The sequence below is a fragment of the Microcaecilia unicolor genome, chromosome 14 (assembly GCF_901765095.1).
Source record: "Microcaecilia unicolor chromosome 14, aMicUni1.1, whole genome shotgun sequence".
NCBI classification, from domain to species: Eukaryota; Metazoa; Chordata; class Amphibia; order Gymnophiona; family Siphonopidae; genus Microcaecilia; species Microcaecilia unicolor.
The window spans coordinates 16,575,173-16,635,535 of NC_044044.1; the positions used below are offsets into that span (position 1 = coordinate 16,575,173).

The 60,363-nt window shown below is 46.6% G+C and overlaps 1 protein-coding gene across 2 annotated transcripts; it reads left to right on the forward strand.

Annotated features, from left to right (window-relative positions):
* The first annotated feature begins 8,842 nt into the window (after positions 1–8,842).
* LOC115457721 (phospholipid scramblase 2-like) lies at positions 8,843–49,956 on the forward strand. Of its 2 annotated transcripts, none has more exons than XM_030187285.1 (8): positions 8,843–8,922; positions 25,322–25,382; positions 31,524–31,714; positions 34,252–34,279; positions 35,418–35,596; positions 41,426–41,587; positions 44,986–45,114; positions 49,598–49,956. In XM_030187285.1, exons 2-8 carry the CDS (start codon positions 25,370–25,372, stop codon positions 49,649–49,651), a joined length of 756 nt encoding a protein of 251 aa, XP_030043145.1. In that variant the 5' UTR covers positions 8,843–8,922; positions 25,322–25,369; the 3' UTR covers positions 49,652–49,956. The 2 variants fall into 2 exon arrangements, with proteins under 2 accessions (XP_030043145.1, XP_030043146.1); XM_030187286.1 differs by lacking the exon at positions 8,843–8,922 and adding an exon at positions 9,327–9,405.
* Positions 49,957–60,363: the final 10,407 nt, after the last annotated feature.

Below are 60,363 nucleotides of genomic sequence, written 5' to 3' on the forward strand. Positions count from 1 at the left end.
GGAGGGAAGAGAGAGGAAGGAGATGAGATGAGAGGGAAAAGGAAGAGAGGAGAAAAACTGCACATGGATGAAGAAAATAGGCAGAAGCTGGATCCACTGGACAGTCAAGCCTGCGGAGGACCCAGCTTTTACTTACGGATGTAGGGCAAGAAATGAAGAAGAAAGGCGGAAAGTAAAGAAATAAATGGAAAGGAAGCCCTGGAAACGGAGTTCAGAGGACAGATAGCAGCAGAATTGGATACTGGGCCAGCATGATCAGAAAAACAAAGTCACCAGACAACAAAGGTAGAAAAAATCATTTTATTTTCATTATAGTGTTTGGAATATGTCCACTTTGAGAATCAGGTGCTCAACATTAAAAGTTTATATTTATTTACTTATTTATGGCATTTTATCCCACATTAAACATGAATTAGATTGGAACCTGGAATAATGCATTGCCCCCCCCCCCCCCCGGCTCTCTCCCCGGCTATAGCCAACTCTGCAATTTGGGGGGGGCGTGGACCGGGGAGCGAGCCTGTTGTTAAACATTTACCAGCACACCACTGCATACATCCAGTGGCGTACCAAGGGGGGGCGTGGGGGCGGTCCGCCCCAGGTGCACGCTGCTGGGGGGGTGCTGCATGCCTGTTGGCCGAGTCCGCTTGTTCCCTCCCTGCTGCTCCCTCTGCGCAGAACAGATTACTTCCTGTTCTGGGGCAGAGGGAGCAGCAGGGAACGAGCGGACTCAGAGCCGACAGGTAGGTGGCACCCTCCCCAGCAGGTAAAAATACACCCAGGAGGGGGGTCGCGCTGCACCCATGGGGGGGTGTAATTTCGCTGGGGGTGGTCGCGCTGCACCCGGGGGGGGGGGGTTAATTTCTCCAGGGGGCCGTGCTGCACCCGGGGGGGAGGGCGCATCGGCGATCCGCCCCGGGTGTCAGCCAGCCTAGGAACGCCACTGAATATATCCTTCCACTGTTCCCAGAGAGTTTTGCAGAAATGTCACTCTCCTAATGCACATGTATTTTCACTTCAACCCTGCCCTTATCTTTCACCTCCTTACATGTGCATCATATCAGTCCCTTAGCAATTGAGCTCCTCACCAGTTCTGTTGCAAAACCAGATAATGTTCTAGAAACAGCGCCATAATATTGCACTTGCTAGTTGTCCAGAGCCGAACGGTTCACATGAAGAATAGCAGACCACGGGTAGTCCAAAATGAAAAACAGTCCTTGAAGATGACTTGGGTACTAATGCAGCACAAAACACTATTTAAAAGTGAGGGTGTTCCAGCTTGGCTCGGCTGCTTTGGGAAACTCTGCAGCAGGACTCCAAACTGCTGTACTGAAACAATAGGGCTCATCGCCTCATTTGCACCCAAAAAGCCCAGAAGACAGTTTTGTTCAGAAATGCCTTTGCTCCAAAGTCAGATGCAAAAAGTTTCATCTACAGCCTGCAGGTTACATAGTGTGAGGACAAGGGGACGCTAGCAGGTGCCAGATTTAAAACAAATTGAAGGAAGTATTTTTTCAGTCAATGCAAAATTAAGCTGTGGAATTTGTTGTCAGAGAATGCGACCATGGTACTGCAACCTACTCCTCACTGGCCTCCCATTTAACCATCTATCCCTCCTTCAATCCGTTCAGAACTCTGCTGCCCGTCAGGCTCATATCACCCCTCTCCTCAAGTCACCTCACTGGCTTCCGATCAGGTACCGCATACAGTTCAAGCTTCTCCTACTTACCTACAAATGCACTCGATCTGCAGCCCCTCATTACCTCTCTACCCTCATCTCCCCTTACGCTCCTACCCGTAACCTCCGCTCTCAAGACAAATCCCTCCTTTCAGTACCCTTCTCCACCACCGCCAACTCCAGGCTCCGCCCTTTCTGCCTCGCCTCACCCTATGCTTGGAATAAACTCCCTGAGCCCATACGCCAAGCCCCCTCCCTACCCATCTTCAAATCCTTGCTCAAAGCCCACCTCTTCAATGTCGCTTTCGGCACCAAACTACTGTACCTCTATTCAGGAAATCTAGACTGCCTCAATCTTGATTGACTGCACTTTTTGTCCTTTAGATTGTACGCTCCTTTGAGCAGGGACTGTCCTTCTTTGTTAATTGTACAGCGCTGCGCAACCCTGGTAGCGCTTTGGAAATGTTAAATAGTAGTAGTAGTAGTATGGCTGGGTTTAAAACAATTGTAGTCAGACAGACTTGGGAAAAGCTGCTTCTTAACTCTGGGAATCAGAAATAACGGGATGGATCTACACCTTAGGACCTGTTGGGGGTTTCCTAGTGACCTGGGCCAGTGTCAGAGAAAAGGATGTTTTTTTTTTTTTGTTACATTTGTACCCTGCGCTTTCCCACTCATGGCAGGCTCAATGCGGCTTACATGGGGCAATGGAGGGTTAAGTGACTTGCCCAGAATCACAAGGAGCTGCCTGTGCCTGAAGTGGGAATCGAACTCAGTTCCCAAGGACCAAAGTCCACCACCCTAACCACTAGGCCACTCCTCCACTGTTGCTACTATTTGAGATTCTATATGGAATGTTGCTATTCCACTAGAAGTCGGCCCTTGCAGATCACCAATGTGGCCGCGCAAGCTTCTACATGGAATGTTGCTAGTGGAATAGCAACATTCCATGTAGAATCTCCAATAGTAGCAAGATTCCACATATATTCTCCAACATTCCATGTAGAATCTCCAATAGTAGCAAGATTCCATATATATTCTCCAACATTCCATGTAGAATCTCCAATAGTAGCAACATTCCATGTAGAATCTCCAATAGTATCTATTTTATTTTTGTTACATTTGTACCCCGCGCTTTCCAACTCATGGCAGGCTCAATGCGGCTTACATGGGGCAATGCAGGGTTAAGTGACTTGCCCAGAGTCACAAGGAGCTGCCTGTGCCTGAAGTGGGAATCGAACTCAGTTCCCCAGGACCAAAGTCCACCACCCTAAACCACTAGGCCACTCCTCCACTCTGAGTTTGCTGAGTTTGATAGCCCCTTGCTCTGAGTCGGCATGGCACATCTTATGTTCTTGTGCTCATTACAAAAGTAAAACTTTTGAATTCACTAGTGATTTTACAACAAGCTGGAGAGAGAGGGGGAGAGAGAAGGAGGGAGAATCCCCAAAGGAGTGGTAACCAATCCCAGGCTACCGCAGGCCTTCCCTGGAGAGGTCGCTCACAAAATAAATCAATCCACTCCTCTTTTGGTTAACGGGCATGTATGTTAGCAAACAAACACAAAATAATAAGGTAAGATGGAACTCGGTTATTGGATTAATACATTTCTTGAGTCATATTTTAGAGTTAACTGTCCCTTATTATAGAGTAAGTGCATATGTGCATAAATAGAACTTAAACTGCTTGTGTGTTATTCTATAACTATGCATGCATCTTTCTAATCACCTCGTTTCACAGTGACCATAGACATGGGAGAAGCATGGGCAGGTATCATAACTGGATAACTGATTTAAAAGGTACATAAGTACGTGGCACAGGACTGACTTTAAGATTTCGACAAGTTCCTGGAGGAAAAGTCCATAGCCCGTTATTGAGATGGACATGGGGAAGCCACTGCTTGCCCTGGGATTGGTAGCATGGAATCTTGCTAGGACTTGGGGTTCCGGAATCTTGCTACTCTTTGAGATTCTCCATGGAATCTTGTTATTGGTTATGATTCCGGAATCTTGTTACTCTTCAAGGTTCTGGAATGTTGCTACTATTTGGGATTCTGCCAGGTACTTGTGACCTGGATTGGCCACTGTTGGAAGCAGGATGCTGGGCTACATCGACCACTGGTCTGACCCAGTATGGCTATTCTTATGTTCTTATGACTCTGGGACAGTACTGATGGAGCACTGATGTGCCAACCTGTTCTGCTACATTTCTTCCACTTGCTCCTCCTAATCTATCTCCCTGAATGTATTGTGCTCTTCCGTGACCTTTAAGAATACCACTCAGATGATGGTGGAGGCAAAGGGGATAGTTTTGCAAGATGAGAGGTTGTAGCCCTGCCCACCTGCTTACATGCTGTTTCTGTGAGTTTCTTCTATCCTCCCCTGCATCTCTAGGGCGAAGGCAGCTCTCGTCCCCCAGGGGAAAGCACTGCTACTCATTGCATGGTTGGTGACCTGGCTTTTCCCCAACCCGCTTTGTGGCATTCTTTCCTAGTACTTGTACAGGTGGAGGGGTATGTGGGCATAGTGTAGCCCCAGTTACATGTGCTGTTGGACAGTGGCACATTCAAGTGAGGACTTGTATGTTGGCAGAAGAGGTGGGATGTGCCTGGGTTGTATATGCACTGTCCACATAGGACATAGTAACATAGTAGATGACAGCAGAAAAAGACCTGCACGGTCCATCCAGTCTGTCTAACAAGATAACTCATATGTGCTACCTTTTGTGTATACCCTACCTTGATTTATATCTGTCTTTTTCAGGGCACAGATCGTATAAGTCTGCCCAGCACTAGCCCCACCTCCCAACTACCAGCCCTGCCTCCCAGCACCGGCTCTGCCATCCAATCTCCGCTAAGAAGTAAGGGTTGCTGATATGTCTCTGACCCATCTACTACTACTTAACATTTCTAAAGCGCTACTAGAGTTACACAGCGCTGTACAATTTAACATAGAGGGACGGTCCCTGCTCAAAGAGCTTACAATCTAAGAGACAAATGAACGGTCAGTCCGATAGGGGCGGTCAAAATGGGGCAGTCTGGATGTACTGAACGGTAAGAGTTAGGTGCCGAATGAAGCATAGCCTCTTGTGTACCTATTGTCTGTATGGATACAGTTCTAGACATGTCTGTTTCCTTTGCATAGCCAATTAAACTGTTCCTGACTTCCCTGCTGTGACCCCATGCTTCCACTTACCCCTCTAGGGATACCAGGAGTCCTGTGACTCCCAAGCCATAAGTACATAAGTATTGACACACTGGGACAGACCAAAGGTCTATCAAGACCAGCAACCTGTTTCCAACAGTGGCCAATCCAGGTCACAAATACCTGGCAAAATCCTGAAAAAGTTCAATACATTTTATGCTGCTTATCCCAGAAATAAGCAGTGGATTTTCCCCAAGTCATTTTAATAATAGTCTATGGACTTTTCCTTTAGGAAGCTGTCCAAACCTTTTTTTTAAACTCTGCTAAGCTAACCGCCTTTACCACATTCTCTGGCAATGAATTCCAGAGTTTAATTACACGTTGAGTGAAGAAACATTTTCTCCGATTCGTTTTAAATTTACTACATTGTAGCTTCATCGCATGCCCCCTAGTCCTAGTATTTTTGGAAAGAGTAAACAGACGCTTCACGTCTACCCGTTCAACTCCACTCATTGTTTTACAGACCTCTATCATATCTCCCCTCAGCCGCCTTTTCTCCAAGCTAAAGAGCCCTAGCCGCTTCAGTCTTTCCTCATAGAGAAGTCGTCCCATCCCCTTTATCATTTTCGTCACCCTTCTCTGTACGTTTTCTAATTCCACGATATGTTTTTTGAGATACGGTGACCAGAATTGGGGCATAAGAGGTATTAGGCCGGTTGTGAAGTGTCAAAGACCAACGGGGTTCGAAGTAGTGATGAAATGATAGAACGCACTTGAATATCAAACTGGAGGCTATTTGAGCATCAAATAAGAGACATATGCAACATTCTAACATCAGAACATATAGAGCATCAGATACAGTGTAAAGTAAATTTACTATTAACAAATCACAGTGCAACTGTGATTACTAGTAACAACGCAAACTAACAAGTCAAACTTGAAAATACAGACATATACCAGCCAATATTCATCTCTATTTGATCAGGCAGTAATGCCTCATGGCAGCCTAGTGGTCAGTGCAGTGGACTTTAAACAACGGAACCCAAGTACAAATCCCACCTTAATGACTTTAAATATTATTGTGAGCCCTCCAGGAACAGATAAACACCTAAAGGTACATTACAATAGCCATCACGCTTGTAGGTGTCTTAAAAATTCAAGCACAGTAGGAATTCCTGTGTTCCAGGAGGGCTCACATATTTGTACAGAAATAAGAGTGGGACGTAGACCTGGGTCCCATTGTCCAAAGCCCACTGCACTGACCACCAGGCTGCTCCTTACACTTGCTTGCCGCTCTGTTAGAAATGTCCATAATAGCTAAAGCTGTCATACAGCCTGGTATCCACCGTCACTTTCAGTTCTTAGGGGAGGGTGGGAGGGGGTCAGTAAACACTGGGAGATGAAGGTGGGGGGGGGGGGGTCAAGCCTTCAACCCTCCAGTGGTCAGCTGCTGAATTCAGGGCACCTTTTTGTACCTTGGACGTGACTGAAACAGTCTAGATTTTAAAAATTCCCTTTTTTTTTGTGCCTTGGACGTTTCTTCCTGTTCCATTAAAGAGATCCTAATTTTGGACCCTTCCCTGCCCCGCCCAAAACACACCTCCAACACACACCCCTTTGCTATTGGACAAACTGTAGTACAAAACATCCGAATTTTGCCTTTCAATTTGGACGTTTTCAGATGGACACTTTTTGTGGCCATCCTGAGACATCTGCTTCGAAAAATGAGTGCTACAGGCACCTGACATTTCTTATCCGGAGGGGGGGGGGAGACGTGCAGCGAGCCTTGGGAAGGTGTATCTGGCTCCGTGCCAGCCACTTGTGCTTTGTTTTAGGGCTTCTGAGAACTGCCTCTACGTTTGTGCCGCCCTAGGCAGGTGCCTAGACTGCCAAGCGCTAGGACCGACCCTGACTAGAGGCTCGTTTCAATCTCAGCTGGAACCCAGAAGCACCCAAACAGCAGGAGAAATTTTTGCATCGATTTTTGCAATTATAGGATACCAACCATCCAACATATGAACATGTGTTTTCCCAGCTAGATGATGACTCCTGCTTTTAGTAGGCTGAGGGCTACCTCTGGACCCAGGGGCGTAGCCACGGGTGGGCCAGGGCCCACCCACTTTGGACTCAGGCCCATCCAAAATTGAGACGCTCTCGCTGTGGCTGGTGGGGATCCCCAAACCTTGCCAGCTGAACATTTTCTCTTCTTGGGCAGCCAGCAGCGCTTTTCTTGAGCTGACGCTGAGACCAGCCCTTCTGCACATCCTCAGTTTTCACACACGTAAAAGCGCTGAGCATGCAAGGCCTATCGGCAGCAGCATCAGATTGAGGCAAGTGCTGCCGGCTGCTGTTTGGAACAGTGCTGGCTGCTCGAGGAGGAAATCTTCAGCTGGCAGGGTTTGGGTCAGTGGCGTACCAAGGGGGGGCAGTGGGGGCGGTCCGCCCCGGGTGCACGCCACTGGGGGGTGCCGTGGCGCGCACCTGCTCCGAGTTCCCTAAACTTCGTCGCTCGTTCGCTGCAGCTCCCTCTGCCCCAGAACAGGTTGTTCCGGGGCAGAGGGAGCTGCAGCGAAGCGAAGTTTAGCGAACTCGGAGCAGGCGCGCGCCGCGGCACCCCCCCCAGCGGCGTGCACCCGGGGAGTGTCATTTCGCTGGAGGGGGGGAAGGTGTCATTTAGCGGGGGGGGGGGGGGGGCGCATCGGCGCTCCGCCCCGGGTGCCATCCAGGCCAGGAACGCCACTGGTTTGGGTATCCCCGCCAGCTCAAATATTTAATATTTGGGGTTTGTGGGCAAGGAGGAGTGGGGAGAGGAGCAAACCAGGGGGGGCCAGGGGGGGCAAATTCCACGCCCATCCACCTTAGGCTCAGGCCCACCCAAAATTGCCCATCTGGCTACGCCCTGGACCTAGATCAACTCTGAGGGAAAGGGACTTACTTTTTTTTTTTTTTTTGTACTCCTTCATCCAGGGCCGGTCCTAGGGTCTCTGGCGCCCCCCTGCAGACTATGTTGGTGCCCCCCCAGCATCTCCTTTCTCTCTTCTCCCACCCTGCCCCCATCCCTCTCCCATTTATGGCCACCTGCCCGCCCTCTTCTCCCCCTAACATCCCCCTTTTTCTTCTTGCCACCCTGCGTGGTTTAAGTCTTTTTAAATTTACCTCCGTCCCATCATTTCAAAGCCCTGCCTGTCTCTAGGCTTCCCTCCCTTCGTGAGTTTGTTCCCTCAGAGTCCCGCCCTTGAGGAAATGACATCAGAAGCAGTGTTGCCAGGTGGGCGGTTTTACCGCCCAATTGGGCGGTTTTCCGCGACCCGCCACGGGAAATTTTTGCCCGCGGCGGGTTGCGGTATTTTCGGCCGTGGGGGGGCGGGGTTAGTGACGTTTTGGGCGGGGCCGATGACGGGGGAGGCGGGGCCGATGATGGCGGGGGCGGGGGTTGATGACGCGGGGGTGGGGGTGTCAGGGGTGGGGTTTGACTTTGGGCGGGTTTTGGGCTGGATTTGGGCTCGATTGGGTGAGAAAAAATTTTTCCACCTGGCAACCCTGATCAGAAGGCGGGACTCTGCGGAACGAACTCACGAAGGGAGGGAAGGCTAGAGGCGGGCAGGGCTTTCAAATGACGCGGCTGCTGGAACGGAGGTAAATTAAAGATTTAAACCCCCAAGGGCGGCGCAGTATGGCACCAACAGCAGCGCCCTTGAAGGCAAGAGCCCCCCCTGCGGTGCTTACCCCGCTTACTGGGTTTGACCGGCCCTGCCTGCATCCATTGACTTAATAATGCTGCCTTTGTATGGGAACTTCAGTCACAAAACCAAAAAAAAAAAAGTGCCGTACAAGGCTACGTTTTGCAAACACGTGATCTTTCTCATTTTCATAAGCATACAAAGTAAAGCTGAAAGAAGGTAATCTTTTCCCCTCCTTTCCACAAGTGACAAAGAAAAGAAAAGGAGTGTAAAGGGTCCAGCCCTGGAACAGGACTGCGTCATTTCTAAGCCCCTCCCACTTGACTAGTTTTCATTTCAACAGCTGCAGCAGGAAAGCAGAAAGGAATTTTTCACCACCACCTCTCTCTTGTGCCCTCGGATCCCAGCACCATCTCACTGTCAGGTAGGATAACAGCTGCTGATTGAAACTATTTTGGGCCCTGCGTTCACCACTCCCCTCAGGTCATCCCAGTGGTTGCTTATTTGAGCAGGGGGAAAAAGTTTGACCTAAGTTCATCTGTGGACAGAAGCTCTAGGGAAAACAGAGAGAAGGGTCCAAAGAGGAATTTATTTTATGTAGAGACCTCAGGGCAGGAAACACGGTTTCTAGTGACAAGGAGGTAATCCACCTTTTCCCAAGAATGGGTCACTCCCTCTCTCTCTCTGTCTGTATTTCCGTCTTTTTTTGGCTGGAGGAGTAATTGGAGCAGCGATTTCACAGCTGTTGTTCAAGTTTTGCTTCCAGTGCAGAATGCCACATCCTCCTTTGACCTCCTTCAGGTGCTGGAACTAACTCACTTTCTTTCACCTAATATTGTTGTGGCTCTTGTGCCCAGATTGCTATTAGGAGCTTGTAATTCATCAGTACCTGTGTCTATGTCAGAAGGTAAAAACATCTTTCTTTTTACGTCTACATAATTTAAAAAGTGCATTGTCTAAGAATGCACATGAATGAAGGAAAGGATTTATTCACACTTTTTTTCAACAGTAGTTTAAGGCGAGTTACGCTTCCTGCAGGAGTGTCCTGAGCTGGGATCCTGCCCTGGCAACATGTTCCCACCCACTGCCCAACCCTCTGGAGAGCCCTGGTTCCCAGTCCCTGCAAAGTTATACCTGCAGGGTTTTATTTTTTATTTTATTTTTATTTATTGCATTTGTAGCCCACATTTTCCCACCTCTTTGCAGGCTCAATGTGGCTTACAATGTGTTATTGTTAGTAGATAGTAGAATAGAAGATAACTGTTAGTGTTACTACTACTTAACATTTCTAGAGCGCTACTAGGGTTACGCAGCGCTGTACAATTTAACAAAGAAGGACGGTCCCTGCTCAGATGAGCTTACAATCTAAAGGACAAAATGTGTAGTCTAGATTTCTGAGTATAGGTGTGGTGGTTAGGTGCCGAAGGCGACATTGAAGAGGTGGGCTTTGAGCAGAGATTTGAAGAGGGGCAGGGAGGGGGCTTGGCGTATGGGCTCAGGGAGTTTGTTCCACGCATGAGGTGAGGCGAGGCAGAAAGGGCGGAGCCTGGAGTTGGCGGTGGTGGAGAAGGGTACTGAGAGGAGGGATTTGTCTTGAGAGCGGAGGTTACGGGTAGGAACGTAAGGGGAGATGAGGGTAGAGCGGTAAGGAGGGAGATAGTAGAAGATAACGGTTAGTGTTAAATGGAAAGTAGTATAAAATCGAAGATTAAGCAAATGAGAATAAGTAGAAAGCATATTGTTAAGTGACTTGCTCGAGATCGAAAGGAGTGAAGTGGGATTCTCAGCCCACTTGCTTTAACGACTAGGCTAGTCTTGTGCTCCTGGAGAACACGCGCATGGTCAGAAAACAAAACAACATCATATAATTTATCTGAAAAAATAAGAAGCTGACCGAAAGGTATGTGTAAGCGATGAGACCTCCGGAAAGAGTTTTATTTTATTTTTATTGATTTCTGTTCCACTTAATCCGTAGTTCTTAGCGGATCACATAAGTGCATACATAATATTAACACGAAGCAAACTTACAATAAAATTATACGTACAGACAAATAAGATCAGTCCATCCAAATTCATTCCTTGCCCCAGCTTGCATAAACAACGTTTTGACCTCTCTTATAAATTCCTTAAAATTACTACTACTACTACTTATCATTTCTATAGCGCTACTAGACAAACGCAGCGCTGTACACTGGACATGAAGAGACAGTCCCTGCTCGACAGAGCTTACAATCTAATTAGGACAGACAAACAGGACAAGTAAGGGATAAGGACAAAGAGTAGAAAGATTCCGTGCCGCATCCCAAAGAGCAGCAAGATTCTGGAATCCCACTGTAGCAACATTCTGTGCGGAATCCCAAAGAGCAGCAAAATTCTGGAATCCCAAAGACTACTACTACTACTTATCATATCTATAGTGCTACTAGACGTACGCAGCGCTGTACACTTGAACATGAAGAGACAGTCCCTGCTCAACAGAGCTTACAATCTAATCACAACAGACAAACAGCACGCATAAGGGATAAGGACAAAGAGTTGCAAGATTCCAGAATCCCAAAGAGTAGCAAGATTCCAGAATCCCAAACACTACTACTACTTATCATTTCTATAGCGCTACTAGACGTATGCAGCGCTGTACACTTGAACATGAAGAGACAGTCCCTGCTCGACAGAGCTTACAATCTAATTAGGACAGACAAACAGGACATATAAGAGATAAGGACAAAGAGTAGCAAGATTCCGTGCAGAATCCTAAAGAGTAGCAAGATTCCGGAATCCCAAGACTACTACTACTACTTAACATTTCTGTAGTGCTACTAGATGTACGCAGCGCTGTACACTTGAACACGAAGAGACAGTCCCTGCTCGACAGAGCTTACAATCTAATTAGGACAGACAAACAGGACAAACAAGAGCTAAGGGAATGTTAAAGTGAGGATGATAAAATAAGGGTTCTGAACAAGTCTTAATGCTCCTGATTCTGCAATATAAAAGAGATTATTTCTATATTCCTCAGGCCTAACAACATGATTAGACGGAGTATCAAGCTATTGTTGAGTTCCTGATCGTAACAAACCACTTGGCTGATAAATATGGAGCTTAGCTGCCAAGATCTTTGAAACCTGTTTTCCCAATACCTTGAAAACTAAACAGAGAATTTTAAACTGTATCCTAAACTCAACAGGTAACCAATATAAGCTTTTTAATACAGGTGTAATATGTTCAAAATGACTGGTCCCTGACAAAACCCTCACCACTGAATTTTGGGCCATTTGTAATGCTTTTATCTGAGTCATAAGTACATAAATATTGCCATACTGGGAAAGACCAAAGGTCCATCAAGCCCAGCATCCTGTTTCCAACAGTGGCCAATCCAGGTCACAAATACCTGGCAAGATCCCCAAAAAATGCAAAACATTCTATACTGCTTATCCCAGAAATAGTGGATTTTCCCCAAGTCCATTTAATAACTGTCTATGGACTTTTCCTTTAGGAAGCCGTCCAAACCTTTTTAAAACTCTGCTAAGCTAACCACCTTTACCACATTCTCTGGCAACGAATTCCAGAGTTTAATTCTTTCAGAAATCTTAACAATAAAGCATTTGCATAATCAAAACAAGAAGTTACTAAACTGTACACAACAGTTTTGAAATTATGCGGCTTTACTAAAGGCTTCAATCTTCTATGAAAAGTAAATAAATCCTAATAAATAAATTTAAAATAAACATCTCTGATTATCTTAACACACATTTACCTTCATAGTTAAACTTTCATCAAGCATCACACCTAAATCTTTCAAATCTTGGACAATAGGAATTCAAGCTGAAACACTGTTGGAATGTCATCTGATTCATAAGTTGTCAGTAGCAAAATCTGTGTCTTTTTTGAGGGGGTACTTGGGGGTACTGAGTACCGACACCTTTTCCATTGTCTGCTAAAATCGACCCATGGTCCCCAAGCTTTAATGAAAGAGCTCAGGCTATACACACCCATTCTGTGACCGGTTGCAGGGGTCCTGGCTATTGTGTGTGGGGGTGGGGGTGGGGGGTCCCTCAGTGAACACCCCACCCCTGAAGGGTGGCCTGGAATTTGAGTACCGGCACCTTTTTTGGTAGAAAAAATAACACTGGTCTTACTAAAATGTAATTTCAGACTGTTCGCAGACATCGAACAGATAATTTTGACTGCAGGATCAATTTCAGTTTCGCAAATGTTTATTGTATTCCACCTTCCAAAGGTATCAAAAATTGTATGTCATCTCTGTACAGTCGGAATTGTACATCAAAACAATTCAGTAATCGACAAAGGGGAATCAGAAAGACATTAAAAAGAACCGCGGATAAGCATGATCCTTGCGGGACACCTCTGAATAATGGTTTTAAAATCTGATGGATGATCCCCTTGCACTACACACACACATCTATTCTCCAAAAAGGATTTAAACCAGTTAAGCACCGTACCGTTGATTCCAATCGATTGCAGTCTGTTTAACAAAATAATCTGACTCAGCTGAAACTTCTAAAATCAGCAATAAAAAAAATGCAGTACGTATGATATCAACCAAACGGTATCAAGACCAGAACAGAAACCAAACTGATTAGGATCTAAAATCTCGTTCAGATCCGAACGATGCACCAATTGATCATAGACCAATCTCTCTATCACCTTTGCCATAAAAGGTAATGAAGCGATTGGCCTATAACTCTCGACAGATCTCAAATCAGCTTTAGAATTCTTCAGTAATAGGGAGAGTGTGCCAGAGGTCCAGAGCTGTCAAGTTCGACTTCCACACAGGGCCGGTCTTAAGCAGGGACGACAGGGGCTGTCGCACAGGGCCTCGCGCTCCTAAGGGTCCCGCGTCTCTGGCACATCTGCCCTCCTGTCTCGGAACACCTCCTACTCTGTACCTTAATGTGCATCCACATTTCAGTAGAAAGCATCAGGCAGGGGCAGTGATTTTCATATCCTGTCAGCTGTCGAGCCCAGAGCCTCTTCGCTGCTGCATCCCGCCTCCTTTTGATGTCACTTCCTGCTTCCTTAAGTGCGGGATGTAGCAACAAGGAGGCTCTGGGCTCTGCAGCTGACGGGATATGAAAATTGCTGCCGCTGTCTGCTGCTCTCTACTGAAATGTGGTGGATGCACATCTAGGCATGGGTTGAGGTGGGGTTCCGAGAGCTTTAAACTCCTTATGGTGGCTGTTGGGGGGGGGGGGGGGTCGGTGGAGGGCCCACTGAACTGGTCTGCAAATGGATTTCATGCATATTCATGGTGGAAATCTTGAAAACGCGACTGGGTTGTGGCCCTTGAGGATCGTGGTTGCCCATCCCTGCCCTAGACCAATCTTCAGCCATTCCCCCCCACTCCCAGGGGCAGCTGAAAGCCATACCCCTCCTCCCAAAGTCCCTTCTCTAACCTGCGGATAGCTAGCATTCCCCCTTCCCAGCTCCCCCCCTGGCATTTCAGTGGCATGGCCAGACAGCTAATTTTGTGTGGGCCTGAGCACAAAGTGGGTGGGCATGAAATTTTTTCTCTGCTTCCTTGGCACCTCCCCAAGTCAAAATATAAATACCTTAGCTGGTGAGGAACCACAAGCCCCGACAGCTAAAGACCTCCTCCTCCAGCAGCCAGAACTCCTGCCAAGCTTAGTATTCGTCCCTGAATCTCTGCCACCACATGGCACCCTGCACAGCCCCCCCCCCCCCCCACGCACACACACCTCAAGCACTCCTCCAAACCCTGGTCCAAAATGAGATCTTACCTAGAGGTTAGGCAGGACTCAGAGCAGGTACATGTCTCTGCCTCTGCATACAAGCATTATTGTTATAAATCACAGAATTCTCTGTCCAGGATATGCCCCTCTTTAAAAATCTCTACATGCTGCTGTCTATATGTACCACCTTTTCTTAGAAATGTAGTATTTGGATTTAGTATCTGGATCTAGATTCACAGGCAGGGTTGATCCAGTCCTGGGTTTACCTGGGTGCATGCTGGGACTTGTAGTTTTGCTTTCTTTAGGGAATGCAATGGGGAAATGAGAACTACAAGACTGGATCGACTCTGCCCTGCGAATCTGGATCCAGTTGGCAGTCTTAATTTAAAGCTGACGCCTTTTTCAGTAGAAGGGGTACATGGGGTATTTCCCTGTCCCCTGGACGGCTCGCAATCTAAGTTTATATCTGGAGGGTTATGTGATTTGGTCAAGATGTGATTATAAATCCATTTTTATATGTGGAACTAGTGCCTAAGGATTCTAAAATTTTACTCCTAAAGGTCTGAATCCTGCAGTACTCTCACTTGTCACAGGGCTCCTTCCTCCTCTCTCTGGTTTCACTTTCAGGTCTGCGGGAGGGTGACAAGGCAGGACAACAAGGAGGTTTGATGACAGGAGACCGCACGATGTCACAAGGCTGAAGCCGGTCGCCACGCACTCCACCAAAGAGGTTTTAATTCTCCAATGTAGCTGCCGCCATCTTGGTACACCTAAAACAATGACATTGATAGGGCAGCGAGCTCCACCTACTGGTTTCAGCCCACATAATGGGCCACATAGGCTTATGCTGTCTCCTGTTATCAAACCTCCCACAAACAGTCAGCTTTTCTCTGCCCCACCTCCTGTCCCTGATTAGAAGCTATAGGGAAAGGGAGTGGTGCCAACACATTCTCTGCCGCTCCCTCTGCCACTCAGCACAAAAGCCCTCTTGGTCTCGCCCCCTGACTGTGCTGGACTAGGAGAGAGTTCAAGAACTGATAGACGCTGAGGAAGAAATGGGGAAGAGAGAGGCAAAGGGTAAAGGCTCAAAAGTAGGGCCAGTGTAATCATGCGGCAGGGACGGACTGACCATTCGGGCAACTGGGCGGTGTCCGAGGGTCCAGAGGCTCTAGGAGGCCCAGAGGCTGTGCCCAGATGCCCAGCGTGCTGCTGGTGATCTACTGGCCTCAGCAGGGGGAACATGTTCTGTCCTGCCTGGCCTGCCGCTATTCCCCCCCCCCCCCCCCCCCCTCCAAACACACACACACACTGCCTGGCACCACTGTCGAGACCCACAAGACTACTGCAGGAAGTCTCCGCCGCCATTTTGAAAACACGGAGGTGCCCTCAGTCCGCCCCTGCCATGTGGCAAGACTAGGTGGTAGCTGCAGTCACAGCAAGACAGTAGATTCTAATAGACGCAACTAGACTCTGAAGGCACATGTACCGGATCCCTATTCCATCTGTTTGCAGAATTCATTTTGCAGAAACACAGTCATGTGTCTGTTCCATCGTGGGTTCAGAATGGAATAGGCTGCCCTTTGCCTTTACACTGGAAAATGATATGCTAATTTTTAAGAAGAGTCTGAAGACGTATTTATTTTAACAGGCATTCGGGACTAGTTCTATGACTTTTGTTGTAGAGCAATACATTAGTTTAAGTGTGGATAAAAGACAGATTCATTTTCAAAGCACATAGACTTTCAAAGTAACACAGGTTACTATGTAATTCTGTGTTCTTTGAAAATGAGCACCACAGTGTGTTTTTATGTTTCAATGCATGTTGTATTTGTTGAGTCTTCTGGGATTATAAGTACATAAGTAATGCCACACTGGGAAAAGACCAAGGGTCCATCGAGCCCAGCATCCTGTCCACGACAGCGGCCAATCCAGGCCAAGGGCACCTGGCAAGCTTCCCAAACGTACAAACATTCTATACATGTTATTCCTGGAATTGTGGATTTTTTCCCAAGTCCATTTAGTAGCGGTTTATGGACTTGTCCTTTAGGAAACCATCTAACCCCTTTTAAAACTCTGCTAAGCTAACCGCCTTCACCACGTTCTCTGGCAACAAATTCCAGAGTTTAATTATGCATTGGGTGAAGAAACGTTTTCTCCTATTTGTTTTAAATTTACTACACTGTAGTTTCATCGCATGCCCCCTAGTCCTAGTATTTTTGGAAAGCGTGAACAGACTCTTCACATCCACCTGTTCCATTCCACTCATCTATATAAATAATTCTCACCTCCAACGTTCTGAACCTCACTGTGGCAGGGAAACACTGAAGCCCTGTAGTCTTCTAGGCTGTCAGCACCACTCACTCTCACTCATAGACCCGCCCTCAGTCACGCCCCATCCACACATAATTCACAACCCCAACATTCTAAATGTAAATTTGTAGTTGCAAGATCCCATGAGTGTATGCCCCGCCCTCACATCACAACATGATGACGTGGAGGGCGAGGCTATGACACTCAGCCAATCGTCAGTTCCACCGCCCACCGACGCTACCCCCGACGCACTGCGAGAAACAGCGGCCTACGCAGGGCCTCCACCCCCCCCCCCCCGACGCACATTGACAAACACCGAGCTACGCAGGGGGAGGAGTGCCGTACGAACACCAGATCCGCCGGGACCCAGAAGCTGCCGCCCGCCAAAAATAAAACCTACCCACCTGCACCCTTGCCATGCTGCCGTCCTGCGCCCTCCCAACGCTGCCGCAGGTAAACCTTGCTAGTGCCCGTTTCATCCCTCACAGAGACGGGCCTTTTTTACTAGTTATTTTATATACCTCTATCATGTCTCCCCTCAGCCATCTCTTCTCCAAGATTATTGTGCTTTAAATTATGGATATTATCTACTTAGTCTAGGCAGACTATAAATACACAAAGAAATAAAATTTAAAAATTATCAGTATATACCAGTAGGGAATGCGGCAGTTTTCAAATAACAATCTTCCCATGTAGGAACCTAGGAGATTGAAAGGAGAGAAGGGTAAAACAAGGCTGTAGGTAGAGAATGACACGGGGACAAAATTTGTCCCTGTCTCTGTGGGTTCTGTTTCTATCCTGTCCCCGCCCCATCCCCATTGGCTCTGTTCTCATTTGCAGAAGCCTCAAACACTTATGATTTTCTATTTAAATGTTTTTATTAAAGTTTAAAAAGGAACAATGTGCTGTGCAACTGTTGTGTATAAATTACAAACAGAGAACAATAATAACAATGAGCAGCTATAATAACCCTCCTTCCCACCACCAACCTCTACCCTTCCAACCCAAACAATAGCTGACTTCTACTAACCCAAGAAATCCAGTCCACCCAGTTAAAATGTCCAGGGGTACAAATTACAACCCGTTCTGTATGCCCTAGAGGGGAGAAATATTCCCTATGAAGCACTGTTATGATTTTTAATCTGTGGATGAATAGGATTCAGTCTAGCTCTTCTGTCTTCCACAGTCCTTCCCGGAATAGAAGATGTCTTCTTAGAAGATGTGCTGGTAGCAGGATGTACAGGATCCCCTATGCAAATTTTGCTAGCTGTGGCCAGCATGTTTGCTTGTTTTTCCAAAAACTCAAAATATTGTTGTCTGCATCAATCAAACATAAATAACAGTCCAGTTCATTAACAGGCTTCAAAGTAGAAAGTGACACGGTGACAAAGTTTGTCCCTGTCCTCACAGGCCCTGTCCCCGTCCCTGTGGGTTCTGTCCCTGCCCCGTCCCCACGGGCTCTGTCCCCATCCCCATCCCTGTGGTTACTGCGGATCCAGAGCCCCATGTCATTCTCTAGCTGTAGGTTTGCATGGAGTACCTAATACTCTTGCACCAGCTCTAGACAAAAGGGTGTAGGGAAATGTGGGAGAGGAGGCCCCCCCCCCCCCCGAGGGAGTACAGAGCATGAGGAGGAGGAGAGGAGAGACAGTAAGGTAAAAGTAGTGAGTGGAGAGGGACACGGAGGTTATACAATATGGGGGGGGGGGAGGGAGAGGCAGAAAAGAGGGTGGGGAACTGGGGAGAGAAGCAAAAGGATACATAGAGGAAGAAGAAACACAGAGGGGGGAATGGTAGGAAGATTGGGAAAGAAAGCACAAGGGAAGGGATGGGAAGAAAGGGAGAGACAGGAATTGCAAATCTGCAGTTAGTGATCTGAGACCAGTAAGCCAGACTTCAGTACCAGGCAGAATAGTGGAAACTATTATAAAGAAACTAGCAAAACATGCCCGTTTCTGGAGCTAATGAAACGGGCGCTAGCAAGGTTTTCCTCCCGAACCCCCCACCTCAACGCACGCATCCACCTTCATCTCCATCGTGAAGCCACTGACGCCATTGCTCCGCCCTCGCTCTGTGATGCCATTGCACCGCCCTCGACGTCATCACGTTTGACGCGAGGGCGGGGCCAGGTGGCTTCACCACCATGAACTCCACGAACCTTTCAACCCGAAGGAACTGACGTCAGTGGCTTGGCTTCACTGACGTCAGTGTCCTCAGAACGTTGAGGGTGAGTTTTATTATATAGGATAAATCACTGAACACATAGACAAACATGGTTTAATGGGACAGAGTCAACATGGGTTCTGCAATCACTTCCTGCAATGATGTATGAGCAATGCATTGTGTAAGGTAGTTTCAGATGTGTTGCAGCCGCCCTTGCCTGTTGTCACAAAGTTTGCCGTTGGTGGCCTGTTTTCCTGCAAAGGCCTCCTCCCTTTCTCAGCCGAGCTTGATTCCTTGTCTGCATGCTGTCATTTCATGATTATTCCTACTATCTTTGTTCCAATGGGTCAGCAGGGTATGACTTTTCTCTCCAATCAAGGACTGCCCTCTGTGACCAGCTCTGCTACCTGGTCTCAGGTTCTGTCCCTGTTGGTCCCTTTATCTCACCCTCCCTCTGCTTGTGGGTGTTTTTTTTTTTCTTGACCTCTCTGTCTCCACGAGGGTAGACGTTCTCCATCTCATCTCTGATGCACGTGTTCCTGTTCCCCTGCAGTGAACTCTGCTCGTTCATTCTTTCTCTCAAGATATTGCATGAATCAGCATTCCATCTCTGAACCCACCTTCTTTCACCTGTTAGCTCTCCTACTTCTGCCATCCAGTTTCCTTCTCTTCAAATTTCCGTCTCCACCCTTCGATACACCTTTCGGCTGTGATGGCATTTTTGGTCATTGTTTCCTCCTGGTTTTTTATAGATGTTTCTAGCTCTTCTACCTCCAGGGCTGTGAACTGATTCTTTAGCTGAATAGAAGGTGGAGTTGGAGGATTGATCTTGTGGGACTTGCCTGCTTATAATCGAAATAGAAAAACGCCTATATTGTGACCCAAATCGGGAGATAGACGTTTATCTCACAAAAACGAATAAACCGGTATAATCGAAAGCCGAATTTGGACGATTTCAACTGCACTCCGTCGCGGATGCGGACAAAGTTGATGGGGGCGTGTCGAAGGCGTGGTGAAGGTGGAACTGGGGCGTGGTTATCGGGCGATCAGAGATGGGCGCCTTTCGCCGATAATGGAAAAAAAATATGCGTTTTTAGCGAGAATTTAGGGCACTCTTCCTGGATCCTGTTTTTCCACGAATAAGGCCCCAAAAAGTGCTCTAAATGACCAGATGACCACTGGAGGGAATCGGGGATGACCTCCCCTGACTCCCCCAGTGGTCACAAACCCCCTCCCACCACAAAAAATGATGTTTCACAACTTTTTATTTTCACCCTCAAATGTCATACCCACCTCCCTGGCAGCAGTATGCAGGTCCCTGGAGCAGTTGTTAGGGGGTGCAGTGGACTTCAGGCAGGTGGACCCAGGCCCATCCCCCCCCCTACCTGTTACAATTGTGCTGCTTAATGCTTAGTCGTCCAACCCCCCACAAAACCCACTGTACCCACATGTAGGTGCCCCCCTTCACCCCTTAGGGCTATAGTAATGGTGTAGACTTGTGGGCAGTGGGTTTTGAGGGGGATTTGGGGGGCTCAACACACAAGGGAAGGGTGCTATGCACCTGGGAGCTCTTTTACCTTTTGTTTTGTTTTTGTAAAAGTGCCCCCTAGGGTGCCCGGTTGGTGTCCTGGCATGTTAGGGGGACCAGTGCACTACGACTCCTGGCCCCTCCCACGAACAAATGCCTTGGATTTATTCGTTTTTGAGCTGGGCGCTTTCATTTTCCATTATCGCTGAAAAGCAAAAACGCCCAGCTCACAACTTGGCGAATAAAACATGGACGTCTATTTTTTTTCGAAAATACGGTTGGGTCCGCCCCTTCACCGACCCGTTCTCGGAGAGAAACGCCCATGGAGATAGACGTTTTCGTTCGATTATGCCCCTCTTGGTGACCTTCTCCCAGCTGTGCTCTGTCTGTCCAAGATCTTCTCTCCCTTTGCTGGAAGTCCTCCATGTTTTGACCTGCGACTCTGGGTCAAATTTCTGGTCATCCCAGATGTTTCTTAGCCTTACCACTTCTTCTCTTAGTTCTTGTACTTCTTTCACGAGGGACTCAATGTATGTACATTTATCGCATGAAACCAGAATCTTGTCTTGGCCCAAGGGTTTGGTCTTGACAGTGGTAGACGCTGTACTGAAAGCAGTAGCTTTAGGGGTTCTTTGTTTCTTTACCCATAGTTCCAAGTGTAGGGGCTGTTGTCATAATGAAATATGTAGCCTGTCACATACCTACCTGTTATTTGTCCTACTCCTGTTCTATGGGATTTAGGGGGTAGGTAGGTAATGTGTAGTTTTAGGGTAAGAACTGAGAACCTGTTAAGATTTTCCGTGTGGGTGGAATTCAGTGTATGTATCTGACTATTTGAAATTCAGTGACTGAGCTTTTTTCTTCAGGGCATTTTTTTTTTTCGTGATGTACCAGTCGGTTGTAGACCTAATTCAATAGATTAATCTTGTAAAGCAAGACCTAGAATAAATCTGATCCTGATCTATGGGTATAGCTGATTAACAATTATTTTTGATTATACTGCCAAAACGGTACTACCAACAGTGAGAGAAGCTTGATGAACAAATTTAAGGAAGAGAAGGTAGATTGGAGGAGTGGCCTAGTGGTTAGGGTGGTGGACTTTGGTCCTGAGGAACTGAGTTCGATTCCCGACACAGGCAGCTCCTTGTGACTCTGGGCAAGTCACTTAACCCTCCATTGCCCCATGTAAGCCGCATTGAGCCTGCCATGAGTGGGAAAGCGCAGGGTACAAATGTAACAAAAATAAAATAGATACTATTGGAGATTCTACATGGAATATTGGAGATTCTACATGGAATGTTGCTACTATTGGAGATTCTACATGGAATGTTGCTATTCCACTAGCAACATTCCATGTAGAAGGCTGCGCAGGCTTCTGTTTCTGTGAGTCTGACGTCTATTCCACTAGCAACATTCCATGTAGAAGCCTGCACGGCCACATTGGTGATCTGCAAGGGCCAACTTCTAGTGGAATAGCAACATTCCATGTAGAATCTCCAATAGTAGCAACATTCCATGTAGAACTTCAAGTAGAGGAGTGGCCTAGTGGTTAGGGTGGTGGACTTTGGTCCTGAGGAACGGAGTTCGATTCCCGATACAGGCAGCTCCTTGTGACTCTGGGCAAGTCACTTAACCCTCCATTGCCCGCTGCATTGAGCCTGCCATGAGTGGGAAAGCGCAGGGTTTATGTAACAAAAAAAAATATATATATATATAATGAGAATAGCAACTAATGGATATGTTAACAGAGGTCCTTTTTATCTAGAGCAGGAAGCCCTTGATGCTGAGTAGAAGGCTGGTGGTATACTGTTATAATGAATGGTTTACTTTTCAGAAGCAGTTGTAATTTGGGTGGAGTTAATTAATAAGTACTGTATTTAGGAAAGCGAAATACATTATTTAATAATATTACGGCAGATTGGTGCCAGGATTCCCTTCTAAAATACTAGCAAATGAGGTCAGAGAGATGGTTAAATATTATCTCAGCTAGGGTAGGAGTGGATAAACATGTCCTGCAACCCGTGTCACTCCTTGTGTGTGTGAGTGAGACTAAGAAGTTAGTTACTTCCTCCATTAAAGGCTTGGTTGAAGAGCCAAGCTTTCACCTGCTTCCTGGAGTAGAGAAAGTCTTGTGTTAAGTGGAGCCTTTCAGGCAATTCATTCCAGAGTGTGGGGGCTACTCCGGAGAAGGCTCGCTTGCGGGTATCATGTGTGAGATGTCTTTTGGAGAGGGTGTGGTTAGTGAAAGTCCTTGAGAGGACCTTAGTGTCCTTGGCGGTGTGTAGGTATTCAGGGCCATTTCCTTTAAGGGCCTTGAAGATCGGACATAGAGTTTTAAATTTAGCCCTGTATTGTACTGGTGGCCAATGAAGTTTTTGCAAAAGTGGTGTGATGTGGTCACGTCGCTTGCAACCTTCTATGACTCTTGCTGCTGCATTCTGAATCAACTGGAGCTGGTGCAGGCCCTTTGTAGTCAGACCGTTGTATAGTGCATTGCAGTAACCCAGTCTTGATATTACCGTGGCATGCACAACTGGGATAAATTTTACCTTCTTGATGTAAGAAGAGAGGCAGCGTAGTTGACGTAAATAGTAGACGCAGCTCTTGAAGGTTGCTTGGATTTGGGGATTCAGAGTGAGTGTTGAATCTAACTGTGTTCTAAGGTTACTGACTTGTGATTTGAGGGGCAGTTCGTACTTTCCAAAAGAGATTTTTATGTCAGGTGTGTATCCACTTGTGTTAGGGACCCAGAGAAGCTCGGTTTTACTTGGGTTCAGGCAAATTTTGTTGAGTTTAGCTAGGGTTACCATATGGCTCCAGAAAAAGGAGGACGGATCAGGGGCCTAGCCAGACACCCAATTTTGGGTGGGCCTGGGCCCAAGATGGGTGGGCAGAAGAACCTCGCCCCGTCCCACAGTTGATTTGGTCTCTCCTCTCGCCTGCATGCCACATGGTCTCTCAAACATCCCCCCCTCTCCCGTATACCTTTTAAATAGCAGATTTTCACCAGCAGCGAGCAGCAACTAATACACACTGCTCATGTTGGCCCCACACCCTTCTCTCTGATGCAACTTCCTGTTTCCGCCTAGGCAGAAATACTAGAGGGAAGGCTGTGGGGCTGGTGCAAGCAGTATGTATGTCACTGCTCACTGCAGGCGAAGATCTGCTACTTACAAGGTATGCAGGAGGGACACTTGTTGGGAGTTTTCGGCTGGTGGGACTTGGGGATCCCTGCCAGCCACATCATAGGTATGCTGGTACTGGGTGGGCCTGAACCCAAAGTGGGCGGGCCTGGGCCCACCCAAGCCCACCCTTGGCTACACCACTGGGACGGATTGAGCCAGCCGGGTTTTACTTCCATTGCTTTGAAAGCAATGGAAGTAAAACCCGGCTAGCTCAATCAGGTTCAATGGGTATGAGTAGCTGCACATCATCCATGTAGATGTAGAATTACCTAATTAGATAACAATTATTGGTGTTATTGGTAGCCCTCTAAATTATGGAATATGTAGAATATAATCACCACAATTTTTAAAGATTCTACAATGACAAAAGTGTTCAAGGGTGAATATAGACTCCCAATTATGAAAGATGGTGGAGAAAAAAAAGACCTCAGTGAAACCGGACACTCCTCTTTTTAAAGGACACGCCTTTTAGTTAGAGAGGGGACTTCTTTAATCATAAGTCTTAAAAAAAAAACTCTGCTTGAATTACTTTCATACTGTGTCTGCCATAGCACCCTTTCAAACACTCATAATTGAAGACACTGCTGCTAAATACAATGTAAGGAAAAACCGTTACTTATCTTGGACGGTGAAACAAACGTAGCCCCCACACTCTGGAATGCACTCCCTGAAAGGCTCCGCTTAACACAAGACTATCTCTACTTCAGGAAGCAGGTGAAAGCTTGGCTCTTCAACCAGGCCTTTAATGGAAGAAATAACTAACCTCTTAGCCTCCCACACACACAAGGAGTGATTCGAGTTGCACGTACTGCAGCAGGACATGCTTATCCACTCCTACCCTAGCTGAGATAACATTTTATCATCTCTCTGACCTCATGTGCAACTTTCTTTCAATTAGTCACCTTATTTTCTAGCTCCTCTTACTCTCTTACCTATCTATAGGTTCCATCTTTGCTTATACCCTACGCTATTAAAATGCTCTATTACATATTATGTTGACATTGTAAGTAGTCTACTATGCCATACTTCGTATTGTTGTTTGAATATTTTTACTGCAGTAATTGTCTGATTCTCATGTTTAATTTATTCTTACTGTACATCGCCTTGAGTGAATTCCTTCAAAAAGACTGTAAATCCTAATAAATTAGATAATTATTAGTGTAATTGGTGTGGATCATGGAATTAATTACCAAATTAGATATTTATTGGTGTAATTTCCTTCTGAACCCAATTCCTCCTATGTTTAACTTACTTATCTGTTAACCCCATTAATTTTGCGTCTACCACAAACTATATTCTTCTTACGACTTTGTAATTCTTTATATTGTTACTATGTAAGCCGCATTGAGCCTGCCATGTGTGGGAAAGCGCAGGGTACAAATGTGATAAATAATTTATGTGGATCACAGAATTAATTGCCTAATTAGATAATTATTGATATTAATTGGCAGCAATTGGGAGTGATGCATGCATCTGTTCTCCACCCTATTCTATAAAATGCGTGCCTAATCTTCATAGCATGCCACTCCAAAGGGGGCGTGGCCATGTCAGGGCCATTCCCAGAATGCAGTGTTACAGAATACCGTCGGGGCTAGTGCTGGGCGAGACTTCTACGGTCTGTGCCCTGAAAAGGACAGGTACAAATCAAGGTAAGGTAGACACAAAAAGTAGCACATATGAGTTTATCCTGTTGGGCAGACTGGATGGACCGTGCAGGTCTTTTTCTGCCGTCATCTACTATGTTACTATGTATGCACCTAACTACCATTAGTTGGGCTCCATCATTCACACCAGCTTTTGGCACGTGTAAATGCTCGTGTCCAAAGTTAGGCATGAAATGCGGGCTACCCCTTAATGGACACACCTGAGACAGATTTCCAGTTGTATTCAAATCTAGCTCATGCATTTTACCTGTTTTTATTGTAGGCCTGGGTGTGTTGTGACTGAGACAGAGACTGTGTAATAACAACAGAAATGTCTTCACCAGGTAAAGACAAAGCAGAGACAGCTGGAATCCTTTGATGTATTGCAGCACTTCCTAATAATGTTTAATAAACATGTGAACTCTCCTGCTTAAACTGTGGCTAGCACAGAAATGTAAACAGGGCTGGTGTTAGGATATTAGATGCTCCAGACAAACCTTCAGTCTTACCTCCTCCAATTAACTTTCAGGTTCCTGGTGTGCTTCCCCCATTTGAGATTTTGATAGTTCAGCTCAGCAATCATGATAACCCCCCCCCCCCCCCCCCCCCAAGAACAATCCTGTAAAAACCCATAAAGTGCAAAAAAACAGCAGAAATGTCTGCCGTTTTTGTGCATTTCCAGGTGTTTCTGTGCTATTTGTGACCATCTCTGGGAAAAGGGACTAAAGTGTCCAGAAACAAAAAATGAGGTTTTAATGAATTTTGTTAGAGCAAACAATTTGGAATAACAACAGTCCAAACCCTATACTTTTATGGAAATTTTTTTTTTAAAAAGTTACAAAAATTCAACCATAGAACTTTTGCAGACTGCTTATGGACCCATGACGTGAAAAACTGGCCATTTGAGATTGAATTACCCATGAGATTGAAGGGGGGCAGACTCAAGAAAAATGTCAGGAAGTATTTTTTCACGGAGAGGGTGGTGGATACTTGGAATGCCCTCCCGAGGGAGGTGGTGGAGATGAAAATGGTAACAGAATTCAAACATGCGTGAGCTTAGCCGAGATTGGGTGGCAGAGCCGGTGGTGAGAGGCGGAGCTAGTGCTGGGCAGACTTCTATAGTCTGTGCCCTGAAAATGGCAGATACAAATCAAGGTAAGGTATACACAAAAAGTAGCACATATGAGTTTATCTTGTTGGGCAGACTGGATGGACCGTGCAGGTCTTTTTCTGCCATCATCTACTATGTTAATATCCAGCTTATTTTCGAAAGAGATCACCGGCCATCTTCCGACACAAATCGGGAGATGGCTGGCCATCTCCTGAACCCAGCCAAATCGGTATAATCGAAAGCCGAATTTGGCCGGCGCCAACTGTGTTCCGTCGCGGAACCGGCCAAACTGCAAGGGGGTGTTTCGGCAGGGTAGCGAAGGCGGGACGGGGGCAGGATGGGATGTGGTTATGAGATGGCTGGCTTCGCCTGATGATGGAAAAAAGATGGCTGGCTCTGAGGAGCATTTCGCCGGCTTCACTTGGTCCATTTATTTTCAGGACCAAGTCTCAAAAAAGTGCCCCAATTGACCAGATGACCACCGGAGGGAATTGGGGATCACCTCCCCTTACTCCCCCAGTGATCACCAACCCCCTCCCACCAAAAAAAAAACCTTTTTTTCCAGCCTCTATGCCAGCCTGAAATGTCATACCCAGCTCCCTGACAGCAGTATGCAAGTCCCTGGAGCAGTTTTTAGTGGGTGCTGTGCACTTCAGACAGGTGGGCCCAGGCCCATCCCCCCCCTACCTGTTACACTTGTGGTGGTAAATAGGAGCCCTCCAACCCCCCCCCCAAACCCACTGTACCCACATCTAGGTGCCCCCCTTCACCCATAAGTGCTATGGTAATGGTGTAGAGTTGTGAGGAGTGGGTTTTGGGGGGGATTTGGGGGGGCTAAGCACCCAAGGGAAGGGAGCTATGCAGCTGGGAGCTATTTTTATTTTTAATTTTTTTAGAAGTGCCCCCTAGGGTGCCTGGTTGGTGTCCTGGCATGTCAGGGGGACCAGTGCACTACAAATGCTGGCTCCTCCCACGACCAAATGCCTTGGATATGGCCGGGTTTGAGATGGCCGGCATTAGTTTCCATTATGGGTGAAAACCGATGCCGGCCATCGCAAACCCGGCCATCTTTGATATTTGGCCGGCCGCAACGGTATTATCAAAATGAAAGATGGCTGGCCATCTTTTTCAATAATACAGTTTGGGACTGCTTTTTGCGGCGCCGGCCAAATAGATGGCCGGCGCTGTTTGATTTTGCCTCTCCACGTTACTGTGTTACATTTTCAACATTTTGGATCTGAGACTTTAGTCACCTTTTCCTAGACACAGTTGCATTTTTTTGCACAAAGTGTGCTTATAATAAGTCACTTCACATTAGTAAACTTTTCTGTAAAGTGGGTTTTGCGCAACATTTTAGGAAACATTGCACTAATGAGATACAGTCTATGATGTTGCAAGGCAGCAGCTCATTATGCAAAGAAAGTGAAAATGAGTAATGATAAAAGGCTCTTGGAAGCTGATTTTTGCAGAAAAAATAATTACAGGCCAAGAGCTGTATTTTTTTTTCTGGAGCTGGTTTGAAAAATCACGACCCTTTCATACGGCGACCTCAGCATAAAATGCAGCTTAATTTGGAGGTTCATTTAGACCTTCATGGACCTGACGCTGCCCCCTCCCCCCAGCCCAAATATGGGCATAAAATGTTAGGAAATCCTCCCCTCAAAGCCTTGTCCCTTAATTAAATGGAACCTGGCCTGTCTTGGCCCATCCCAGCCTTCCCCCTGCCCCTCTAGACCCTTATATCTCAAGAGGTCTAGGGTGGCAGTCGAGGCAAGATCAGTTATCACTTGCTCCTGTTTCAGTGGCTTGTCTTCCATAAAATGCTGCCCCCTAGTGGTAGTTTCATGTTTCTGTCGTTGGAGGTTGGATTGTTTATATACATTACATTTGATTAATTGCTTTCTGAGTTAACCAACAAGGCTGTGTAGAATTAAATCTATCTGAGTTTGTATGACTATCAAAACTTATTTTAGTTTGTCTGCAGCTGCTCTGTCTGCCCCCCTCCCCAAAGAAGCTGTTCTAGGCAACTGCCTGGTATTCTTATCGGTAAGCCAATAGGATTCTTCCTACACACAGACAGAAATGGCTTATCATAGCAGGTTGCTTTGGTAAATTCACTCTAGCCAGCTTTCATCCCTTCCTCATGCAGACCTTCCGATAAAGTCAGCTTTAAAAGTGCATAAGTACATAAGTATTGCCATACTGGGAAAGACCAAAGGTCCATCGAGCCCGGCATCCTGTTTCCAACAGTGGCCAATCCAGGTCACAAGTACCTGGCAAGATCCCAAAAAAGTACAAAACATTCTATACTGCTTATCCCAGAGATAGTGGATTTTCCCCAAGTCCATTTAATAATGGTCTATGGACTTTTTCTTTAAGAAGCCATCCAAACCTTTTTTAAACTCTGCTAAGCTAACTGCCTTTACCATATTCTCTGGTAACGAATTCCAGAGTTTAATTACAATTTTCTACGATTCGTTTTAAATGTACTACATTGTAGCTTCATCGCATGTCCCCTAGTCCTAGTATTTTTGAAAAGCGTAAAGCTAAGCATATAGTGAGAACCAGGAGGCTTTGGCTCTTCAGTGGTAAACTTTTTTAAATGCCAGGCTTTCTAGGGTGGCCAAATGGCTCCAGAGTTTCAGGACAGGCTTATCCAGCCCTGGTTTTACCCCACAGCGCTCATGGACTTGTACTTCTGATTTCTCTATTCCAGTGATAATGTAACATAACAACTGGTCTTGCATCCCGCTTACACCTTGCAGTTCAAAGCGGGTAATAGTAACATCAAGAACAAGAACAATCCCCTGGGAGGGTCATCACTATACTCAAGCAAGGGCTAATTGAGCAAAATCCCTTCAGTGAGAGAAGCCAGGACTGGTGTCGGACAAAACAGAGCAGGTGGTTGTTCTCTGGACAAGGAGCTGCTTCAATGATGTAGCTGGCCCAGAAGCCATTCACGTATCTAAAACAAAATATGCTCCCACCCCCTCTCTCGGTCCCTCCTCAATACATTCTTCCCTCAGCTTGTTCCCTCCCCCCCCCCCCCCCCCCACCCTCTCTACCTGGCACCCTCTTCTGCAACTCCATCTCACTCAGTTTACCTCAGGCTCTAGTTACCAGATATATTTGACACTTACTCTTCCAAGTGGAGGGGGTGTCTCACTCTGAGCTCCAAGAAGAGAAGCAGAAGGAGGGGGGGGGGGGGGGCTGGTCCTGTTCCTGGCAGCACTGTCACACAGTCTCATTCAGGGATTGCTACCATGGAATGGGCAGAGGTATTCTGGAAGACATGGTTTGCCCATCTGTTACAAGAGATCAAGGATCATTTCGCTTTTGACATACAGGTATTTTAATCCAGTCAGCATTAGTATGTCCGGCGCTGGCTGTGTTCTCAAATATTCAGTGCCGGCCGTGTCCAGGCATCAGCAGTGTTCAGCTCTTAACCACAAAAGCTTGAAACCCTTAAAAATAGGGCTGCTGAATATTGGCTTTTAAGGGTGAATTCTTTATATGGTGCCAAAAAAAAGGACTATTCTATAAGCCAGGCTTAAAGTTAGGAGCGGTTTATTGAATAGCGCTTAACGTCTGGGGATCGTATCTGTATACCCTGGAGGAAAGGAGAAACAGGGGTGATATGATACAGACGTGCAAATATTTGAAGGGTATTAATCCGCAAACAAACCTTTTCTGGAGACGGGAAGGCAGTAGAACTAGAGGACATGAAATGAGATTGAAGGGGGGGGGGGGCAGACTCAAGAATAATGTCAGGAAGTATTTTTTCATGGAGAGAGTGGTGGATACTTGGAATGCCCTCACGCGGGAAGTGGTGGAGATGAAAACGGTAACGGAATTCAAACATGCGTGGGATTAACCCAAAGGAATCCTGTTCAGAAGAAATGGATCCTCAGAAGCTTAGCCGAGATTGGGTGGCAGCACCGGTGGTTAGGAGGCGGGGCTAGTGCCGGGCAGACGTCTACGGCCTGTGCCCTGAAAATGGCAGATACAAATCAAGGTCAGGTATACATATAAAGTAGCACATATGAGTTTATCTTGTTGGGCAGACTGGATGGACTGTACAGGTCTTTTTCTGCCGTCACCTACTATGTTTAGGCGTGGCCATTTGGACCAGCTGAAACGTAGTGCAAATGTACATGCCTAAATTGGGCCCGTATCCCCCATATTTTATGATGCTCGTAAATACTAGGATCGCCCCCGTTCTGCCCTGTTCTGCCCATGACCCTCTCTTTGCCACGCCCCTTTTTTAAAACTTGTGATCCACGCCTAAATTTACGCACATAAGTTCTAATTAAATCTCATTATTGTCGATAATTGCTCATTGAAAAGTCCATTTACTGGGGCTAATTAGCTCACTATTCAATTAAATTGTTCACACAAATTGAGTGCAGGCCCAAATTTGAACACATGATTTTTGATGATTTTTTATAGATAGGATGATGAGAAGCCATTAAATGCTGGGCCAGTATACAAATGAGGTAGATGTCTAGATCCATTGAGCCAGAAGCTGCCCTGCATGATTTAGCTATCTATAGCCATCTGGTTTCATGACAGTAAAGTAGCTACGGAGGGCCATGGGGCCCAGGCCCCCCCAAATTGGCTCTGGGGGGGCAACACATGCATGCTCAATTTCATTAAAATGAGTGTGTACGTTACGTGAGGGGAAGAGCAGGGCAAGCAATGCAGCAGAGAGCGCCGGAGACTAGCGCTGGACAAGTGCTTGAGCTGGCGGGGGTTGGGGACCCCTGCCAGCCAAGGTATGTGAGGCGGTAGCGGTGGCAGGTGAGGGGAGGGGGCAGGTAGGCAGGCCAAATGTGCCCTCCACTTTGGACTCTGGACCCCTTCCCCCATGTCGAGGTCTGGCTACGCCACGGTTTCATGATACTTTAAAAGTTGGTGTTCATGGGGTGTGTTTGGGGTGGGGGAGTGAAATACACACATATAAATCCAATTTTAAGCAAATGTGTTTAGGTTCTCCTCACAAGTATTCAGGGATGTTGGGTCCAGCACACCTTTAGTGAATTTTGAAAGAAAAAACTACCAAGTTACAAAAGTATCCCTGGAATTCACCTCGAGGCAGTTTACCGAAATGTTCCCCCATTCTGTGTGATGGCGTTGGGTTGGCAGTGATATTTGTCCTTCTAATGTCACCTCTCAACAAAACAATATGAATATTAGTCTACATGGTAAGCAGGCATACTGAGATGTGCCCCTTCCTACACCCCTCACCATGTTCAGAAAATGTTTATCTTAAAGCCTGCTTCACACCTTATGACAGGGGTCTTGTTGGCCAACCCTGCTGTTGAAAATTGCCTCTGACCAGGACCATTGTTTTTTTTCTTCTTTTTGATTTCAGATGATCCACTCACCCATCCCAAAGCAATTGAACAGCAGCCGCCTAGTTATCACACTCTGGGACTCAATCAACCTACAGTCCCACCCCACCAGGAGCAGCCCCAGGCTTACCCTGGTTCCGATCCCAAAGGCACGGTGCCGTATGTGGCCCAAATCCCAGGGGTACCTCCCGGACTGGAATACCTCGTACAGGTTTGGCATGTCAATACATTTCCACCTCCTTTATTATATTGAATTGACAGGATAGTTCAGGGGACTGGTCACAGCGTTATAAAGCCTTTCACCTCTGGCTCACCAGTTGAATTCCCAGCTAAGGTGACCCATGGCTCCAGGGGTCACAGGACAAATGTTCTGTCACAGCTCCTGTCAGAAATGTATGAACCCTGCTATACACTTTGTTACCGACTTGTGACAGGAAAACAAAAGAAAGATCAGTCCTGATGCAACACCTCTGGATTGCAAGATCAGTGCTCTAACCACTAGGCCACTCCTCCACTAGTAGCAACATTCCATGTAGAATCTCAAATATTTATTTATTTAGATTTTGCTCACACCTTTTTCAGTAGTAGCTCAAAGTGAGCTACATTCAGGTACACTGGCTATTTCTCTGTCCCAGGAGGGCTCACAATCTTAAGTTTGTACCTGAGGCAATGGAGGGTTAAGTGAGACTTGTCCAAGATCACAAGGAGCAGCAGTGGGACTTGAACCGGCCATCTCTGGATTGCAAGACCGGTGCTCTAACCACTAGGCCACTCCTCCACTATTTATGTTTGTTTATTAATTTATAGCCTTCTTTGTCCATATTTCTCTCTTTGCATCCGTCCACCTGTCTAATGAGCTAATAGACTTGATAACTCAAGGGCACAGTTTTGCACTTTCGGTTCTCGGCCAGTCTGAAGTGATCAGGGAGGCTGCAGAAACTGTTCTTACAGACCCAGGAAGGAGGATAAGCCAGCAAAGCTCAGCAGTAACACCCAGAGACCAAACTCAGGCTCTATGTCAGAGGTTTTCAACCCAGTCTTCGGGGCACAACCAGCTAGGCTGAGTTTTCGGGATATCCCCTGGGACATCCTGAAAACCCTGACTGGCTGGGTGTGCCCCGAGGACTGGGTTGAAAACCCCTGCTCTTTGTTATCGTGTTCTGGACCAAGTTGTAGAGAGCTGCACAGGATTGGGGATTGCAGAAGTCCTGTGGAACCCAGAAGACTCCCATGGGGATGGAAGACAAGACGTTGCCATGGGATTCCTGCAGGAGTGTTGTCAAAATCTCTGGTGACTCCAGAATGAGGCTTGGAATGCCCAGAGAGGCAGCCGGAACACCAGACTGAGGCTTGGAACATTCATTGGTTGAATAGTGAACACCATCCCCCAAAACATGGGAGGCTGTTGGGGTTGGGACCGGGAGGAAACAGAGGGCTGCGAGCAAGTAAAAAATAGTTTGACTCCTGCAGGAACAGGTGGGGATAGAGGAGATGAATTGTGGGGATGGAATGGATCTTAAATTATCAGTGCTGTGTTATGAAATGTTGTATCTAATATTGTTAACTCTTGGTTGATAGACCCTGTTTACTCCTCCATCTTTTTCTGTACCGTGTTACTACTATTGTACGTGTTAGATTCCATTGGGGATGGGTGAAATTTCTGTCCCGGGCTGCAACTCTTTAGCGAATTGTGCTTTGTGGCCCCTGATCAAGAGAAAAGAAGAAAAAAACCCAGGTGGCTGTGAATGAAGGATCGTAGAATCATTTCTCAATCGAGGCCAGTTCTGATTGAGTTAGATGTCCAAAAAAAGCATGAAAAAATTTCCAGGGCAAAATAACAATTTCCCCACCAGGGTGGTCAGCATTATTTTTAAAAGGCCAGCCTCCATTTATTTTATTTATTTTTTGCATTTATATCCCACATTTTCCCACCTCTTTGTAGGCTGAATGTAGGCGGGGGGAAGAGGGGTTGGTGGTTGAGAGGCTAGGATAGGGGAGGGCAGACTTATACGGGGTCTGTGCCGGAGCCGGTGATGGGAGGCAGGACTGGTGGTTGGGAGGCGGGAAATACTGCTGGACAGACTTATACGGTCTGTGCCCTGAAAAAGGCAGGTACAAATCAAGGTAAGGTATACACATATGAGTTTATCGTGGGCAGACTAGATGGACCGTGCAGGTCTTTTTCTGCCGTCATCTACTATGTTACTATATATATTTAGTAATCGCAGAAGTGTTTTGGGTACATGATAGTGAAGTAACATGGTAGTATCATAACAAGTAAACATATTAAAAGATATTTAAGAGAAATGTAAGAATTATAGGAAAGTGTACTTTTAGTAATAGCAAAAAGGAATTGAGCGACATGATAATGAGAAAAGGGATGATAGTAGTTTGACAAATATTGTAGGAGCCTTTCTGGATATGTGTACATGGGCATCAAAATCCAGATATTCACGCAGCCCCTGAATATCTATCCAAATAGTAGTGATATTCAGCACTGTTCAGATAATTATCTGATTAGCACTTAGAATTATTTTTCCCTCTTAAGTTATCTAGATAATTGTCCAGATAACACCACTGAAAACCACTACGATCCAGATAAATTGAGACTCTGCCCTGACTCCACCCCGGACCGCCCTGCTGAGTACCCAGATAAATGCTTTTAAATATTGGCCATTATGTTTCTTTTAAAAAGAATAAGGCGAGTAATGCAGTTTGTAATCCGTCTGTTTTTTCTTTTGCTTTCAGGTTAACCAACTAATAATTCAGCAAAAATGTAAGCATATTTCTTTCCTCTCTCCTCTCTTTCTCCTTCCCCCGCAGCATGTTCAGCCCAGGTCACAGGTGTGCAAATTTGCTTCTTGTACACTGACTGACACCCCTGATATAAAAATCTCAAGTACGGAAATGTGCAGAGGCAGTGACAGAAAGCCTGGGAAAGATACAAACAAATGCGGACTCGGTGCACAACGTTACTGTGCGATATATGTATTATTTTAGCTAGTATCAAGACGTGCTGACGTTCAGTTGACTTTATGGAGCTGATATCATCAGCACTTAAATATCCCCACAGATTGGCCAACCAAAAAGTCGACAGGTCAGGGGGCGGCACTTGGGGTCAGCACTGGGGAGGAGCCCGGCAATATTCAGTGGCCTAATTTAGGACAGCTCAAAAGCTGTCTCCTTAGTTCTCAGATCACAGTAGTTTCAGTCCATCCCTGTTTATTAAAGCACTTTGTAAACAATATTCGAAAGCAAAGGAAGGAGAGGGAGAGAGAGAGTGACCATGTTGGAAACCTGGGTATGATAGCAGTGACTACAGATGTTCTTTCCATGATGGAAATAATGAAGATATTGATGATGGCAACTTTGTGGTTGGCCATGGCAAGGGTTAGAGTAACAAGAACACTGTTCATTTCAGGGGCGTAGCCAGACTTTGGCGGGAGGGGGGTCCAGAGCCCGAGGTGAGGGGGCACATTTTAGCCCCCCCCCCCCCCGGCCAACTCGCCGTTGCCTACCTTTGCCGGCGGGGGACCCCAACCCCCGCCAGCCGAGGTCCTCTTCTTCTCGCCAAAGGCTTCCTTCTGTTTCTGACGTGTGCAGGACGTCAGACTCGGAGAACGAAGCCTTGCAGATCAGCCGATCTGCAAGGCTTCGTTCTGCGAGTCTGACGTCCTGCATGTTGTGCGTGGGGGACGTCAGAAACAGAAGGAAGCCTTTTGCGAGAAGAAGAGGACCTCGGCTGGCGAGGGTTGGGGTCCCCCGCCAGCAAAGACAGGCGACGACGAGTTGGCGGCGGGTCTTCGGCAGGGGGGTCCAGGGCCAAATCTAAGGTGGCCCAGGCCCCCTGGCCCCACGTAGCTTCGCCACTGGTTCATAGTAGCATCTAGTATGCAGGACATCTTCTCTTTCAGATTTTACCACTCAAACGGGCAAGACCTATGAAATTCTGAACACCTTGGGTCAACGGATATTTCTTGGCAAGCAAGACTTACAATGTTGTGCTCCCCAGTTTAATGTGAATATAATGGACAATTCTAACATGGAGGTTATCCATCTGTTGGAGCCATGCAGGTGCACCTGTACACAGGAGGTGGGTAATCATAGCACGTAACAGCTTTCTTCATTTTGCAACTTAATATTACCGGAACCTCCCATCGCCACCCACTCCATTCTATTGTGAAGTCACACTTCTGCTATTTACTGGTGTCTGTTGTTATGTCACAAGCTTTGAGAGTTATCTCAGATGTGAGTCATACCAGAAATTATTTGTGTATCTATACCACGTGCTAATCATTATTCCCTTCCAGTTGTTGATAAGAAATATTACAAGTACTTTCGAAATACCGTTCACCAACTTTTATTAAGCAGTCCTTACATCAGGCCACTTGTCAGGAATGGTGGAACTCATTGCTCCAAATGTACAAATTCGAATTACATCTGGCGAAGAAATCTTCTCGCTTCGCTTCCCTATAGGGAAAAATGGCTGCCACTGGTGTCCTATTTTGCTTGGGTACAGAGAAAAGCAATGAGGTTGATGTATGTTGTGGCCTACGTATGCTCCATGTCTGGATTTGTATCCTCCAGCCCTCCCCTCTTTTTTTTTTAAACTTCTCCACCTCCTCTTTCTTCCCCCTTTTTCTTAATGCGATTCTAGTTGTGGATAGTTGTTTCTCGAATGTGAGCTCCAGTTTTGCCATGATTTGTAAATGTTGCTTGTTGAACTGTGGTGAGCTCTTGCTTCTGTTGTATTATATTGAAATCCAATAAAAGATATTTAAAATAAACATAAAAATTAAAAAAAAATCAGTTCTTAAAGTGTTTCAAAAACAAAAACAGAGAAAAGTGATGCTTTCAAACTTTAGTTTTTTCTTGGATTTAACTAAGAACTTAAGGTCACATATCCCTTCCAGTATTCATTGATGTATTCTGTACTATTAAACACTAATACAACTGAAATTTATTTATTTATTTATTGCACTTTGTATCCCACATTTCCCCACCTATTTTCAGGCTCAATGTGGCTTACACAGCCCTGTTATGGCGATGCCATTCCAGGGTAAAAGGTTCCTGAGTCTGGCAGTGCTGCCGTTACATTGGAGACTGTTTTATTTGAAGCAGAAGCGGCTCCTTTCCCAGCGTCAGAAAGCTAAGTGTTCTGACGCTTGTAGATAACACAGAAAGATCTAGTGTGTATGCTGCCTGGTTATTGGAGTTAATGTAGACCACGATGGCAGGTAAAGGACAACCACTGAACACCTACCTTTCCGAAAGTTGTTGAAAACTTACCTCTTCAAACAAGCCTATCCAAATGACCCAACTTAATTCGCGAACCACTCCTCTCCACCAATATTACCAATACCTTAATCCCTCCCACCACATCCCTTCCTATTGTCCTACTGCACACAATTGTGCTATCTCTGTGATACTTTACCAAACATTGTAAGCTATCTCTGTGATACTTTGTTACCAAACATTGTAAGCCGTACTGAACGTGCTATCGAGCGGGAAAGAGCGGGGTATAAATGCTACAAATACATAAATAAATACAATTGGTGTTACAAAAGATCGAGGATAACAAAAAGAACTAATCAAACAGTTATAGAAAGAAGCTTTTCAGGGAAGGCTGGAGTGGTGAAGTGTTATGATTAAGCTATGGATTCTGGAGGTAGGCTTTGTTGAAGAGAGATATTTTCAGAGATTTGCGAAAGTTAGTTATTTCGTTCATTGTTTTCAGGCTAGTTGGTACTGCATTCCACATCTGCGTGCTCGTGTAGGAAAAGCTGGTCGCATGGGTTCTTTTGTATTTTACTCCTTTGCAGCTGGGGAAGTGTAGATTAAGAAATGTGCGGGCAGATTTCTTAGCATTTCTGGGAGGGAGGTCTACAAGGTCTAGCGTGTAGGACGGGAATCCCCTATGAGATAAATATTGATCAATATATTGTCACTAATAGCAAAATTGTATTTCTCTCCTAAACATGGATTTCTTCTTAAACGTTCTCCCAGTTCAGAAATTAGTAAATGTAGCAACAGAACGAATGCAGGAATTCCTTCAGGTAACTTATGTGTCATAACTAGATTCCACTACAATTTCAAATTGTACACACCAAAAATTCAAGAAGGGATTGTTGGGTGCCTGGGCTCCGATCCTTCCTCTGGATGTCTCTGGATTAGCTCTGGAATCCTCCACAGTCTCTCAACTACTATACTGTCTATAACCAAAATCAATAACAGAAACCTAGCTTCCTATAGTATTTTGTGTACTTACTTGAGCTGAATTTGTGTTCCTTTAGATGCTGGATTCCCATTTCTGTGTCTCTAGCTACCCCCCAAAATAAAAGATAAGCAGGTTGCCCCAGCTAACTCACCCACTTCAGTCTTTAGTTGTCCTGGTTATTATTTATTTATTTGTTACATTTGTATACCACATTTTCCCACCTATTTGTAGGCTCAATGTGGCTTACATAGTGCCGGAGAGCTGTTAGCAGACTCCGGAATAAACAAATACAATGTGATGTTGTGGTAGGATGAGGTTCATGTGGTAGGACCACATAAAGGAATTGTACAACGGGAGAGTTGTGTGATGAACTTTAGTGTTACGAACTTTAGTGTTGTTGTGCCGCAGAGATCAGGCATTTACGTTGGGTCGGTAGGATAAGCCTTTTAAACAGGTGGGTCTTAAGTGTTTTTCTGAAGTGTAAGTGGTCGCATGTAGTTTTCAAGTCTTTTGGTAGTGCGTTCCACAGTTGTGCGCTGATGTAGGAAAATCTGGATGCCGTAAGTTGATTTGTATTTAAGTCCTTTGCAGCTTGGGTATCAACATTCATAACGCTCATTCAGCTTTCACCCACTTTCAGGCAGCCTTCCTTAAGCAGTTCGAGACCAATTTTCTTCCTGTTTTACTTGTTAAGTGGCTTCAGTGTCTTTTTTTTTTTGGATGGGGGGGGAAGAGTAGATTCCTACAAGGTGCTCATATGTTTTTTTTTATCCATTCACATTTGGGGATGGAAAGCTGAAAGGTCGTGACCTATTTATTGATCCAGTGCTGTATTTAGGGGGTGAGCATGTTCTGAAGGACAACAGGGATGTTGAGCCCAGTTCCTTCCCTTGCTGAAAAAGATGCAGGCTTCTCTTGGACTCTGCATCTCAACTTGGAACAGGTTCCTCTGTCTTCCATAAAATAAAGGTTCTAAAGACCGGTGCCCCCCCCCCCCATGCTCCTGTGAGCCTTATAGGGGGCAACTCGATAACTGGAAGCCCAAAATAGGCATCCTGAGGGCATCCTGGAGGAGCCTCTTCTATAGAGGAACATAGGTGTCTGCTTTCCTTTATAGAACACTGGCGTAACTGGGTATAGACTTGCATATGCCATTAGGCATGAGCAGTGGCGTACCAAGGGGGGGGCGGTGGGGGCGGTCCGCCCCGGGTGCACGCCGCTGGGGGGGGTGCCGCGCTTCTGTCGGCAACGCTCGTTCCCTGCTCCCTCTGCCCTGGAACGGGTTACTTCCTGTTCCGGGGCAGAGGGAGCAGGGAACGAGCGAAGTCGACAGACGTGCGGCACCCCCCCCCCCCCCAGCAGGTAAAGATGCACCCGGGGGAGGGGTGTCCATCGTTTCACCGGGGGGTTGCGCTGCACCCGAGGGGGTGCTGCACCTGGGGGGGGGGCGCATCGGCGCTTCACCCCGGGTGTCAGCCACCCTAGCAACGCCACTGGGCACGAGCACTTATGCCAGTCATACTGTAAACTCCCTCCTTCCACAGCAGGGCCGGGTCACCTTCCCGGGCTCAGCACTCCACTCTCAGCCGCAGCAAGTGAACACCTCCACAATGCAAGTTGAGGGGGAAAAAAAATCCCTTTTATTGCAGTCCACATTCATGGTTCATGAGCAAGTTTAGGTACCCCCCCCCCCCAGTCTCAAAACACGGGAAAGCAGTCCCAGTACTTTAAGAGTTCTCTGCACTTCCGTAAGCAATGAACAGGCTTTTCCTTTTTCTTCCAAAATAAACCCTTTTGCTTCCAGTTATATCAGTCTTTAGTCCTCTGCAGCAACAGCTCAATGCTGTCCTCAGCCAGAAACCTCAGTCCTTGAGGTTCCCTGCCGGAGCAGTGTTCCTCCCTCTGCACAGCAACAAACAACCTTGTGGCCTCCCACACACGCTGCCCATTTACTTTATTCCAAAGTCACTTATCTGAACTCCTCCACCTCCATACGTTCCTTCCCACCGGGTGTAACAGCAGGCAGATCTGTCTCACTGGCTTCCCATTCCATGTCCTTCCTCTCCTCCCTCTCCCTTCTCTTCAAAGACTCCAGAAAAGCCGCCCTCCCTTTTTTCTCACAGGACAGGTGGCAGGAATTATGTATTGAGTCTTAAGCCAGGGGAACTGATTTCCCTGGTTCATGTACTCCCTCTCTATTCCCCGCCCTGCTGCTGCTGATGCCGGCTCCTGGAAGGGAAATCTCACCCGGGGTTTGGGTTCCACCCCCCCCCCTCCCCTACTGGATTCTGGGTATGGTAGTTCTGGCTCCATTGGCTTCAAGGGGAGTTTCCAGGATCTTATTCTAATAGAATACTATAAGTTATATGCTTCTCTCTGACGTTTAGGTGCCAGCACTTAACACTGGCATAAGTGCTCATACATAACTGCATATGCAAATTTATGCCAATATAGAGAATACTGTACTTAGTTGTGCCTATAGAAAATTATAAGTTAGGCACATAAGCATGAGCCCTGCCCATGTTCTGCTCATGTGTATGCCTATCTGTATAATACATGCTATGTAAGGTATGTGCATATTTTTATAATAGGACTCAGGTGCATGCAGTGACGTAGCTGCGTGGGGGCCTCGGGGGCCTGGGCCCCTGTGGATTTGTCCCTGGACCCCCCTCCTGCCGCCAACCCTCCCCCGCCGTCGCCGTTGGCTACCTTTGCTGGCGGGGGACACCAACCCCCACCAGCCGAGGTCCTCTTCTTCCGGTGCAAGGCTTTGTTCCTGCACGTACAACGTGCAGGACATCAGACTCACAGAAACAGAATGAAGCCTTGCAGTTCAGCCAGCGGCCGCATTCTTGCAGCCGCATTCTTGCGCCGGAAGAAGAGGATCTCGGCTGGCAGGGGTTGGGGTCCCCCACCAGCAAAGGTAGCCAGTAGCGGGGGAGGGTCGGTGGCGGGAGGGGGGGGGGTCGAGTTCTTGACAGGGTCATTGGCGGGGGGGGGGGGGGTGTCAAAGTTGTTGGTGGTGGTGGCAGCGGCGCCGGGGGGGGGGGGGGGGGGTTAAAATGTGCCCTCTCACCTCAGGCTCTGGACTCCCCTCCCGCTGAAGTCTGGCTACGCCACTGGGTGCATGCATACATGCTAAAATTCTAAACATTTACGCACATCACTAGCATGCAAATATTAGCATCTATTTTACATAATTACCCCCATAGAGGGTCAGTTTATATAACAGGTTGCCTAGGTCAGGAATCCAGGTAAGTGCACATTAAGCCAGGTTCTCACTTGATGTCCTGTACAAAACAAGGGTTTTAGTATAATTCTAAATGAATTACACCACACCAACTACGTTAGTAGAAGGTTTTAATTTTGGAACCACCACTGGACTGAGTGTGTCTTTTGTTGTTGGAGTTTTCCAAGCCTCAGGGGCCTTTAGGCAAGATTTTCCCCTACTGGAAGAATCCCAGGAATCCTATATGATGTATGATATCCCTCCAGCTCCCTTAAATGCCCCCTTGTCTCGTCCCAGTATGTGTGTGGGGGGAGGGGGGATTTTACTTTTATAAGGTTGCCTTACAACATATATATCATCTCTCCTGTTTTGTTGGCCTTCTGTATCCAGGCTTTCTTCCAGTACCAAATTACACCAATTCCAACTTCTTTTCTCCAAAAAAAAAAAGTTATTTTTCCTCTAACTTTTTTTCACAGGCTCAAGTCTTTTCTCCCCCGGGCACTATTATCGGCTATGCTACCTTGAACTGGAATACCAACGTGACCAGCCTCTCCATTTCAAATGCTTCGAAAGATACTGTCCTGCTGATCGTAGGCCCCAGCTTCCGAACGAACATCTTTGGTGATGTGAACTTTGAGGTACGGTATATTTCTTTGTGGGCCTTTATCTGGAATATTGTTAATTGACAATAGAAAACCTGGTCACAAAACCAATGGAGTGGAGGAGGAGTGGCTTGGTGGTGGACTTTGGTCCTGGGGAACTGAGGAACTGAGTTCGATTCCCACTTCAGGCACAGGCAGCTCCTTGTGACTCTGGGCAAGTCACTTAACCCTCCATTGCCCCATGTAAGCCGCATTGAGCCTGCCATGAGTGGGAAAGCGCAGGGTACAAATGTAACAAAAATAAAATAGATACTATTGGAGATTCTACATGGAATGTTGCTATTCCACTAGCAACATTCCATGTAGAAGGCTGCGCAGGCTTCTGTTTCTGTGAGTCTGACGTCCTGCACGTACGCAGGGTACAAATGTAACAAAAATAAAATAGATACTATTGGAGATTCTACATGGACTGTTGCTACTATTGGAGATTCTACATGGAATGTTGCTACTATTGAGATTCTGTTGCTACTATTGGAGATTCTACATGGAATGTTGCTATTCCACTAGCAACATTCCATGTAGAAGGCTGCGCAGGCTTCTGTTTCTGTGAGTCTGACGTCCTGCACGTAAAGTGCAGGACATCAGACTCACAGAAGCAGAAGCCTGCGCGGCCACATTGGTGATCTGCAAGGGCCGACTTCTAGTGGAATAGCAACATTCCATGTAGAATCTCAAATAGTAGCAACAGTGGAGGAGTGGCCTAGTGGTAAGGGTGGTGGACTTTGGTCCTGGGGAACTGAGGAACTGAGTTCGATTCCCACTTCAGGCACAGGCAGCTCCTTGTGACTCTGGGCAAGTCACTTAACCCTCCATTGCCCCATGTAAGCCGCATTGAGCCTGCCATGAGTGGGAAAGCGCAAGGTACAAATGTAACAAAAATAAAATAGATACTATTGGAGATTCTACATGGAATGTTGCTACTATTGGAGATTCTATATGGAATGTTGCTACTATTGGAGATTCTGCATGGAATGTTGCTACTATTAGAGATTCTGTTGCTACTATTGGAGATTCTACATGGAATGTTGCTACTATTGGAGATTCTACATGGAATGTTGCTATTCCACTAGCAACATTCCATGTAGAAGGCTGCGCAGGCTTCTGTTTCTGTGAGTCTGACGTCCTGCACGTAAAGTGCAGGACGTCAGACTCACAGAAGCAGAAGCCTGCGCGGCCACATTGGTGATCTGCAAGGGCCGACTTCTAGTGGAATAGCAACATTCCATGTAGAATCTCAAATAGTAGCAACAGTGGAGGAGTGGCCTAGTGGTTAGGGTGGTAGACTTTGGTCTTGGAGAACTGAGGAACTGAGTTCAATTCCCACTTTAGGCACAGGCAGCTCCTTTTGACTCTGGGCAAGTCACTTAACCCTCCATTGCCCCATGTAAGCCGCATTGAGCCTGCCATGAGTGGGAAAGCGCGGGGTACAAATGTAACAAAAAAAAAAGGGGGAACACTGATGTCTCTCTTAGTCCCCTCCTCCCATCCACTTTACAACACTATTCCATCTCGACCCCCATCTGTCTTTGAATATATCCTGGATCCCCCATGTCTCTCAGCCTTTCCCTGAGCTTCTAAAGCTTCTCCTTAGTATCTACTGTGTTACTTGAAGTAATTTATTTGTTACATTTGTATCCTGCAACAATAATCAATAAGCGAGTCTATTATAACCAGATGTAGGAAATCAAAAAAATAAATGGAAGGGGGGGAGGGGGGGAAACCTCAGACAGGTGATAATCAGCCAAATTGCTGAACCTGCTCATAGAGAATCACCATACTTCAATCATTGGTCAACACCCAACCTCCTCCCTTGGAATGGACAGATATATTTTTTAAGAGAATTTTTACCAAAAAATGCTACATCCACTGTGGCAATCAAAACTTTCAAGACATCGAAAATGCGAAAAAACGCTTAGCTTGACGCAGCGTAAAGAATGGGCTACCCTGCCCAACGGACCCGTTTCGCCAATGGGGGTTCTTCAGGGGAAAGGACGCCCAATTGATGATCACTGCTCAAATAGCAAATAGTGAAGCTGATTTGCAGCTACTCCAGTGAGACGTTTTTGGCTACAGTTCTCCATAGCGATTGTTGTCAGATTGCGCACACAGCCTTTTTAAAGGTAGAGTGATTAGAATAAGGTAGCGTTTGACAGAACACTCTTCACAGAAATATTGATACAACCAGAGAATAGATACATGGTGTAACAGACTCCTGATGCAGGCCAGTTGGGCCGAAACACAGCTGTGTCGAGTCATATCACCTTAATAAATTCATAGCTTTATCATTATTTTTGTGTCGTCTTTTTTTGATTTCACTTTTTATCTGCTTGTTTTTTGTGGTTTCTTCTTTTTACTTTTTATTTTTTACTTTTCCTTTTTTTTCTTTTTTTCTTTTTTTTCCTTTTTTGCGTCATCTTCGCTGTTTTTGATAACTGAAAAAAACAAAACACATAGTGAATAAACAAAGAATGTCCCACATACCCTACAAAACAATAAAAAGAACTGAACAACAACACACTCACTGCTTGACGCTCTGGCTGGCAGCTAAGAATGGGGCTGCTGTGCAAAGAGCCGCAAGAAGAAAGCGTCTTTTATATGCTTTACGGCCGTGCCAGGGTGTCAAAACAACTAAACAGCTGTGTACAAAATGGCCAATTAACCCGCAAGAATGTACCTAGAGGTTAAAAGGCCAGGTCACACAACTGAAAAAAAGCATGCTGCGGTGAACCAACACCGTTCAATGCCAAAATACTAAAAGACAAAAGAAAATATATAAGAACGATAAACAAGTAAAGCCAATGTTAGAACAAAACCACAAAATGAAAAGGTAGGGCGCAATAAACAAATTGTGTGTGCCACACAAAAGGGAGGACTGTATCCGACAACGCCCGCACCCTGCGGGGTAGCACATGAAGAGCACAGGCAAAAACATAGCCCGCGTGACCCCGCAAAAGGTATCTGATGATCTGAAAATGTCAACATAGTTCTCAAAAGAACACCGTCCAATCGATGTTGGCATTCAGGCCCCGGGGTTCCACAGACTGTAGACGCAGCACAACCCCTCCCCCGGGTGCATTTTTCTTGCCCTCTGGGGTGCTGGGAGCAGTCGCGCGGCTTTCGGCTCTGCCGGTTCCCTGACCCGGAACAGAAAGTAACAGCAGAGGGAGCAGGGAACCGACGGAGCCGACGGCCGCACGGCTGCTCCCTGCACCACTTCCCTGCCCTCAGAAAGCCACTGAGGCAGGGGAAGAGGCCTTATCGCTGGATTAGACAACAGAGACAGACTTCTGTCCAAATTAAAGTATAAAGAGATCCATCATCACTTATGGCCTCTGTGCGTGTGTACTTAGTAAGAGTTAACTGTCCATTCACAGGTGAAGAACACAGATGAGACCCAGACCATTGGTCAGATCACAAGGGACAACGAGCGCTTTGTGGTCCAGTTCCCTTTAGATCTGGATGTTAAAATCAAAGTGGTGCTGATGGGAGCTGCAATCTTCTTGGTGAGCAAACTGTCTTGTTTATCTGTAAAACCTTTCTCCGTAGTACAAGAGGAGCAGAGAAGTTGCTGGAACCTTGCCGGAACCTGTCCTTGAATTAAGCATTACCTATGAATGCATGGTCGGTGTGATTTTGGGGAAGAAGAGAGGGGTCTTGATTTTGACCGGTGTGTTATGGAGTGAGAGAGAAAGCAGGAGGAAATAAAGATATGCAAAAGGTTTAAATGTGGAAAGGAGGGTCAGAGTAATGGGAATGGTTCACATTTAGAAATGGTGCTCTCCATCTGAAGAAGTTCATTGTCCAGGCTCAGGCAGGATCCTGGAACGAGGAAGATCAGGCATTTGACGGGATCTTGGAATTATGGAATGGGCAACGACTGTGCTCAGGTCACTGGTTTCGCCCTTGCTGAGATGGCTGGGAGCGCCTTACCTTAAAGCAAAGCAAATGACCTAAGTTCAAGTCTGTGGATGATAAGAGTATGCTCAGTAACTATTTTCATCACGTTTTCTTTAGTTTTCTATGTTGTTTAAATTTGGTTTTTATTTTTTTATTATTTTTCTCTTTTGTTTTAGTATGCACTGTAGGGTCAATTGTATAAAGGGAGCTTTTGGCTCCTAGCCACTACTCAATTGCCTCCCCTTGTTCCTTCTCACCCAGTACTTCCCTCGCCCTTAATTTGTTTTGTCTGTCTGTATTATATTTTTAGATTGTAAGCTCTATTGAGCAGGGACTGTCTCTCTATGTCAGGTGTTTAGCGCTGCGTGCGTCTGGTAGCGCTATACAAATGTTAATAATAATAATAATAAAATTAAGTACCCTAAATCTGTGCTCAAGGACAGTATTCTGTAATAGCACCTGGGCACCCATTCAAAATGGAGTTGTCAATGTTGGTGCCTACGTTCGCAACTTACAGAGTACTCTGTTACTTTGGTACTTATGTGCGTGACCTGCTCGTGACCTGCCCACGTACTACCACCCCTGTTGCTATTACATGGTGAGTTATATTATAGCACCTAAGTAAAGTTAGGTGCCTATCAGTTGTTCACCCCCCCCCCCCCCCCCCATTTGGACGTCTAACTTCCATTTGAGAGCCTAAAGTTAGGTGCCTAATTGGTATCTAGAATTAGAGGGACAGTGTGCAATATTTCAAGAAAGTGAGCGTTATTGCAGAATAGAATGCACTACTGATGATACAGGAAAAGAATGCAAAATATTGGGGGGGGGGGGAGTTCTGGTCATTTTGGGTTAAAACCAATATGGCACAGCATGGGAGATGTTGCTGATATTTCCTTGTCGTTTCAAATGAATGCACATCCCCTGTGGACAAAGTATACATAGTCAAGATCGGGAGGCGGGGCTGGTGGTTGGGAGGCGGGGATAGTGCTGGGCAGACTTATACGGTCTGTGCCAGAGCCGGTGGTGGGAAGCGGGACTGGTGGTTGGGAGGCAGGGATAGTGCTGGACAGACTTGTACGGACTGTGCCAGAGCTGGAGGTTGGGAGGAGGGGCTGGTGGTTGGGAGGCAGGGATAGTGCTGGGCAGACTTGTATGGTCTGTGCCAGAGCCGGTGGTTGGGAGGCGGGGCTGGTGGTTGGGAGGCGAGGATAGTGCTGGTCTGCCAGAGCCGGCGGTTGGGAGGCAGGGCTGGTGGTTGGGAGGTGAGGATAATGCTGGGTAGACTTATACGGTCTGTGCCAGAGCCGGAGGTTGGGAGGAGGGGCTGGTGGTTGGGAGGCAGGGATAGTGCTGGGCAGACTTGTATGGTCTGTGCCAGAGCCGGTGGTTGGGAGGCGGGGCTGGTGGTTGGGAGGCGAGGATAGTGCTGGTCTGCCAGAGCCGGCGGTTGGGAGGCAGGGCTGGTGGTTGGGAGGTGAGGATAATGCTGGGTAGACTTATACGGTCTGTGCCAGAGCCGGTGGTTGGGAGGAGGGGCTGGTGGTTGGGAGGTGGGGATAGTGCTGGGCAGACTTATACGGTCTGTGCCCTGAAGAGTACAGGTACAAATTAAAGTAGGGTATACACAAAAAAGCAGCAAATATGAGTTTATCTTGTTGGGCAGACTGGATGGACCGTGCAGGTCTTTTTCTGCCGTCATCTACTATGTTACTATGTTACAAAAGACTGGGAAAAACACATAAGTGTACTTTGATTGCTTTGTTTTGGGGGACACAGGGTAGGAAGCTTGGATTAGCTATGAGGGGGGGTGGGGTGGGAAGAATGAACTTTTCTTCCTTCCCTTCAGGTTGGTATTGGTTAGATTTTCTTCCTACCATTCCCCACATGGTCCAGCGTCTCCTTCCCCCCTCCCCCCGGTCCAGAGTCTTGACCCCTCTTCACCCCCACTCCATGGTCTAACTCCTCACCCTCTCTCAACACTCTCTCCCCATTGATCCAGCACCTCACCTTCTTTTCACACTCTTAATAGTCCCCCCTGCCTTTGTGGTTCAACACCTCACCCTCTCCTCACTGTGGTTCAGTGCTCTGCTCTCCTTTCAGCCCCTTCCCACACTGTGTTCCACCTCCTCACCCTCCTTCATGCTTCTCCCCCCACCAACCCCAAGGTTCAGCATCTCACCTTCTCTTCACTCCCACCACCATGGTTAAGCTCCTCACCCTCCCTTCATCCCTCCCTGAGCTGCAGCCACAATGATAGCGGCAAGATGAATGAAAGGGGGAAGGGGAGTGGAATTAGAGCCTTAAAGAGCACATGATCTGGAGGCGGCTCCTCACATGTTCATTCATCTTTCCACTTTCATTGCGGCCGCAGCTAAGTACTAGTAACAAGTCCCGGTAGGAAGGGACACTTGAGGGGATGTTCGAGACTGAGGAGGTTGGGGAAAAAAAGGCAACATCAGCAGCAGTAGAAAACAGGCACTGGGCACCCTCACACGATATAGAAACATAGAAACATGACGGCAGATAAAGGCCATATGACCCATCCAGTCTGCCCATCCTCTGTAACCCTTAATTCTTCCTGTTCCTAAGCGATCCCACATGCTTATCCTATGCCTTTTAAATTCTGGAACAGTCCTCGACTTCACCACCTCCACCGGGAGGCCATTCCACGCCTCCACCACCCTTTCTGTGAAATAATACTTCCTCAGGTTACTCCTAAGCCTATTCCCTCTTAACTTTGTCATATGACCCCTCATTCCAGAGTTATGATTCCGGAATCTTGTTACTCTTTGAGATTCTGAATGGAATCTTACTATTTGTTATAGAAACATGACGGCAGATAAAGGCCATATGACCCATCCAGTCTGCCCATCCTCTGTAACCCTTAATTCTTCCTGTTCCTAAGCGATCCCACATGCTTATCCTATGCCTTTTAAATTCTGGAACAGTCCTCGACTTCACCACCTCCACCGGGAGGCCATTCCACGCCTCCACCACCCTTTCTGTGAAATAATACTTCCTCAGGTTACTCCTAAGCCTATTCCCTCTTAACTTTGTCATATGACCCCTCATTCCAGAGTTATGATTCCGGAATCTTGTTACTCTTTGAGATTCTGAATGGAATCTTACTATTTGTTATAGAAACATGACGGCAGATAAAGGCCATATGAGCCATCCAGTCTGCCCATCCTCTGTAACCCCTAATTCTTCCTGTTCCTAAGCGATCCCACATGCTTATCCCATGACACACTCCTCGACTCCACCACCTCCACCGGGAGGCCATTCCACGCCTCCACCACCCTTTCTGTGAAATAATACTTCCTTAGGTTACTCCTGAGCCTATTCCCTCTTAACTTTGTCATATGCCCCCACATTCCAGAGCTCTCCTTCATTTGAAACAGGCTCTCTTCCTGTACATAAATGCCCTTGAGATATTTAAACGTTTCTATCATGTCTCCTCTCTCCCTCCTCTCTTCCAGTGTAAGCCTGTCCCTATAATTTTTGCATTCAAGACCGCTTACTAATTTCGTAGCCGCCCTCTGGACCGACTCCATCCTGTTTATATCTTTCCGTAGGTGCAGTCTCCAGAACTGCACGCAGTACTCCAAACAAGACCTCACCAGAGACTTATACAACGGCACTATCACCTCCCTTTTCCTGCTGGTCATGCCTCTCTTTATGCACCCAAGCATCCTTCCGGCTTTGACCGTCGCTTTTTCTACCTGTTTGGAAGCTTTAAGGTCATCGGCTATCTGTCATTATAACACCCCACACACACACAAACACACAAATTACACTCATGAAAAAAAAAAAACATTAGTTTACACAGTCTCACTGGATCGAAATTAAAAATCCAAACGGCTTCCATATTTAGAGAATCATAGAATGATGATCCTGTGTCCCGATACGTGCTTCCTTCCCCCTCTCCTCCACCGAGGACCTAGACAGAAAGGACTCAAAGCCTTGCCTATTTTCATGGAGCAGACCTTCCTTTTATTGTACAGAAAAGACTGCAAATGTTGAAGTAGTAAAAGGCAAAAGGTTGTTTGGATGCTGACGGAATGACTTTATTTTGTTTGTTTTTACCAGGATAATCTGGTGACCTTGAGCAGACAACAGATCCTGAACAGAAGCAATGACTAGCCAGACCTCGGGTCCTTCAGCAAAGAGACAGGTTCCAAGCTGGAGAGCTTCATGCCGACATGTGTGAATATGTAATATACAACCTGTCCGTACCTTGTACACCCCTTCCGCTCTCATATCATTTTCCTTTCTGACCTGTCAAAGATAAGGGAAATGTTTCCATGGAATGTAGACCCTGGCTTTACAAAAAAAAGGCAAATACTGGTCTGCAATTTAAATGGATTTACGAAGTGGCATGCATTAAAGATGGTTATTTTTTTTAATCATTCAGTGTTTATTGAGTTAATAAAATATTGCATAAAATTACAAAGCAGTGTGGAGTACATAACATATATAGCCATTACCTAAGCACAATTACCATTCAGAACTTGCATAGTACACAATAACCAGCCAGCCATATTATATTTATGATCTGTGGTTGCATTAGTAACTGTACATTAGTTCTCTAATTTCTTTTAAGACCCTTCCCTTCCATCCGAGACCACTCCCCTAGTACCCGGGTGTGGTCAGATTGTATAATGGGGTGAATTTGCAGCTGAGACCAGTTCCCTAATTGAGAAATTGGGCTATTCAGGTAGTCTAACATTCCTTCCCGTGACCTCCACTCGCTGGACAAATCTCTCTTGTCGTCCCCCTTCTCCTCCACTGCTAACTCCAGGCTTCGCTCCTTTTCTCTCGCGGCACCTTATGCCTGGAATAAACTTCCTGAGCCTGTACGTCTAGCTCCATCTCTACCTGTCTTCAAATCTATGCTGAAAACCCACCTTTTCACTGCTGCTTTTGACTCCTAGCCACTACTCATTTGCCTCCCCCCACCCCTTGTTCCTTCTCACCCAGTACTTCCCTCGCCCTTAATTGTCTTGTCTGTCTGTATTATTTAGATTGTAAGCTCTTTTGAGCAGGGACTGTCTCTCTATGTCAGGTGTTCAGCACTGCGTGCGTCTGGTAGCGCTATACAAATGCTAATAATAATAATGTTTGGCAGAATTGGCTAATAAATCAAGGGTTCCTCGGCGTATGAAAAAATATTTTAGGGGTTCTGCCATAGTAAAACGTTTTTGGGAATGACTGGAGTAAATGTTTAATATTATTTCTGTTCACTATCTCTGACCGTAGGTTTTAGTTTTTGTGAAAACTTGTCCCCTTGGCATAAAGACTCAAATTTTGAGCAAACCATTTGGTTTCAGAACCCAAATTCTTGCCTGAACGAAATTATTGTGTAATAGTGGAGTGCGGAGTATGTGGGTTAAATTTACCAAAGCTCACCAAATGAGTACTGGTCTCGCCAACAAATATATATATATATTTTAAACAATTTTTATTGATGACACAAAAGAATTCAACATATCAACACACATGTTAAAAACCTTGTGCTGAACATCACACAATATGTATCATCGAGTTTTCATTTTCCCCCCTATCCTCCCCCCCTCTCTCTAATCCCCTCCACCCCTCTACCCTCCCCTACTGGTCCTGTTAGCAGTTCAAAATCCTGCTTCTTGCAACAGGCCTTAGAGTGTCCCAGAATGGTGACCAGGTTTTGCAGAATTGGTCTCCCCTTTTTGAGGCCAGGTCTCCCACTCTCATCTTTTCCAACATGCAACATTGCATCATAGCTCCTCTCCATTGCGGCACTCCAGGCGGCTCTGGTTGTAGCCACAACTGCGTAATTGTTCTTTTGCTCATCAAGATTGCTCTTTTCAGAAAAGCTCTTAGCCCTTCTGGTGGTTTGCCACGGATGTGGACCGTGCAGGTCTTTTTCTGCCGTCATCAAAGAGCTGACCTGGTGTTGGGTACCATTGTACTTTCCACATTCGTGATATTCGGTGCCCCAATTTTATCCAAAAGGAAAATACCACTGCGCAAAACCAAAACATATGGCCTAGGGAGCCTCCCACACAAATATTTTTTTGTATGGAAAACCCTGCCTAATACCGATCCATGGAGTAAAGGGCTTACAGTGGAATGGAAGAACAATTTTTTTTTTTTAAATTTGGATTTTGCTCACATCTTTTTTTTTCAGTAGCAGTTCAAGGTGAGTTACATTCAGGTACACTAGTTATTTCCCTGTCCCTGGAGGGCTCACAATCTAGTCGTGTACCCAACAATATTTATTTATTTATTTATTTATTTATTTATTGCATTTGTATCCCACATATTTGCAGGCTCTATGTGGCTTGCATTGCTCCGTCATGGTATCACCATGACTGAATAAACATATACAATTAGTATTTAAGAAACATGGGAAATACAGTGTATAAAAGTAACATGTATAGAGAGAACATTAATGGAATAACAGATGAAAACGGTACTGTACTAATGTTCAGATGATGGATCATTATGGTATGTTTTGTTAAAGAGGTGGGTCTTCAAGGATTTCCGAAAGTACATTAGATCGTGCATTTTTTTTCACAGCAGTTGGTAGTGCGTTCCATAGCTGCGTGCCTACATAAGAAAAACTAGATGCACGTGTCAGTTTGTATTTTAGTCCTTTACAGCTTGGGAAGTGGAGATTTAGGAATGTGCGAGATGATATTTTGGAGCGCCTGAGCGGTAGATCTGAGGTCTGACATGAATAATTTTCTTCTAGCTTGCTCCCAAGTGGGGCCATGATGATGTTAAAGAGGTGGTTGGGAGGCGGGGATAGTGCTGGGCAGACTTATACGATCTGTGCCAGAGCTGGTGGAGGGAGGCGGGGTTCGTGGTTGGGAGGTGGGGCTAGTGCTGGGCAGACTTCTACGGTCTGTGCCAGAGCCGGTGGAGGGAGGCGGGGATGGTACTGGGCAGACTTATACGGTCTGTGCCAGAGCTGGTGGTGGGAGGCGGGGCTGGTGGTTGGGAGGCGGGGATAGTGCTGGGCAAACTTATACGGTCTGTGCCCTGAAGAGGACAGGTACAAATCAAGGTAAGGTATACACAAAAAGTAGCACATATGAGTTTGTCTTGTTGGGCAGACTGGATGGACCGTGCAGGTCTTTTTCTGCCGTCATCTACTATGTTACTATGATAGGAGATAATGGAGAACCTTGTGGCACACCAAATACAGGCGAATCCATGATGGGGAAACGAGACCTGTGAATTTCACTGGATATGCTCTTAACATGAGGAAACCTTTGAAGGACTCTTGCCACGTATTCCCATGTTGGCAAGTATTCTCGCTAATATATCGTGGTCTACCAAGTCAAAGGCACTGGACACATCAAACCGTAGCGCACAAGGAATAGCAGTGGGATTTGAATCAGGCACCCCAAGATGGCAAGCTCAGGGGGGTCCTTTTACCAAGCACCAAGCTGCGGGAAAAATGGCCCCGTGCTAGTGGCGGAAGGCATTTTCCCCACGCGCCAGGGCCATTTTTTTCCACAGACGCTAAAAGCCCCGCCCCCCCCCCAAAAAAATGGCCAAGCGGTGAGATAACTCTTACCGTGAGGCCATTTCCAGGAAGCCCTTACCACCACCCACTGAGGTGGTGATAAGGGCTCCGGTGCTAACCCGGCGGTAACCGGGCAGCGTACTGCCGGGTTATCGCCGCACAAGCCAATTCCGCAGGCATTCCTTTCCCCATGGAAATGGCGCGTGCTCGCGGCGAGACTACCGCCGGAGGTCGCGCTGGGCCAGCATTAGTCCTGGAAGAGCGAGCAGTAATCCCGCGTTGGGCTGTGTAAAAGGGGCCCCTCAGTTCTCTAACCCCTAAGCTACAGTATTTTGAGATGGGGCAGATACACAGTGTGTTCATGTTCAATTGGTCTTTATTATTTATTTATTTATTTGTTGCATTTGTATCCCGCATTTTCCCACCTACTTGCAGGCTCAATGTGGCTTACATAGCACCGTGCTGGCGATCGCCAGTTCCGGTATGACAAATACATAGTGATATCATGGTAGAGATCATGTGCGACAGACACATTATGGAATCGGAAAAGAGGAAGAGTTATGTCCATTTCGAGTATTAGATTCGTTGTGTTGCAGGGTTCAGGCATTTAAGTTGGATCATTCGGATGTGCCTTTTTGAACAGGCAAGTTTTTAGTGACTTCCGGAAGTTTGCTAGGTCTTGCGTTGTTTTCACGGCGTTTGGTAGTGCATTCCATATTTGCGTGCTTATATAGGAGAAGTTGGATGCATAGGTTGATTTGTATTTGAGTCCTTTGCAACAAGCTAAGTAAAACCTTTGAGCATTCTCACAAACTGAAGTGGGGTCTGTGCGTGCTCCCCTTCATTCTTGCCGGCGGTGCAGGAGGTAAACAGTTTTTAACAACAGCCGGCACTTATGACCGGGGGGGGGGGGGGGTCCTGAGACCAGAAAGGGGGGTGGAGGGGGTCCTGAGACCAGAGAGGGGGGCTCCTGAGACCAGAGGGGGAGGGTGTCCTGAGACCAGAGAGAGTGGGGGGAGGGGGGTCCTGAGACCAGAGGGGGGGGGGAGGTATCTCTGTCACACACACACACTCTCTCACAGTCAGTGTCTTTCTCTCTCTCACTCTCACACATTGTCTCTCACACACTCTATCTCTCACACTGTATCACATTCACTCTGTATGTGTCACACAGTCACTCTCACACACTCGCTTTCTCAGTCTCATACACTCGGTCTCACAGAGAGTCTGTGTATCGCACACATACTCTCTCACACTCTCTCTGTCTAACACACACTGTATCTGTGTGAAACACACTCTCTCTCACACTCACTGTGTCTCACATATGCACTCACACACAATCTCATTCTCACACACTCTCTCTCTCACAGACACACTCGCCCCCAGTCTCACTGTCACACACACACACTCGCACATTCACTCTCTCTCTCTCTCTCTCTCAAACATACACTCTCCGAGGAAAACCTTGCTAGCACCCGTTTTATTTGTGTCAGAAACGGGCCTTTTTTTTACTAGTATTGCAATAATTCAGATTAGCTTCTATAGCAGGCTTGACCTCAGCTTAATTACTCCCTTGCCTTGATGTCATTTTTACGAAAGTCTTTCTGGAAGTTGGAATTCCCCTGTCCTGTCCCTCCTCCTGATTCCTTCCTTGATATTATGTAAAAGGAAGTTCCAAGGAAGTGCAGAGCATGGGATATGAACAGACACGTCTGGCTCCTTAGGCATCTGGAGTTAGGTACAACCCACTTTCCATGGAATTAATTCCCCGAGCAACTCGAGATCAGATGTTGGACGCCCCGGTGGGGTTCTCCCATGTTGAGCCTAAGGGCAAAATGCTTTCAACGCACCTGATCCTGTCTGCAGATATTCTGATGTCAGGGGTGCAGTGGAAGAGTAGCCAGTGGTTAACGCGGTGGGCTATGAAGCCAACGAAGTCGGCTTCAAATATTATTGCTGCTCCTTGTCATCTTGGGCAAGCGACATAGGGGTCCTTTTACCAAGCTGCGGGACAAAGGGCCTCGCACTAGTGGTGGGGGATGTTTTTCCCGCGTGCCAGGGCCCTTTTTACTGCAGCGAGTAAAAAAAAAACCCCAGACAAACATGGCCATGAGGTAAGAACGCTTACTGAGTGGCCATGCGGCAGGAAGCCCTTACTGTCAGCCACTGAGATGGTGATAAGGGCTCCTGCGGTAACCCAGCAGTAACTGGGCGGTACGCAATGATGCCCGATTAGCACCTAGTTACCGCCCCGCAAGCCATTTCTGGGGGTTTTCGTTTCCCCCCACCCCCCCCCCCCTGGAAATGGTGCGTGTTCAGGGCAGAACTAACACTGGTGGCCGCACTGGGCTGGCGGTAGTTCCGATTTAGCATTCGGTAAGTCCGCTTTGTGAAAGACCCCTCCCCCCCTTAACCCTCCATTGCCTCAGGTGCAAACTTAAGGGGCCTTTTTACTAAAGGACATTAAGGGCCTGGATATTTATTTATTTATTTATTGGTGCTTATATCCTGCGTAATCCGAATGTTAATTATGCAGTTCTATGTGGCTTTACAATAATTAAGACTAAAATTCGTACAATATATTTTACAAGTATGAAGAAAACATAAACCGTGAGATTTTGAAAAGAGCAAACAAATAAAGCTATAACATTTGCTATTTAGTTCATTGTGTAACAATGAAAACATTTGATAAAAAAGGAATGCCTTGAGAAATGCCTCTCCAATCTGTCCAAAATTCTGCAGCACGACTTGTTTTCCGCCAGAATCATTATACCCACACTAGCCCGCTCCTCAAGTCACTTCACTGGCTCCCTGTCCGCTTCTGCATTCAGTTTAAACTTCTCTTACTGACCTTTAAATGCATCCACTCTGCAGCCCCCCCATTACCTCTCCGCTCTCATCTCTCCCTACATTCCTCCCCGTGAACTCCGCTCACTGGACAAATCTCTCTTGTCGTCCTCCTTCTCCTCCACTGCTAACTCCAGGCTTCGCTCCTTTTCTCTCGCGGCACCTTATGCCTGGAATAGACTTCCTGGACCTATACGTCTAGTTCCATCTCTACCTGTTTTCAAATCTATGCTGAAAACCCACCTTTTCACTGCTGCCTTTAGCTCCTAGCCAATACTCAATTGCCCTCCCCCCTTGTCCCTTCCTTCCTTCTCACCCATTACTTCCCTCACCCGTAACTGTCTTGTCTGTCTGTATTATTTAGATTGTAAGCTCTTTTGAGCAGGGACTGTCTCTTTGTATCAGGTGTTCAGCGCTGCATGCGTCTGTCTGGTAGCGCTATACAAATGCTAATAATAATAATAAATTTGCGAAATATTAGTTGGAAATCCTCGTTATCTCACTAGGGGGTCCTTTTACTAAGGTGCGCTTAAAAATGGCCTGCGGTAGTGTAGGCACGTGTTTTGGTCATGCGCAGAATCTTTTCTCAGTGCACCTGCAAAAAAAATGCCTTTTTAAAATTTTTGCCAAAAATGGACGTACAGCAAAATGAAAACTGCCGCGCGTCCATTTTGGGTCTGAGACCTTACCCCCGGCCATTGACCTAGCGGTAATGACCTACACGTGTCAAATGCCACTTGGCACGCGTCTGAAAATAGAAAATTATTTTTCGGCCGAAAATAAAAAAGGTATTTTTCGGACGCACGTATCGGACACGCGCCAAAATGAAATTACCGCAAGTCACGCAGTAGCCGGGCGATAACTCCATTTTGGCATGCGTTGGGCGCACGAAGACGCACTGTTTCTAAGCCACAGTGAAGGCACGCTAATATTTTTAATGCACGCAAAAAATCAGCGTGCGCTAATCCTAGAGATGCCCATATATTCCTATGGGTGTCTCTAGCGTTAGCACCAGGGCTTTTTTTGAGGGGGTACTTGGGGGTACTGAGTGCCGGCACCTTTTTCATTGTCTGCTAAAATTGACCCATGGATTGCAAGTTTTAATGAAAGAGCTCAGGCTCCACACACCAATTCTGCCTTGCCATAGATTCTGTGACTGGTTGCAGGGGCCCTGGCTATTGTGGGGTGGGTCCTTCAGTGATCACCCCACCCCTGAAGGGTGGCCTAGCATTTGAGTACCGGCACCTTTTTTGCTAGATAAAATGCACTGGTTAGCACGCACTAAAAACACTAGCGCACCTTAGTAAACAGGGCCCTAAGGATGTTGTTCCACCATTATGAACCTGTATGTGAGAAATCTCTGTTCAATATGGATTTATATCTGATGTTTTTATAGATTCTATATATTTATTTTATTTGTTACATTTGTATCCCACATTAGGGAATCGTACAGCGGAAGAGTTGTGTTACGTCCATTACGTTCTTTAGTTTTGTTGTGTTGCAGACAGCAGGCATTTAGGTTGGGTCGGTGGGGTATGCCTTTTGAAACAGGTTGGTTTTTAGTGTTTTCCGGAAGTTTAGGTGGTCATACGTCGTTTTCAAGGCTTTTGGTAGTGCGTTCCACAATTGTGTGCTTACGTAGGAAAAGCTGGATGCGAAGGTTGATTTGTATTTAAGTCCTTTGCAGTTTGGGTATGCTGGTTTAGATATGTTCGTGTTGATTTGGATGTGTTTCTAGTTGGTAGATCGATCGGGTCTGTTATGTATCCCGGGGCTTCACCGTAGATAATTTTGTGAACCAGGGTGCAGATTTTGAATTCGATGCGTTCTTTGATAGGGAGCCAGTGTAGTTTCTGACGGAGGGGTTTTGCGCTTTAGAATCGCGTTTTACATGGCTTCCGTGTTTTGAGCGGTCTTAAGGTTTGTTCTTTGCATCCCGCATAAATTCCATTACAGTAGTCTACGTGGCTTAGTACCATTGATTGTATCAGTGCTGAAAAAAAAATACGTTTAGCACTATTTTATAAACCTCGCCTAAAGTTAGGCACAATTTATACAGTACGCATAACAGCTGTCCCACAACTAAAATTTAGGCACAGATCGGGCACATTCTGTAACAGTGCACGTAAATTTTAGGAACTCCCATGACCTGCCCATGCTCCTCCCATGGCCACACTCCTTTATGTGATCCATGCATTAGGATTTACATCCACCACTTTACAGACTACGCTTAGAGAGCTGCGCATGTGAATTCTAATTAGTGTCAATCAGGGGCGTAGCCACGTGGGGCCACGAGGCCTTGGGCCCCCATAGATTTGGCCCTGGACTCCCCTGCCGACGACCCTCTCAACTCCCGCTGCCATCCCTCCCCCGCCGTTGCCGTGGGCTACCTTTGCTGGTGGGGGACCCCAATCTCTGCCAGCCCTCTTCTTCCCACAAAGGCTTCGTTCTGTTTCTCACGTCCTGCACGTTGTACGTGCAGGACGTCAGACTCACAGAAACAGAACGAAGCCTTGCAGATCAGCCTCTGCAGATCGTTTCTGTGAGTCTGACGTCCTGCACGTACAAAAACAGAACGAAGCCTTGCGCTGGAAGAAAAGACACTCCCCCCCGGCCGACGACCCTCTCGACCCCACCCTCCCGCTGCCAACTCTTCCCCGCCGCCGCCGCCGTTGCCTACCTTTGCTGGCGGGGGACCCCAACCCCCGCCAACCAAGGTCCTCTTCTTCCGGCGCAAGGCTTCGTTCTGTTTCCGTACAACGTGCAGGACGTCAGACTCACAGTAACAGAACAAAGCCTTGCAGATCAGCCAGCAGATTTATTTATATTTATGTATTATGACATTTGTACCCCGTGCTTTCCCACTTAAAGCAGGTTCAATGCGGCTTACATAGTAATAGGGATTGCAAAGTATTGATAGAAAAAATATAATTAAGTATAGCAGAATAATAAAAGAGATAGGTAGAAATGGGCATGGGTGAAGGGAGTAGGAGAGGTATGAGCAAGGGTAGGTGAGCAGTGGAACTCGGACGACGGGGGTGGAAGGAGGAAGAGAGGGAGGGAGGTTGGGGATCATGGAACTCGGAGGGGGGGGGCGTTTGGTTACTCACCTCCAGTGGCTGCTGCTGGGTTCCCTTCCGTCTCACTTCCCATTGGTCCGCCCTGTGCCATCATCCCCAGGGCGGACCAATAGGAACTGTGTTACGAACCCAGGCAGCCAGACGGAAGTGCAGAGGTCCAAATTATTATATAGGATTACTGCAATAAATGTGCATATACCGAGGTCTCCTATGCATGCATATTCATTATAAGTATTTTCAACATTTTCAAAGGTTTGCATGGACATTGCAACAAGTTCCCCCACTATGTATGAATATATGTATTCCTACCCCTTGCTTGTGAACATGAGCATACATCTACATCTTCTGTGTGTAGATTTCCAATGGAAAATTACATGCGTAAATTGGAAAATGCAATCTAGATTTTTTTTTCCCTACTGCAACTAAAAACACATGTACTGTAAACTCCTTAGGGACTTTAGATGGGTTAACTATGGACAGTTTCCACACCGTCCTTCATCCAAGTAAATCAGTACTTACCCAGCTAAGAGGCTTTTGAATATTTTCTTCTAAATAGCTATAACTTGGTAACTGAAAAGGGTTTCAACAAAAAAAAGCAATGGACTAACTCCTTCTTTATATCTGGAAGGAAAAGACTGAGTTTAATGCCCTTATTGGCTTTACTTACAAGTAGGCCTCAGCATCTCAATCATCCTTCCTATATAATAAAAAGCACTTCCCAACATTCTGAAGCTGACTCTGTGGCACTGTGGGGTTCGTAAGTCTGTAGTTCAGCGTTTCATTGGCTCTCACTGTCCCCGCCCTCACGTCGAGGAAACGGAACGCTGCATAGTTGCCAAGCAACCAAACGCGACATCACAGGAACGAAGAACCAATCAGACAGAACGGAACTTGGAGGAGGGAAGTGGAGTGGATTGAATCTCTAACAAACAATCATATACAGGGAAGTACGAACATCAGTGGAGGCAAGTGCACAGAACGGAAGGGAAGACAAACATTTAATCACTTTGTCACTCACACACATCACACACACACACACACATCACACACACGCACTCACTCTGTGTATCTCTCTCTTACACTGCCTGTAAAACACACTGTCACTCAGTGGCGTACCAAGGTGGAGGCGATCCGCCCCGGGTGCATGTCGCTGGGGGGTGCCACGGCGCGTGCCTGCTCCGAGTTTGCTAAACTTCTTCGCTCGTTCGCTGCAGCTCCCTCTGCCCCAGAACAGGTTACTTCCTGTTCCAGGGCAGAGGGAGCTGCAGCGAAGCGAAGTTTAGCGACCTCGGAGCAGGCGCGTGCTGCGGCACCTCACCCCCAGCGGCATGCACCCGGAGGGGTGTCATTTCGCCGGAGGGGGGGGAAGGTGTCATTTAGCGCGGGGGGGGGCGCATCGGCGCTCCGCCCCGGGT

Bases quoted from the DNA above. Each gene is read 5' to 3' on its own strand.
- LOC115457721 (XM_030187285.1), top strand. The intron at 31,715-34,251 runs GTTTGGCATGTC...TTTTGCTTTCAG, and splicing joins GACTGGAATACCTCGTACAG to GTTAACCAACTAATAATTCA. The intron at 34,280-35,417 runs GTAAGCATATTT...CTTCTCTTTCAG, and splicing joins ACTAATAATTCAGCAAAAAT to ATTTTACCACTCAAACGGGC.